Source organism: Coffea arabica, chromosome 11c, assembly GCF_036785885.1.
Source record: "Coffea arabica cultivar ET-39 chromosome 11c, Coffea Arabica ET-39 HiFi, whole genome shotgun sequence".
In the NCBI taxonomy this organism is placed as follows: domain Eukaryota; kingdom Viridiplantae; phylum Streptophyta; class Magnoliopsida; order Gentianales; family Rubiaceae; genus Coffea; species Coffea arabica.
Genome location: NC_092330.1, coordinates 8566023 through 8638111, shown reverse-complemented (window position 1 = coordinate 8638111; position 72089 = coordinate 8566023). Strand labels below are relative to the sequence as shown.

At 36.6% G+C, this 72089-nt stretch overlaps 2 protein-coding genes, 1 long non-coding RNA gene and 1 pseudogene across 4 annotated transcripts; 3 read left to right on the top strand and 1 right to left on the bottom strand.

The window, feature by feature from the left end:
- Nucleotides 1-33568: 33568 nt before the first annotated feature.
- On the bottom strand, nucleotides 33569-40162 carry LOC140016940 (uncharacterized). 2 transcript variants are annotated; one of them, XR_011823228.1, is made up of 3 exons: nucleotides 39672-40162; nucleotides 35958-36028; nucleotides 33569-33866 (listed from the first exon to the last, which is right to left on the bottom strand). It is a non-coding gene; the product is annotated as an uncharacterized lncRNA (long non-coding RNA). The 2 variants fall into 2 exon arrangements; XR_011823229.1 differs by having other exon boundaries at nucleotides 35958-36025.
- A 4329-nt stretch (nucleotides 40163-44491) lies between these two features.
- Nucleotides 44492-45688, top strand: LOC113715897 (uncharacterized). The gene has a single exon (XM_027240203.2). It carries the CDS (start codon nucleotides 44492-44494, stop codon nucleotides 45686-45688), a length of 1197 nt encoding a protein of 398 aa, XP_027096004.1.
- A 13965-nt stretch (nucleotides 45689-59653) lies between these two features.
- On the top strand, nucleotides 59654-60166 carry LOC113716354 (auxin-responsive protein SAUR24-like; annotated as a pseudogene).
- Nucleotides 60167-62235: 2069 nt separating this feature from the next.
- On the top strand, nucleotides 62236-62801 carry LOC113716355 (auxin-induced protein 15A). The gene has a single exon (XM_027240651.2). It carries the CDS (start codon nucleotides 62353-62355, stop codon nucleotides 62617-62619), a length of 267 nt encoding a protein of 88 aa, XP_027096452.1. The 5' UTR covers nucleotides 62236-62352; the 3' UTR covers nucleotides 62620-62801.
- Nucleotides 62802-72089: the final 9288 nt, after the last annotated feature.

The following is a 72089-nucleotide window of genomic DNA, read 5'->3' as shown; positions in this document are numbered from 1 at the left end:
GTCACATCCAAGAGAACCTCACAGTTTCGCATAATACCCCGGGTTCTCTCTCTCATCTGCCCCTTCAAAGCGAAGAAGTGATGGTGGATCTCCTCAAGTTGACGACCGAGAGTATACGTCCGCTCCTTCTCAACTCGTAACCCCGCCTCGAGATCACGCAGACGCATGACCTGTCCATGGCCCACTCCTCTGGCCTCTTCCAACTGTGCCCTCAAAGTGTCAACCACCTTACCTAGGCGACGACGCTCGTCATCTATAGCCATAACAATCTCATCAGGGTATCTATAAGTATTTCGACACTCACACGATTGATTCATCTGACCGAAGGGAGAATACAGCCTATAGAGTTCCCCGACCCTCCTCTGATATCTAAGTACTCGTCGGCGTACCACCTGTTTCACCGGTCTATCTACACTCTTGGCTCTTACTCCGACATCGCTGAGTCCACCAGTATCGCTAGGTCCCCCGGTATCGCTAGGTCTACCAGCCTCCATACCTACACAACAAAACATCACTTAATCAGTCCTTCGGCCTTTCATCTTAATAGATACGATTCAATTTAAAGTCAATCGAATACTTATATGTTCTATAACACATTTTTCAACTGCCCAAGTCCTTTAATCTAGGTGCTCTGATACCACCTGTGACGACCCTACCGTATCCAGAGGCGTACCAAAGGGCTTAGCGGATCGTCTGCCTAACTCGCGCCAGGACTCAATACCAAAAATGAGAAAATAGATGTTACGCTAAAAGAAAATTCTATTTACACTATTGCATTTTGAAAAGTTGTATAAACTATTACATCAAACCATACACACCACTAGTACCAGAAAGTAAAGTTTAGAGAAGTTACTAGCTATAACTACCACAACAAATATATACATCTTACCAGTCAACTTATAACAAGTACTAGGGTAAAATGTAACTATTCTATAAACCAAAAGTCACTTATACTATAAACCTTCCCGAACGATCCCTGCGTCGGCCCCTAATAAGGAAAACAAATGGAATGGGGTAAGTTATATGCTTAGTGAATAATCGGGGTAAAACGTAATATCACGTCCAAATAAACATGTAAACCAAGATATTTTACATCAATAAGCAGAATTGTAAAATCACAATGGTAGGATACAAGTGGCTTCAAAGCTAGTTCAATTCCCCGCTTGACCACCTGTTGACACTCTGTCAACCAAAATACTCATAGTCCGTAGACTCCACTTACTTCCCCGTTCACCTTATCAACCCCCGCTGACCAGTCAACAACACACAGCAGCTCGAGCAAAACAAAATTACTTTGCTTTAACAAAGAATGAAATCCCAAGGTTAGCATAGAATTAATTTCGACTAGGCCCCGACTGGCTCGAATAGTCCATCTATCCTTTGAACCAGACTGGAACCAATCCCTGAGATATCCAATCTCTCAACAAAGGATACTTTTCAACAAAGTACTCATCAAATCACGTAATCACCCCAACAGCACACAACATAAGGGGTGATACTCAACACAAGGCATGCATTCTCCAATATGAAATCAAGAGCAGAGAATGGGTTTAGGTTGAGTGAGATAAAATACACTCTTGCCTAAGTACTCATTTAACATATACAAAGCACATTGACAATTTATCACATAAACAAATCCAATTACTCACCAAAATAACTATCATGCAAATCAAGGCAATTTATACGGGTCCACCGTCTCCGTCCGGGTTGTCACTATCTGTGATAAAAGATTATACTTAACTTTTAGTCAAACAACCAACATAATGGAAATAAGGCCTAAAATGGTCAAAACAGCAAAAAGGGTCAAGAAATGCATAACTGTGCGCGCGATAGAAAATGGTATGAAAATGGGTTGCACGGTTTTGACCATAACTGGAGCTGTGGTTATCGAATCAAGGTGTACTAGGTAGCGTTTCGAAGCTAAGACAAATGGCTTCAATTTCATGAAGACAAGTCAACCCAATTCATAGTTTAGCTAGGTCAAATTTGCATATTACAGAACCAGAATTTCATTGTCAGTTTGGTTGTCAGCATTGGATTCAAATGGCAATAACTTAGGCTACAAAAATCCGATTGAGATGTTTTTAGATGCGTTAAAAAGATAAAACATAGAACTAAAATTTTTGTGTTTTGACCAAAAGCTGATTTGATATGGATCAAAGTGACAAATGATGCCAAAATGTGAAATCTCAAAACTGCCTGCGAAATAAGGCATTTGGCAGTCAGGGGTATTTCAGTCATTTCACATGTTACAGTGCTCCAATTGAGCTAAAATTTTATAGGCACCTATATAACTCCATTCCCTACAACCTTTATGATTTGACCTATGTCTGATTCGGTCTCTAACATGGACAAATTAAACATGTCATAAACAGGGTAGATTCATCCTTAAGGTTGGAAATTTGATGATTCAGTGCTTGAAAATCACATTTATGTCTCAAATCAATACCCCAACTCTCTATCCAAGCTTACCCACATCATATACTAGATGAAAAACAAGAATCACAATTGAAAATATCAAACCCTAACTAAATATTCCACCATATCATGCAAAACTCACTAATTAACCGTCATAAGCCAAGAATATGAGTTTCTATCCAAACTTAAACAAGATTAAAGAAGAGGAAAAGGATAGGCAGCCATAATACCTTCTAAAGATCCCTTATAAGTAAGAAACACACCATTTTATTCCCAAATTTTCAACACCCCAAGGCTTCCAAGCACCAAAAGAGGAGGTTAATCGGTTTAGTTCGGTTGCTTGCACTCAAATAAGGATGGATTCAAGGTGAAGGTTGCTAGTTTCTCTCTTGTGTTTTTCTCTCTTGAAGCTCAGCTGGAATGTGCAGAAATGAAGAGGAAAAGAAGTGAATTTGGTGATAAAAATGAAGAAATTTGGTTGGTCAAACAACCCTTGGATAGTTGCCACTTGTCACCCCAAGATTAAATCTTCAATTCTTCTTATTTTTCCTTTCTTTTTGGTCAATAATTTCGGCCCTCTCTAGGATAATTAAGAGCTGATATTTCTGTAATAATAACAAGGATATTAAGGTAATAAAGTGGTGTTCAAGTGGTGTACTCAATCGATAACAAATGGTACACGTCGGTTCAACCCGTTTTTCCTTATTTCGCACGTACTAGGATTTTAACTTATAATTCACTCACTTATTATTATCACTTCTAATCACACACTTTTTCTTATATAAAACTCACTCTTAACCACCAAATCCAATACACACACCTCACCAAGTGATCACACGGCCAAAATACGCAAAAAACCTAATTTTCCCAAACTATAAAACTAAGGGTAAAAATCTTAAATCTCTTATTCATTATAACTATTGAGGGAGTGAATGCATAGTAAAACTATCCTAACGTAATGGATTCCAACTAAAAGGAATTTTGTAAGAAAAACATGATAGATTTTACAATTCCATAGATCACCAATTTAATGTAATCCAATAATCCATCAAGCTTAATTACCCCTCACGAGCCTACAAACTACCCACCTATTATAATTACTTATCATAAAGCATGCATTGTCATACATAAACTCAATTAAACAACAACGTTTTTAAGGTTTTTAGTCTTTTAAAACAAAACAAGGTTTTAGAACGAAACAAAATAAATAAACCTTAATATCCTCTTTGAAAACAATATCCTAAAATTCGATCATCACAATCTCCCCTCCTTAAAAGAATTTCGTCCTCGAAATTCCAACTTTTACTTCAAACATTCCCGATATCTCTTCGATATTCTACTCTTCCTTGATGAAAACCTATTCCAGATTTGATATCACGTAAATCGTGCATTTTTAATATTTTCACGAGCTAAGGGTTGGAATACTCTAATAACTTATTAACGAGTTCATCATTAATAGTAAAGAGCACCTCAAGAATTTGTCACTCTATGTATTCCAATCCAAGAACCAACCATGTAATCCTTATATCAAAATGTCAATGGTCTTTATTCTCAATGAACTTCAAATGTCTTGTAGATCGAATTCTATAATATCTTACCAACATAATAATTTCGTTGTACTCGGCCTTAAGGCTAGTAATCTTCCAAAACAATTGGAAAGAAACCTCAATCAGGCTATTAAAACTTCTGCGGTACGATGGAAGATAGAGAGTGTACCTTCGATGACTGCCAAGAGGTCATTCACTTCTTGATGTCCCATTGCATAGGCCTTTGCCGGCACTTTCGATCGATTACCCGCTGCATTGGTCGGTTTAGAAGTGTTCCCTTCTGCCCTTGGCAAATTTTCTTCTTTTGATAGGTGAGGGTACTGAGCAATCAGGTGCTCAGCACTACCACATCGGTAGCATTTTCGAACTTGCCCTTTCTTCCAACAATTATCTTTCATGTGATTAGCAACTCCATAAAATCCACATGTCATTCTGGGTCCTGATGTCGGACCTTCGTGTGAGGTATCCTTCTGGATCTCTCTGCCTGCCTGACTTTTATCAAAATTTTCCTGATTCGGGATCCCTGCTGATCGTGGACCACCGACTCCTCGGCCCATCTTAGATGGTGGCTCGCTCCTCGAGTTCTGTCCCTCTATATAGCTGCTTGTGTCAGGTTGTCTTCTTTTCCTATCATGAAAAACCTTTACTTGACTCTTACTATTTTCAATTCTTTGTGTGTTTTCAATAGTTTGACTATATGTCTCCAATTGAGCAGTCGCCACTGCCTCTTGAATCTCCACATTCAAACCCTGGACAAACTAACGAATTCTCTTCTGCTCTGTCAGAATTAAATCCGGAGCAAAACGAGAGAGTTTGGTAAACTGCGTCTCGTACTCTGCCACACTCAAAGCCCATTGACACAGTCGTATAAACTCATCCTCCCGCCTTTCTTGAACAAGTGACGGTAACTACTTCTCATTAAACTCACGGATGAAGTTAACCCATGTCCATGGGGTCTACTCTCTATCCCATTTGGCTCAAATCATATTCCACCAGGCACGAGCCGCCCGCTCAAACTGAAAAACGGTGAAAGCTATCTGCCGTTCCTCCGAATATCCTAATGCAGCGAAAATATATAACATTCGATCCAACCAACTTTCCGCTATGTCAGGGTTAGGTCCACTCAAAAATTTTGGCGGTAGAAACTTCTGGAACCGTTCTAAGGTACGGTCCTCTCCCTCATGATTTTCGGGATGCTGTACCTAGTTTTGACCTTGTTGGTTGACCATTTATTCTAACAAATCAGCCATTCGCTGTATGGCCATAGCTACTTGGGTCTCGGCTTGTCTATTTGTATTTTCATTGGTTACTCCTTTGGTTCCTTGTCCTCATCCTCTACCCCCACCTTGACCACGGGTTTCTAGTTGATTGTTTATTAACTTCTATAATTGGAACAAACTAGGGTACGAGTTCAAAACATTGACAATTATAAAGTGCACGAAATAATCAAAATATCAAAATATTATACACTAAACTATATATATATATATATATATACAATTCATGTAAAAAATATACATATATCAGTCCACATAACAACCAACATCCAACCAGTACAAAACATGTTTGTTCATGAGCACACCGGCTCCAAAAAGAGTCACCAAAACAAGTTAGAGTAACGGTCCTAGCGGAAATCCCCTACATAGCCCATAGAGTCTATCGCATATATCGGCTCCGCACTGCCAGCCCTAGGTGGCGCCTCTGCAATCATTTCAAAGAAAACCTCACAGTCTCGCATAATACCCCGGGCTCTCTCTCATTTGTCCCTCCAAAGCGAAGAGATGGCGGTGGGTCTCCTCAACCTGACGACCGAAAGTATACGTCCGCTCCTCCTCAACTCATAACCCTGCCTCGAGGTCACGCAGGCATATGGCCTGTCCATGGCCCACTCCTCTGGCCTCCTCCGACTGTGCCCTCAGAGTGTCAACCACCTTACCTAGGCGACGACGCTCATCATCTATAGCCATAACAACCTCATCAGGGTATCAATAGGAATGAAGATACTCACACGATCGATTCATCTGACTGAAAGGAGAATACATCCTATAGGGTTCCCTGACCCTCCTCTGATATCTAAGGACTCATGGCGCACCACCTGGTTCACCAGTCCACCTATGCTCTTGGCTCTTACTCCGATATCGCTAGGTCCACCAGTATCGCTAGGTCCCTTGGTATCGTTAGGTCTATCAGCCTCCATACCTACACAACAAAACATCACTTAATCAGTCCTCTGACCTTTCATCTTAATAGATACGATTCAATTTAAAGTCAATCGAATACTTATATGTTCTATAACATATTTTCCAACCGCCCAATTCTTCTAATTTAGGCGCTCTGATACCACTTGTGACGACCCCACCGTATCCAGAGGCGTACCAAAGAGTTTAGCGGATCGTCTGCCTAGCTCGCGTCAAGACTCGATACCAAAAACGAGAAAATAGATGTCACGCTAAAACAAAGTTCTATTTACACTATTGCATCTTCGAAAGTTATATAAACTATTACATCAAATCATACACACCACTAATACCAAAAAGTAAACCTTAGAGAAGTTACAAACTACAACCACGATAACAAATATATACATCTTACCAGTCAATTTATAACAAGTATTAGGGTAAAATGTAACTATTCTATAAACCAAAAGTCACTTATACTATACACCTTCTCGAGTGAGCAAAACACATTGACAATTTATCACACAAATAAACCCAATTACTCACCCAAAATAACTAGCACGCAAATTAAGGCAATTTATACGGGTGCACCGTCTCCGTCCGGGTTGTCACTACCTGTGATAAAAGATTATACTTAACTATTAGTCAAACAACCAACATAATGGAAATAAGGCCTAAAGTGGCCAAAACAGCAAAAAGGATCAAGAAATGCATAACGGTGCACGCGATGGAAAATGGTATAAAAATGGGTTGCACGATTTTGATCATAACTGGAGCTGTGGTTATCAAATCAAGGTGTACTAGATAGCATTTCGAAGCTAAGACAAAGGGCTTCAACTTTCATGATAACAAGTCAACCCAGTCCACAGTTGGTCCAGGTTGAATTTGCAGATTACAGAACCAGAATTTCTTTGTCAGTCTGGTTGTCAGTACTAGATTCAAAAGGCAATAATTCATTCTACAAAAGTCCGATTGCGGCGTTTTCAGATGCGTTAGAAAGCTGAAACTACAATTTTTGTATTTTGACCAAAAGCTAATTTGATACGGATCAAAGTGAAAAATGAAACCAAATGTGAAATCTCAAAACTACCCGCAAAATAGGGCATTTGGCAGTTAGGGGTATTTTAGTCATTTCATATGCTACAGTACTCTGATTGAGTTGAAATTTTATAGGCAGTTATATAACTCCATTCCCTACAACTTTTATATTTTGATCTAAGTTTGATTCGGCCTCTAACATGGACGAATTAAATAGGTCAGAAATAAGACAGATTCATCCTTAAGGTTGGAAATTTGATGATTCAATGCTTGAAAATCACATTTATGTCTCACATCAATACCCCAAGTCTCTATCCAAGGTTACCAACATCATATACTAGATAAAAAGCAAGAATCACAGCTGAAAATATCAAACCCTAACTAAATATTCCACTATATCATGCAAAACTCACTAATTAACCGTCATGAGCCAAGAATATGAGTTTCTATCCAAACTTAAACAAGATTAACGAAGAGGAAAAGGATAGGCAGCCATAATACCTTCCAAAGGTCCCTTGTAAGTGAGAAACACATCACTTTCTTCCCAAATTTTCAGCACCCCAAGGCTTCCAAGCACCAAAAAGGGAGGTTAATCGATTTAGTTCGATTGCTTGCACTCAAATAAGGATGGATTCAAGGTAAAGGTTGCTAGTTTCTCTCTTGCGTTTTTCTCTCTTGAAGCTCAGCTGGAATGTACATAAATGAAGAGGAAAAGAAGTGAATTTGATGATAAAAATAAAGAAAATTGATTGGTCAAACAACCCTTGGATGGTTGCAACTTGTCACTCCAAGATTAAGTCTTCAATTTTTCTTCTTTTTTCTTTCTTTTTGGTCAATAATTTTGGCCCTCTCTAGGATAAATAAGGGCTGATATTTCTGTAATAATAACAAGGATATTAAGGTAATAAAGTGGTGTTCAAGTGGTGTACTTGATCGGTAACAAACGGTACACGTCGGTTCAACTCGTTTTTCCTTATTTCGCACGTACTAGGGTTTTAACTTATAATTCACTCACTTATTATTATCACTTCTAATCACACACTTTTTCTTATATAAAACTCACTCTTAACCACCAAATTTAGTACACAGACCTCACCAAATGATCACACGGCCAAAATACGTAAAAAACCCTAATTTATCCGAACTATAAAACTAAGGGTAAAACTCTTAAATCTCTTATTCATTATAACTATTGAGGGAGTGAATGCGTAATTAAACTATCCTAATGTAATGGATTCTAACTAAAAGGAAATTTGTAAGAAAAACATGAGAGATTTTACAACTCCATAGATCACCAATTTAATGTAATCTAACGATCCATCAAGCTTAATTACCCCTCACGAGCCTACTAACCACCCACCTATTATAATTACTTATCATAAAGCATGCATTGTCATACATAAACTCAATTAAACAACAACGTTTTTGTCACAAGGGGGTATTTTACATACGCACTCATCACTCTAAAGTGTATGGTTACAACTCTCAATCGACATCATAGAGTGACATTACCATAAACTTACACATATATTATAGTTTCACCACTAATAGTGGATTCAACACAAGAATTCAAGGGACTTTTATAAGGTTGTAATGGGATTTTGAATAAGGGGTAGAATAAAAAGGTAAATTTAAGGTCTAAACATATTAAAGAAGATGCCAAAAAGTCACTGCATGAATCCAACAGTCAAATTTGTGCAAATTTACTTTCCAAGGTATATCAACAATTTCCGTCAACTTAACAATTGCAGGCATATTGTTTGACTTTTATCAATGATCACAACATGTTAATTATGCCCAGAAACACTTCATATCATACACTTCTTTTTTTTCTTTTTTCTCCATTTTTTCTTTTTTTTTCTCATTCTTATGAATACAAACATAAACACCTTCAAGGTAAACTTCATTTGACAACACTTGCTAACTTCAATTTGGTGTCTTGTATCAACACATTAAATCCCTATGCAGTGAAATTAAAATAACTCTTTGACACAAGGTTTGACAAGAAAGTTCAAACAAGAATTTTTGGATAACTATTGCAACTTTTAAATAAAGACATGGTTAAAGGCTCAAATTGACTGCACTAATGGTAAACAAAGTAAAGATGAATTTTAAGAAAGTCAAAATAAGGTTAATCCTAGGTGCCCTTATCATTTTCATGCGTCAAATTCAACCAAAATATGGTCTTGACATGCATAATAGAGTAAGTTCTAAAATGACAAAATCATATACAATAACCACTCAACAAACGGAAATAGAGCAAAATATAAATGAAAATGCTCATTAATAGGTTTAGAAAGCTTACAAAGTGGTTAAAATTTACCAAATCCAACATATTCATCATTTAAATCCATTGTCAAGAAAAATAAGATACTCAACTAACATTAAATCCATGAAAGTAGCCACCAAATTCTTTAGTTATTTTAGATGCAAACACGCCTAAAACACAAGGAGTCTTCGGGTAAAAAATTTTTAACTTGCCAATTTTAGTGCGCCCTAGAGGTACTGGCACGCCTTGTCGATCACTAGTCTTTTGAAATTTTTGAGCATGTCATGAAAACTCATCAGTCAATTAGGTGCAGGCACGCCTTGTCTGGTAGTAGTCTTCTATTCACTAAAACAACAAAATCAAAATCAAATGCACAAAATACAAGAAACCTAAAATAAAAATAATAAAAAATGAATTAAAAATGAATTGGTTTGCTTCCCAATAAGCGCCTTTCTTTAATGCTTTGGCTAGATATAAAGCTTCATTTCTCAATTTGGATGTAATTGAAACTTTCTTGCAATTAGTTGAATTTCTTCAAAATTCAAATCACCATTGAATGTGTGACAACCCCACCTCCCCAAGGGCATATTCTAAAATTTAGCGGACCGCCTGCCTAACTCTCATCAGGACTCACTCATATAATTTAAAAGACGAATTATAACTTCAAGAGTAAGAGTAGCAGCAGTTTCCAAACTTAAAATATATATATACACTCGGTCATCTCAAACCTCCATACATATTCAAAATACAACAAAAGATTCAATCTCTAGTTGAAATCCAAACCCTAGACGTGCACTAGTACTATTACAATTATAAAGCCAAAAGATTTGGATAAAATTCATCCGATCACAGTTACTTGCCCATGCTCGCACCCCATGTAAGGAAAACAAAACTAATGGGATCAGCCATAACTCGGTAAAGTTCCAAAATAATTCATGCAAACAAAGAAACAATCTCAAAGCAAGGAAGAAGGCGGTCACTAAGCAAATCAATAACAGGTAATCAAGAACAAGTGGCACATTCAAGTAAAAGGATACATTTTTCCTCACATTGGCCGCTTAACTTGTAATTATTGACACTCTGTCAACTGCAGAATACACTATCAAGTCTAGTAGATCACCACTTCACACCATCTCCGACCACCGATCATCCCCCTTACCCAGGCCTGCATGCCAATCAAGTATAAGTAGGATAATACTCAAGTATATAAAGGTCAACACAAGATACAAGACCCATGGTTCATTGGTTATCTCGACCAAACTCTTGCTGGCTCGATTTGACCAATTAAACAATAGGGATAGGATACCAAAACGAGTATAGTCTGCGAGATAACAACTCCAACCGGCTTTCAAGTCATGCACAGATATATCGATTCACAAGTAAACAAGTCGACAAGAATTCAAGCAAGTTAGGTCGAGTGCGATAAAGTACATACTCGCCTTTGCAATATCAAGTCAGTCTCAACAACCAATCACATGAAACATCACATAATTCAAATCATGCAAATTGAACACTCACCAATGAGTTACTGCTTATCAACGTCAAGCTCAAACCCTACTCCCTGGTTACTCTCGAAATCTGCGAGTGAATATAATATGGCAAGTTGCAATCAAACTATGACGCTCCCACTTCTTCCTAAGGCGAACCAAAGGGTATCAGCGGGATGCCTGTCTAACTCTCGCCAGGACTCGATACAATTTCAATTCAAACTTAAGGATAAATAATCAATAATAAAAGTCGAAGTACATCAAAGTCGCTTCCTTAGGTAAACATTCAAATCTTACATTATAAGTTCTCAAAGATACATCAAATCCCAAAATACAACCATTATAAGTCGACTAAACAATTACAACCAAGGTATTAATCAAAAGAGTAATCTAGTCAGTTTTTCTCCAAAAATCTTCCCATCCGGTCCTGTTAAGGAAAACAAAACTAATGGGATGAGTTACGCTCAGTGAGACCAAGAAAATCATGCAAGCACGTAATTCAAGTAGCCATAAAACTTGTACGAGAAATAAAACTATAACATTCAAGTAATCCACAAAACACACTTGAAAAGGATACAGGAACTCTTAGGAGTTAGGTTCCACTTGCTTTGCCAAGTCTCGATCATATACCTCCACATGATTGTAAGGATCGAAAACAACCTAAGTGGGGGTGAATTAGGTGGTTTAAAAATTAGCCAAGATATGAATCACTTTTTGAGAACTTGCCCTCTTTTTCTAAAGGACCACACAATGGAACAATTGATGAATAAGCACAAGTGCTTGGGAGTAGAAGAGATAGACAATTTATATTGCAAGACAGTAAGTAAAAGGATAGAATAGTAAACCAAGTTCCAAACTCCACTTGAGTTTGAATACCACTTTATATAGCAAACTTTTTCAACTTGATCAATTTATAACTAAACTCTTGTATACAAGGGAAGGATCACTTCCTCCTCGCCCCAAACCGTACTTGGTCAAACAAGAAAGTTTTACTATCACTCGGATAACCCTCACAAAGCTACACTATTGAAGAAATAGAAACACACTTGAAAAGCTTATTGAAATTTCCACAACTAAGAGTACAAATCTTCTTTAAAGAGTATTCTCACACTTGAATTACTCAAGATCTGATGTAGTCTTAATGTACGAAAGTTCTTTTGAAGTGGTTGGCTTTGCTCTATTTATAAGAAACCAAAAAGTATTTCAATTAATACTGCCAACGGATAGAAGGCAGTTGAAAAGTCAACTAGCCGTTGGTGGTGTTGGACGCTCGATAGGCTGGTTTTCCGCATCCGATCGCAGGCTGTGAGTTTCAAGAAGTTTTCTTGAAATGTTTAAGATATCTGGTGCTTCAATGCTTTCCGTCTAAAGTGTCGCAACATTTGTCGGACATCCGGTACTCAGATGTTGTACGTCCGAACGAAGTCAGTGAGTTTAGAGAACTCTGCTTATTATCTTCGGACATCTGAGAGTGAGTTCCTTATGCGTCCGAAGTTACTCGAAAGTTGTCGGATGGCCGATGTAGACTTTTTGTACGTCTGACTCATGCTTCAGTATATGTTAGTCTGTTTTGCTCCAAATCTGAAAACATCTATTTAGGGAATATTTGTAACATCCATTTGTTTTGTAATCATCAAAAGATACGGACTAAGATGAACAATCTCCCCCTTTTTGATGATGACAAAACAATGGATGGAGCAAAAACAAGTTAAGTACAGCTCCTCCTTACTTAATGCATCTCCCCTCTTTACTTAAGTACAAAATTTAAGTACAGCTTTCCTTCAGAATAATGTTCACCCATGTTTACTCAGAAAAAGATGACCCCCCCTCACATAGAGACCTCATTTCCAATCCATTTCTCCCCCTTTTTGTCAGCATTAAATCAACCATGGCCATATTACCAACAATATCGTCCAGCAACAAACAATATCAGACATTAAGTGCCAAGCATTCATCCAAAACCATAGAAATAACAAACCACGAGTTCAAAGCACACAAAATATCCAAATATTCTTACAGACCAACAGTGAAAGGGAAAGTAGAAGTCTTAATACAAAACACATAAAATTTGAAACTCAAGGGATGTTAAGAGCCTTTATGAACTCCCATGAGATGCATGTGCCTAGACGTGCCTAAAATGTGATTTTGGAGGATCCAGGCCTTCTTCTAGCCAGACGAAGCTAAACAGGGTCTTCTTCCTCAGTGTCCTCATCCTTATTATCATCATCTTCCTCTTCAGTTCCTCCATCAGTTACCGGAGGTTTTCCCTTGTCCTGTGGTTGAGAAGTGGAGGCACGGTACTGTGGAGTAGTCTCAGCAGTTGGCTCGGTTCCGAGCTCCTTTCATTGTGCAGTTTCATTTTCTGGAGGAATGGGAGGTACAAGTAGATTTCTTTTGGCAACGAAGGTGGCTTGTTGTTCAGAAATCATGGTCGTCATCAACCCATCTTCAAGAAGCAGGATATGCTGTTTGAGGTTCTCAAGCAGAGTGATGACCTCAAGGTTGGATGAAGGAAACTTAAAGACTGGTTTTCTGGATGAATGGTAAAGGGTGTCACATACATTGACTGGTCATGAGGAGTTCTAGGGGTGACAGGGGTTTCATGAAGATTTTTTCTCCTAAACTCAGATGTTGTTTCTTTGTAACACCATTGACCCTAAAAAAACTTCAGATTTTTTCTTTCAAAGTAAGCTTTTGAAAACACAGTTGATGTACCTATTTTTGGGGATTTGCCAGTAGAAGGAATTTTAAAATGATTGAAAATAGGAGTCAAAAATTTTTCATAGGACAGTTTCCTACGGCTATCAGTACTTATCTTGAGCAGAAACTTACACATGACAAAACCATAATCAATTCAAATTTTTTCCAAAAAATAGTGAAACAAATAAAGTTTCATTTTATTTGCATTAGTTCGGTGGCCATCAGTGGGCACCAACAAGTTTGAAATTATGGTGAAAATAATCAGGTTCTGAGGGCTAAGATCCTCCAATCTAGCCTTAGCAAGGATATTAAAGTGAGATTGAAAGTAGGTCATTAATTTTGCAACATAAAAGTGATGGTATGCAGAGAAAAATTCTTCGTATGAAAAAAAGTTTGCAATTTTGCCTTTAAAACCACTTTCAATTTTGGTTTCGAAAATAGAGTTAACAATGTCAGGATTCAGTTCAATGTTAACAGAGTTGACACGAGAAATGAGATCAGTATGTGATTTGCCTTTCCTAAAATTAGCAAAAAACTGATGGAGCATGTCAGGATAGTATGTGTTTGGAATGGTTAAAAGATGGGTCCATTTTTGGAATTCAAACAGGTTGAGAACAGGTTCAAGATCAAGCTTATGGAATTCGTAGGGGATAATAGTCCTTTGAGTGATGAAACCCTTCTGCGAGATCCATTCAAACCTTTCTCTGGTTTCATCGTCGATGAATTTGGGTAGAGGAATGGGTTCAGAAGTAGTGTGGGTCTCAGGCTGCTTAGGACACTTTCTTTTTCCACTGCGCTGAGCAGTTTGCGCAGCACTCTAGACACCAGACCTTGTCCTTGGTGATCTCCTGGTAGATGATTCCTCAGTTTGCTATTCCTCAATAGTTTTTTCTGCATTCTGCTGATCCCCGGAAGGATCAACAGTTTGCTTTTCTTTGAGTTGAGCAATGCTCTTTCTTTTGGCAGTCTTTTTTCCTTTCCTGAGTGATTTGGTTACTGTTACATCTGCATTGGTGGGCTGCACTGGTTCCTCTTCATTATCACTCACTGGATACCCTTCAGATTGTTGTTCCTCTATCTGCTCATCAGATGGTTCAGCAGATGGTTCTCTAGTTTGCACATTCTATTTTTTTCTTACAGATTGTTTCATTTTTCCACCTCGATTTCCAGTTTTCTTCTTGGGTGATTTGATGGAGGGTTCAACAATTTGAGCATTTTCATCCTCTTCGTCACGCGGCCAGAAAGTGCGTTCGGCACTCATGGATTCCGCTCTAATCCTCACCATGATTGAGGTGCAGAGTGGTTTATGTTGTATGATGTGATGCAAATGAGTATCAAACGGTGAAAAGTTCAGTATGACCTATAATGGATGCACAAACAGTCCATAGAGAGTAAGTTTTTGTGATTAGGGTTTCGAGTAGTAATTGAGATTTATAGTGTAGTTGGCGGTTGGAGGAAGTTACGAAGTGCAATAAACTCGCAATATGTTTGAGAATGTGTCGGTCAGAGTGATTTCTTGGTACTTGTTCCAAGGAGAGATGAATTTGAATTTTGAGTTTTGAGAGAATGTGAGAGTTGCGTCCGAGATAAAAGGATAAGAATGAACTGAATGACGCAGAGAATTTCTTTATAAGACGCAATTTTTGAGTGTCGGATAGCCGAACGAAGTGAATTGTAAGACACAACTGTCCGAACCAAAATTTTTCTGGAAAAGGGATGAAGAACACTGTCAAACGTCCGTTCTAATCCATTGGACGTCCGATAAAGAATGACCAAAAAAAATCTTAGAATATTTTTTCTGAAACACCCAATTTGTTCTCAGATACACAAATTGATCCAGTGGAAGGGATTTTGTGAGGATATCAGCAATTTGATCTTTAGAACAAACATATTGAACACAAATTTTACCCTTGTGAACAAGATTGCAAATAAAATGATACTTTATGTCTATGTGTTTAGCTCTAGAATGTTGAATGGGATTTTTTGTCAAATTAATTGCACTAGTGTTATCACAATATATGGGCACACAATCATACACTAAACCAAAATCATTCAATGTGTTTTTCATCCACAACAATTAAACACAACAAGCAGCAGCAGCAATATATTTAGCTTTAATTGTAGACAATGAAATAGCATTTTGTTTTTTGCTAAACCAAGAAACTAAACAATTTTCAAGAAAGTTACATATACCTGTTGTACTTTTTCTATCTACCCTACAGCTACCAAAATCAGCACCAGAGAATCCACACAGAGGAAGTTCATGACACTTAGGATACCAAAGACTAAAATTCAAGGTTTCTTTTAGATATCTAAGGATTCTTTTTACCGCATTCAAATGTGATTCCTTTGGACAAGATTGAAAACGAGCACATAGGCACACAGCAAACATAATATCAGGTCTACTAGCAGTTAAGTAAAGCAAACTACCAATCATACCTCTATACTTCTTTTCATCAACTTTTGTACCTTCTTCATCCTTGTCAAGCTTGGTAGATGTGCGCATAGGTGTTCCAACTTGCTTTGAATCCTCCATTCCAAATCTTTTTAGCAGCTCATTGGTGTATTTGGTTTGATTGATGAATGTTCCATCTCAGATTTGAATCACTTGTAGTCCAAGGAAGAAATTTAATTCTCCCATCATGCTCATTTCAAACTCTTTTTGCATGATATTGGAAAAATTCTTACATAAGGTCTCATTAGTAGTACCAAATATAATATCATCCACATATATTTGCACAATTAAAAGATCACGTGAATTTTGTTTAGTGAAAAAAGTAGTATCCACAATGCCTCTTTTAAAACCATTTTCAATCAAAAAATCACTCAAATGTTTATACCATACTCTTGGAGTTTGTTTTAATCCATACAAGGCTTTTGAGAGTTTAAAAATATGATTTGGATAAATTTCATTTTCAAAATCAAGAGGTTGATCAACATAAATTTCTTGATCTATAAATCCATTTAAGAAAACACTTTTAACATCCATTTGAAATAATTTAAAATTCTTGAAACATGCGGAAGTCAAAACCATTCTAATTGATTCTAGCCTAACTATGGGTGGAAATGATTCATCAAAATCTATTCCTTTTTCTTGAGTGTATCCCTTAACTACCAGTCTGGCCTTATTTCTAACTATCTCACCTTTGTCATTCATTTTGTTTCTAAAAACCCACTTGGTGCCAATGATAGGATGATCTTGTGGTTTAACAACTAATGTCAAAATCTTGTTTCTTTCAAATTGATTTAACTCATTTTCCATAACTAAAATTCAGTTCTCATCTTTCAATGCATCAACAACATTTTTTGGTTCAAAGTGTGAGACCAATACAAAATTATCTATTAGTTGCCTAGAGGAGGAACATGTTCTGACCTTGTTGGATAGATCACCAATGATGAGTTCCTTAAGATGGTTTTGGACAAATTTTCGGACTCTTGGAAGATCATTAGGAGTGGTAGTATCTCTATCGTTGTTTTCCCTACCTAGACTGTCTTGAGTTTCATCTTCTTTTGAAACATTTTCTGGTGAAACAGTGCCTTGGTCACTGATTGTTAGTTTCTTTAGTTCTTCTTGAACGCTTGCATCATCATCTTCACCACAACTCATGGAAATGTCACCATTAGATTCATCAAAAGTAATGTGTATAGTTTCCTCTATAACCAGAGTCCTACGATTATAAACTTTAAAACCTCTCTTATTCTCATAATATCCCAAGAAAATTCTCTCATCAGATTTTTATCAAACTTTTCAATATGTTCCTTGATGTTTAGAATGAAGCATCTACAACCAAAAATTTTAAAATATCCAACAACAGGCTTTTTATCAAACTTTAGCTCATAGGAAGTTTTGTTCAAAATTAGTTTTAAAAGTACTCTGTTCATGGTATAGCAGGCTGTGCTTATAGTTTCAACCCAAAATACTTTGATAAATTACATTCACTAAGCATGATTCTAGCAGTCTTTTGAAGAGTTCTATTTTTTCTTTCAGCAACCCCATTTTGTTGGGGAACTCTTGCAATTGAAAATTCATGCGTAATACCATTGTTGTTACAAAATTCTGGAAAGCCACAAAAATGAAATTCTGAGCCATTGTCACTTCTGATTTTGATGATTTTCAATCTAATCAGATTCTGAACTTTTGCAAATAGTGAAACAAAAATTTTGAAATATCATCTTTGTGTGCAAGAAACATCACCCAAGTGTATCTAAAATAATCATCAACTTTAATGAAGGCTCATACATTAGAAAGTGATTTTACATAATGTACTCCAAAGTGATTAAGGTAATACTATGAAATTTGGATGAGAACATTAATGGTCTTTAGAAAAAGCCAAAAACCAAAAGAAAGATCAAAGGTTGAAGCCAAAGTTCCATTTCTTTGAACTAATTTTAATTTATTACATTTGATTGATTTAAATTAAATACAATTCATGGTATGATCTATCCTTTCAATATACATATATACTCTAAAAATAACTAATTCCAAATGTTATTAACCTAAGTTGGTAGTTTGTGTAAGACCAAATAAATCAAGATGTAGAAGTTCTAGAGACTTTGCAGCAGAAACACATTTCTTGGGTTTAAAAGACACTTTGACTTATTTTTCAAATTGGCAAGCATCACAAATTCAGTCCTTTTCAAATTTGATTTTTGGTAACCCTCTAACAAGATCTTTTTTGAAAATTTCTTTTAGCAGATCCATATTGAAATGACAGAACCTTCTATGCCACAGCCAGGGGTCCTCATTTGCTACTTTGAAACAGTTAAAACTAGAGGAATCAACTTTTTCAAGGATAACTACATAAATGTCATTTACTCTTTTTTCTTTGAAAACAGTGTTAAATTCTGAGTCAAGAACAAGGCATTCATGCTTTTTAAATAACACAAACAGATTCCTATCACACAATTGACTAATACTTAACAAGTTATAAGTCAATGTCAACTAAAAGAACATTGTGAACAAAGATTTGATCATTCTTACCAACATCACCAATTCCAACAGTTTTGGCTTTGTTATCATCTCCAAATGTTACTTTCCGCTTGTTTTTGGCTTGAACTTGATGAACTGTGATGGATCAGCAGCCATATGTCTTGAACATTCACTGTTTATGAACCACTTTGATTCCTTAACAATGTTTACCAGATTCACCTACACAAGGATCCACAAGATAATATTTGGTGCCCTTTACTTTTTGGGTTCTTGAGAGTTAGTATTATGTCTAACCATCCACATGCATCTCATGTCATTTCTTATTTTTCCTAACAAAACAATTGCTTGCTATGTGGCCAAATTGACAACAGAAACTACACATAGTTAAAGAATTGTTCAAATGAACAGGTTTAATAAATCTGATTTGTCTTTTCCTATGGATAGCAAACTCATTTGCATTATGATTTAGCCTATTCTGATGAGTACCAAAATGAGATTTTGCGTTATTTCTTTGAAAATAGTTTTGTTTCTTATGTCGAAGCATCAGACTAAGATCATCCATTCTTCTTTTCAAGCTACTATGTTCATTTTTTAGCATATCATAGAAGTTTGTTTTTCTATTAAGTTCAGCATGCAAATCATTTTCAATCCTTTTCAAATTCTCATTTTCATTTCTCAGACATTTGTTTTGTCGAAAAAGACTTACATTGTCTTGAATCAGAAAATTAATTTTCTATTTTAGATCCTTGTTTCTAACATAGGATTCTTTCAAATTGTTATGCATTCTTTTCATAAAAGAGTTAACATCATCATCAGATTCGTTATCACTATCAGTTTGAGAGTTACAAGTAGTTACCTCTTCATCACCAATGGCCATGAAAGCCATTTGGGCAAACTCCTCTTCTTCTTCGACTTCACCCTCTGCATTGCAGTCATTCTAGGTGATCTGGAAATTGTTAAATTTTGATTTTCGTTCAACCTTGCTTTCCTTTCTTTTCTTTATTGGACATTCATTTGCATAGTGTCCAAATTGGCCGCATTCAAAGCATTTATCAGTTTACTTTTTGTTGGGCTCTAGCTTCTCTTTGTTTCTCAGGTTGTTGAACTGATTTGAGAATGAATTGCTGAGTCCACCTTTTCTGAATCTCCTCTTGTTGAGTATTCTTTTGAAACTTTTCGTGATGAGTGCAATATCACTGTCATCACCTTCCACATCATCTTCATCTAAGAAGGTTGAATCATCTTCATCTTATGAGACTTTTAGAGCAATACTCTTTCTCACCTTTGTGTCTTCTTCTTCCTGCACCTTGGACTTGAGTTTTAACTCATAAGAAATCAGTGAATTAATAAGAGATTCAATAGGTTAGGTATTTAGATCTTTGGATTTCTCAATGACAGTCACTTTACTCTTCCAATCCTTCGATAAAGCATTCAGAATTTTTCTGTTTTTTTCACCTAGAGAGTAATCCTTCTCAAGCACTTCTAAATCCTTAATAAAATCATTGAATCTATAATACATTTTGTCAATATTTTCATGAGGTTCCATCTTAAAAGATTCATACTTAGTGACCAGAAAAGACTTCTTCTGTTCTCTCACATTCTCACTTCCTTCATGGATTTTTCTAAATTTATCCCAAATCTCTTTTGCAGATTTGCAACCCTTGACTCTAATAGATTCATTTGAATCTAAAGTACTATATAATACATTCATCGCCTTGGCATTTAGAGTGAGATGAGTTCTATCTTCAGCAGTCAGCTCACTTCTTGTTTTTGGTCTCGGCCTATTAGTATCTTCATCAATAATAGAGGCATCATATGGACTTTCATTGATAATAAATCACAACTCAATATCAATAGATTATAAGAAAATAATCATCCTCTTCTTCCAACTCACATAATTTGATCCATTGAACATTGGGGGTCTAGTGACGGATTGTCCTTCAAAAAACATGGTATTGTTGGTTGTCATTTTTCTCCAAAGCTGATTGAGCTTAATCTCTAGGAGATCAAACTCTGATACCAATTGTAAGGATCGAAAACAACCTAAGAGGGGAGTGAATTAGGTGGTTTAAAAACTAGCCAAGATATGAGTTATTTTTTGAGAACTTGCCTCTTTTTCTAAAGGACCACACACTGGAGCAATTGATGAATAAGCACAAGTGTTTGGGAGTAAAAGAGATAGACAATTTATATTGTAAGACAGTAAGTAAAAGGATAGAATAACAAACCAAGTTTCAAACTCTACTTGAGTTTGAATACCACTTTATATAGCAAGTTTCTTCAAGTTGATCAACTTACAACCAAACTCTTGTGTACAAGGGAAGAATCACTTCCTTCTCGCCCCAAGCCGCACTTGGTCAAGCAAGGAAGTTTACTATTACTCGGATAACCATCACAAAGCTAGACTATTGAAGAAATAGAAATACACTTGAAAAGCTTATTGAAATTTCCACAACTAAGAGTACAAATCTTTTTTAAAGAATATTCTCACACTTGAATCACTCAAGATCTAATGTAGTCTCAATGTGCGAAAATTCTTTTGAAGTAGTTGACTTTGCTCTATTTATAAGAGACCAAAAAGTACTTCAATTAATGCTGCCAACGGATAGAAAGTAGTTGAAGAGTCAACTAGCCGTTAGTGGTGTCGGACGCCTGATAGGCTGGTTTTCCGCGTCCGATCGCAGGCTGTGAGTTTCAAGAAGTTTTCTTGAAATGTTTAGGACGTCCGGTGCTTCAATGCTTTGCGTCCGAAGTGTCATAATATTTGTCGGACGTTCGGTACTCAGATGTTATATGTCCAAACGAAGTCAGTGAGTTTAGAGAACTCGGCTTATTATCTTCGGACATCCGAGAGTGAGTTCCTTATGGGTCCGAAGTTACTCGAAAGTTGTCGGACGGCCGATGCAGACTTTTTGTGCGTCCGACTCATGCTTTAGCATATGTTAGCCTGTTTTGCTCCAAATCTGAAAACATCTATTTAGGGAATATTAGTAACATCCATTTATTTTGTAATCATCAAAAGATACGAACTGAGATGAATAGTGATGATACTCCGTCACCCGAGTAGGTACATTTTGTCCGTAGAACTCCACTTACTTCACGAATCCCGTTCAGCGTTACACCCCCCGTTCCGGGCCCACTCATCATTTAAAAGGCGATACTACTCGAGTATACCAAGCAAGATCTCTCAAATAGATCAAGGTTTACGAATAATCTCATAGTTCACCAAGCTCCTTTACCAAACCCATACCGGCTCAAGTTACAAGGTTAACCTATGAGTTTGGGCGTCCCCCGAATATGAATACGAATATGAATATAAGTCAATGAGCAGCGCTTCAATCGACGATTCCAAATACGAATTACATATACGAATCACAAATACGATTCAAATCCACATTCACATATACGAATCACATCCACATCACTTCGCACAAGTCGAATATGGATTCACATAGTAAAATTTGAATATAATTTCATTTGAAAGAGAACGAGTGCGGTAAAGTACACGCTCGTCTCAAAATTTTCAAATTCACATAACGGATAAGAAGCAAGTCAAGCACTTAGCAGCAAATTCATGCACTTGACACTCACCAAGTCAAAACAAAAGTAAATAAGCGAGCAATTAAGTCTTTAGGCGTCCGCTTCGAGATTCTATTGAAGATCTCGTTGAACGCCTGAACAAATAACAAGTACTTTCACTCACAACTATGTATTAACCAATAACGAAGGTACATTTATTCAGACTAAGTCCATGTCTCAAAAGAGAACATTAATCACTCAAAAATCGAGGTTCAAAAGTGAGGATTTATTAACACAAAAGAAACCAATTTCCTCCATGAAATCAAGTTTAAAACGATCAATCAATATCAAAGGATAGGGAAAAGTTTCCAAAAAAACTCACTTCTTATCAAGTCGGAAAATTTCAGTTTTGCATGTCAAATTTTGAAAAAATCGGATCTTGCACTCAGTAGGTCCAAAAATGGAAAACTTTATACCGTTGGAATCTTGGTTTAGAGTACTAAAAGTTCCTAGAAGAACCTTTCCAAGATTCTAAATGGAAAGCACTCATTTTTCAACTCAAAGATTCAGTTCTAATAGGATAGGTTTGAACCAGTCTTGGTTTTGCAGTCATCTTTGGAAATTCGGTATAATTCATGAAAAATGAATCATGCTCTAAAATTCGTAGCACAATAAAATTTCCAAACAAGGTTTCGAACATGACAAATGGAACTAAATTCGGAGTTTTGAGTATTGAGATACACCAGTTTAAAGTTGGTCGACTTTCACAACCTGTCCAGTCACTTTCCAGATTTGAAAAGCTATATTTGAGGTTTCATTTGGACATCGAAATGGTATTGAAATTTCACCAAATTTGGTACACTAAAACTTCCACATAAGAAATACACCTCCATAAAAGTTTAAGCAAAAACTCCCACGCGAAGGCAGTTAACGAAATAACCAAAGTTCGGAAAATATTTCAAAGTAAATCTGCCTTCTTGCTTTTATTTCTTTTCCAAACATTTTGCACAATGAAATCAGTCCCATTTCAGTTTATTTTTGAAACCAAGGTCCAAGAAACCTTTAATAAACACTTGATGATCAATTTACATCAAAAGTTTTGAATTAAAATATCCCACAACAAACTAAATCAGTCGGCCAACAAGAAAAGAAAAACTGTCCAGTTTTCCAGCTTTATCGCACTTTCAAAATCAGGCCATAATTCACTCAATACAAGTTCAAATTAAAAATGGTTGATGGTGTTGGAAACTAAGTTCAAAATACTTTATTTCATCAGAAGAACACATTTCCAAAATCGGTTCACAAGTAGTTCGAATTCAAGCCACAAGTTGCAGCTTCTCATGTCTATTCGAATGGAACAGACAGACAGAACAGAACATAACAGCCAAATTTATCAATTCACTGCAGTTCACTCAGATCGAACTAGCAAGTGATTTTTTTATCGTTAGAAAGCTATGGATGTCTATTTTTGAATGCCACTAACAGCACTCAATTTTGACTTTTGTACAAAGAGATATGTTCAATCAAAGGAACACTGTTCGGCTGCCCACATTACCATTTCCAGGTTTCTTTCAATTTCGAAATTCCAAGTTTTGTTCAACCAAATCAAATGATTTTTGGACAACACTTTGTACACATCATATACAACATATAAGCATCAATTTCACAGCCAAAAATTTTCCACCATCAAAAGCTCTAAGAAATTCCACAAAATGAAGTCTTTCACCAATCTAGAGTTAACCTCCAAGTAGCTAGAAGATTGGTTGAGGTTTTTGGTGCAAGATTTGAGCAAGACAAGAAGAGTTTGTCTTCCTTCTTTCCTTTGCTATTTGGTCAGCTGAATGGAGAGGAGAAGATGAGGGCTTGAGTGATAAAACTTGGGGAGAAAGAATGAGAAAAAGTAGTTTTAGGTTATGTGCAAAAAAGTCAACTCTCACTAGTGGTCACGCGAGGGTTCGTACCACCGTTTTCTCTTGGGTTTGATACACTCGTGCGCTAATCCTCCAAGGTACTCCCTTTAATATGGAAATAATTCACTTTTAGTAGTCTAGTATAAATTTTTTAAATCTTCACTTAGCTGTTCCGATGCGAAAAACGTGAACCTCCGATTTGCGCGCAATAAGGTGAAATTTTGAACTCACTCACCTTTAATCTTTCAATTAACTTTTCTTAGTCTACTATTGATCATTCTTAATTCTCCAAGATTATTGCACTCTCGGATCGAATATTGTCTCGAAAAACGCATACTCGCTATTTCTCGCTAAACGAGCCTCCGAAAAATTAAATTTGCTAACGAGACGTTTCAAAAATATAAGTGAGATATTACTCCATGTAAATGGATTTAAAATTGTTGAAATAAATTATTCGGAGAAAACGGGTGAATAAATATTTAAATAAGCCAGTAAAATAAGATAAAAATAAAAAAATTTTCGGATCCTCACACAAACAGGGTTTCAAAATATACAATACTCGCTTGTTAATATCGAAGAAAGATCATGTAAATGAATCTTATAATGCTTAGCAAACTATATGCAAGATACATGCACGTTCCTCTTTGTTTTTAAAAAGAAAATGATTATAACCTTTAAGTTTAAAATTTGACTTATGTAACTTGAAATCATGCTTAAAATGACCATTAGTTTTTCCTTGCAAAATATATAGTTTTGACAAAATTTCAGCTTATAACTCATAACCAAAGTAGAATCAAGCATCCATAAGCAAACTAAGTCCGAATCAACCACAACTCATCCTTCTACTCTCACTTTCACTCGCTTATACTACAAGAAAAGAAACGGGTAGCACCTCCCCTATTTTTCCTTCAATTTTTCTCCAATTTTTCAAGCTAATCTTCATGTGCAAAACAGCCCAAATCAACTCCACAAGTTATAAGGTAAAAGTGGTTCTTTTACTAGACCACCAAACTAACTAATTTAGGCATATACATAGCATCTATTCATCATATACTTAAGCTGAAAAATTAAATTTCAGGCTGGAATTTTATAAACTAAGCCGAAAAATCCTATTTTGAAGTTAAAAATTCATACTAAAGTTAGAGATTTTCATATTAAAACTCTCAAGTCCATAGCAAAGTTAGATATCATCATCTCATGGTTGGAAAATATAAATCAAAGCTGAAAAGTTCACCAATCTTCACAAATCCATGAAATCATTCACAAAACCTCTATATTCAAGACATATATTCAATAAAATGCAAGATAAGAAAGAGAAAGAGAGTTTCTTAATTTAATACCTTCAAACCCTTAGGAGAAAATGGAAAAAAAGCTTTCCTTTCCAAATCACTCCACTACAAGCTTTCTTGTCCCCTTGTAGCAACTTTCTTTGGATTAGATTAGTGGTTCTTGTTGATTTCCTCACTTAATCAAGCCAAAAGCTAGGTGAAAATTGCTTATTCCTCAAGTCTTTCACCTTTTAATCTAGTAGTCGAATAGGTCGTTCCTCATAAGTTAGAGACTCTTCAAACTCAATATCCTCTGCCAACAGTATCTGGGTCGAGTTTGGGTGATATTTCTTAAGTAAAGAGACATGAAAAACATCGTAGATTCGAGATAAACTTGCTGACAACTCCAATCGATATGCCACCTTTCCTATCTGTTGGTGTATTGAAGGGACCTATGTATCTGGATTGTAACTTCTTTTTTTTTGTCCTACTTTAATCTTCCTTTTAATGGGGTAACTTTAAGAAATATCTTGTTTCCAATTTCAAAGTCCAAATCCTTTCTCCAATGGTCAGTATAACTCTTTTGTTGACTCTGGGTCGTTTGAAACTTCTGACGGATTACTTTTATCTTTTCATATGCTTCCTCAACCCATAGTATTGTTGTCGGATGCATAACTTTGCTCTCTCAAATTTCATCCCAATGAATTGGTGATCAGCATTTTCGTCCATCAAACGCTTCATATGATGCCATTTGAATAGAAGCGTGATAACTGTTGTTATAAGCAAACTCAACTAATATCATATATTGGCCCCAACTTCTTCGAAACTACACAATACACAATCTTACCATATCTTTAAGAGTTTGAATGGTTCTTTCCAACTATCCATCAGTTTGAAAATAATAGATTGTGCTATAATTTAATTTAGTCCCTAGAGTCTCTTGTAATTTTTGTCAAAATCGAAATACAAATTTAGAATCTCTATCGAATACTATACTTATTAGTACCCCGTGCAATCTCACAATCTCATTCATATAAAGTTGGGAAAGCTTTTCTAAAGAATATTTCATATTAATCGGCAAGAAATATGCGGATTTAGTCAATCGATCTACTATCACCCAAACCGCATCATGATCTTTTGAGTTCGTGGCAAATCTGGTACAAAACTCATCATCATGCACTCCAACTTCCATTCAGATATTTTTAGAGGCTATAGCAATCCTGACGGTTTTTTATGCTCGACCTTCACTTATTGACAAGTAAGACATCTTTGAACAAATTGAGCAATCTCCAATTTCATGTTATCCCACCAATATAGACTTTTGAAATCTTGATACATCTTGCCACTACCTAGATGCACAGTATACCTAGAACGGAAGGTTTCTTCTAAAATATCTTTCTTCAACTTTTCATCTTTTGGTATTACAATGCGATTTCGAAACTTTAGAATTCCATCGGGACCTAAATTGAAGTCGGGTAACTCTCCCTTTTGCACCCTCTCCAACCACTTTTGCTCCATCAGTTCTTTCTTTTGACCCTCTTTAATTCAATCGAATAATGTTGATTTCAACACAATATTTTCGAAAATAACTTTTTGTGGTTCAAGACGAGAATTCCATTCACTAACATCCTCTAATAGGTTCTATTCTTTTATCATTAAACCTGCTACTTGAGCCTTTTGATTTAGGACATCTGCTACTACATTGACTTTTCCTGAATGACAATTAATGGTACAGTCATAATCTTCCAAAAACTCTATCCACCATCGCTGCCTCAGGTTCAACTCCTTTTGGGAGAATAGATATTTAAGACTTTTATGATCCGTATACATTTCAAAAGTCACCCCATGTAAATAATGCCGTCATTTCTTTAAAGCAAATACAACAGCTACGAGTTCTAAATCATGGATTGAATAATTTCGCTCATAAGGTTTTAACTTCCGAAAAGTATTGGCAATTGCGTTTGTACTTTACATTAAAACAAACCCTAAACCTTTTCTTGAAACATCTGTATATACTGTATAACTATCTTTTCCATTTGGCAGGGCTAACACCGGTGTCATGGTTAACCGCTTCTTAAACTCTTGGAAACTAGTTTCACACCTAGTGTCCCAAATAAATTTACCCTACTTCTTGGTCAAATCCGTTAGAGGCCCTGCAATTTTTAAAAAGTCGTTTATAAATTGATAGTAATACCCCACTAGACCCAAAAAACTACGAATCTCAATAGAATTCTCTGGTTGCTTCCACTTGGCAACAATTTCAACTTTAAGTGCATCCACAGTGAGTCTGTCTTTTGAAATTATATGGTCTAGGAATGATACTTTCTCTAACCAGAACTCGCACTTACTAAATTTGGCAAACAGCTGATGTTCTCTTAAGGTTTGCAGTACCATTCTCAAATGTCGCTCATGTTCCTCCTTAGTTTTTGAGTATATCAAAATATCATCAATAAATACCACTACAAATTGGTCCAAGTAAGGTTTAAACACCCGATTCATTAAATCCATGAATGCTGTTGGGGCATCAATTTAATCCAAAAGGCATTACCGAAAACTCATAATGCCCATATCGAGTGTTAAAAGCTATTTTTGGCACATCCTCCTTCTTAATTTTTAATTGATAATATTCTTGTCTAAAATCCAACTTAGAGAACACCACAACTCCTTGTAATTGGTCAAATAACTCGTCAATATGGGGCAAAGGATATTTGTTCTTAACGGTCACCGCATTTAAACTCTAATAATCAATACACAACCGTAAACTCCCGTCTTTCTTCTTAACAAAAAACATTGGAGCACCCCAAGGTGACTTATTTTCATATATAAATCTCCATTCTAACAAATCCTACAATTACAGTTTCAATTCCTTAAATTTAATGGGCGCCATCTGATAAGGGGTTTTTGAGATAAGCGTGGTTTCAGGTACCAAATCAATTTTAAACTCTATCTCTCTTTCAAGAGGCAATGACTCTAATTCATCGGGAAAAACATTTGGATATTCATTTATCACCAACATATCCTCTAATTTAACTTTATCTCCTAGCATTGAAATATGGCAAAGTTCACCTGCCCTTTCTCCGCATAATTCAAGGTAGTAAAAATATTTATCATTGTCTCCAACCATCTCTCAACTATTTCTGGGTCTGGCCTTCCAAGAAATTTGGGAGGAAAGAACTTTTAAAAGCGCTCTAGGACCCCATCTTCTCCAATTTCAGGGTCCTTAGGCTGATTAACAAGGACTTAATCCTGCTGCTCTACCAACTGTGCTAAAATATTAGTCATTTGTTGGATTGCTGTTGCTACTTGATCTGCTACTTCAGTCCTTGGTTCACGTTGTTGTTCGGCCGCCGGGCCTTCTTCTTCTCTTGATTCCTGTACTTGTTCAAACCCACGTCCACTGATAGTCCCATGTTCTTGACTTCGTTTACCTTCCATACCTCTTTTTGAAAATAGACTATATAGGTATAAGCAAAATAAAGTAGCTATATAGTTCAATAAAAGCATTTTCAAGTCATAAAGTGAGAATAATGGAACACGCTTAAAATAAAATACTCTATTTATCTACATACCATAACAACTCAAATATCAAGTCATAAAATACTGTACATGTCAACCTAAGAAAGTCAAGTACATATAACAAAACCAAAGGACACAAAACAAAAGCAAGCACTATATACATCAGTCTTAACACGTCAATATCAAAAGCAAAACAAGAAAGGTGACGTGTCATCCCAACTACCCTATACTACATCCTAACTACCTCGCACAACCCACAAAACCTAGATATCTCGCTCAGTTCATCACCGACTCAACCGATTCCACCTCCTCTTCAGGTTCAGCTTGACCTTTCTCAGGTTCAAGGTCAAATTCATTATGGGCCACGTTCCCTTGACCTTTCTCGACTAAGTTTAATTGTACCACTTCCTCTATAAGTACCCCACACTCAGTTAAGATGTTCTCCGTTCGGTCCCTTACTTCTCTCACTACCCGAACGAGGTGACCATTAACCTCTTGTACTTGCTCTCGAAAAATATTGGTTCGCTCCTGTTCTTCGATAATAGAAGCATCAAACTCTCGAATTCTATTCCCTTGCATCCTTAGCACTGCTCTAAAGCGCTTGATCTCCGCCTGGTCCCGACGATTGACACTAGCCAACCTTCTCATCTCGTCCACTATGGCGAGGAGCACCCTATCGTGATATGAGTAGGTCCGCCAACAATCACAATGCCTGACCCTACGCCCTGGAGCTGATCGAAATACCGGCTCTCCTAGACATTCCTGATAGCTAAGTACCCGATAAGATCGTCCGGAACTCCCGTTCCCACTGCCTCCTTTCATTGCCTACAGTACAAGCAGTATCAAGAAAATAAGCAACATAGCTAGATAAAACAGGGTTAGCCATGTAATGCTCTAGGGTTTACATTTAGACATTCATACGTAACCCGTCACCACTATAAAACATTAATCCACTCAGACCAATTCAAACCTAGGCTCCGATACCACCTATGATGACCCCACCTCCCTCAAGGGCGTATCCCAGGATTTAGCAGACCGCCTACCTAACTCTCGCTAAGACTCACTTACATAATTTAAAAGACGAATTATAACTTCAAGAGTAAGAGTAGCAGCAGTTTCCAAACTTAAAATATATATATATGCACTCGGTCATCTCAAACGTCCAAACATAGTCAAAATACAGCAAAAGGTTCAATTTCTTGTTGAAATCCAAACCCTAGACGAGCATTAGTACTATAAAATTACAAAGCCAAAAGATCTGGATAAAATCCATTCGATCACAGTTACTTGCCCATGCTCGCACCTCCTGTAAGGAAAACAAAACTAATGGGATGAGCCATAACTCGGTGAAGTTTCAAAACAATTCATGCAAACAAAGAATCAATCTCAAAGCAAGGAAGAAGGCAGTCACTATGCAAATCAATAACAGGTAATCAAGAACAAGTGGTACATTCAAGTAAAAAGATACATATTTCCTCACATTGGCCGCTTAACTTGTAATCATTGACACTCCGTCAACCGCAGAATACACTATCAAGTCTAGTAGATCACCACTTCACGCCATCTTCGACCACCGATCATCCCCCTTACCTAGGCCTGCATCAAGTATAAGTAGGGCAATACTCGAGTATACCAAGGCCAATACAAGATACAAGACCCATGATTCATTGGTTACCTTGACCAAACTCTTGCTGGCTCAATTCGACCAACTAACCAATAGGGATAGGATCCCAAAACGAGTATAGTCGGCGAGATAACAACTCCAACCGGCTTTCAAGTCATGCATAGATATATCGATTCACAAGCAAACAAGTCCACAAGAATTCAAGCAAATTAGGTCGAGTGCGATAAAGTACACACTCGCCTTTACAATATCAAGTCAGTCTCAACAACCAGTCACATGAAACATCACATAATTCAAATCATGCAATTTGAACACTCAAAAATGAGTTACTGCTTATCAACGTCAAGCTCAGACCCTACACCCTGGTTACTCTCGAAATCTACGAGTGAATATCATATGGCAAGTTGCAATCAAACAAGGTTTCAAAATATACAATACTCCCTTGTTAATATCAAAGAAATATCATGGAAATGAACCTTATAATGCTTAGCAAACTATATGCAAGATACATGCACACTCCTCTTTGTTTTTAGAAAGAAAACGATTAAAACTTTTAAGTTTAAAACTTGACTTATGTAGCTTAAAATCATGCTTAAAATGGCCATTACTTTCTCCTTGTAAAATATAGTTTTTGGCAAAATTTGAACTTATAACCAAAGTAGAATCAAGCATCTATAAGCAAACTAAGTCCGAATCAACCACAACTCATCCTTCTACTCTCACTTTCACTCGCTTATACTATAAGAAAAGAAACGGGCAGCACCTCCCTTGTTTTTCCTTCAAGTTTTCAAGCTATGCTTCACGGCAAAACAGTCCAAATCAACTCCATAAGTTATAAGGTAAAAGGGGTTCTTTTACTAGGTCACCAAACTAACTAATTTAGGCAAATACACAGCATATATTCATCATATACTCAAACTGGAAAATTAAACTCTAGGCTGGAATTTTATAAACTAAGCTGAAAATTCCTATTTTGAAGCTAAAAATTCATATTAAATCTAGAAATCTTCATATTAAAACTCTCAAGTCCATAGCAAAGCTAGATATCATCATCTTATGGCTGGAAAATATAAATTAAAGCTGAAAAGTTCACCAATCTTCACAAATCCATGAAATCTTTCATAAAACCTCCATATTCAAGACATATTCAAAGAGAGTTTCTTAACCTAATACCTTCAAACCCCTAGGACAAAAATGAAAACCAAAGCTTTCCTTTCCAAATGACTCCACTACAAGCCTTCTTGTCCCTTTGTAGCAACTTTCTTCGGATTAGGTTAGTGGTTCTCGTTGATTTTCTCACTTAATCAAGCCAAAAGCTAGGTGAAAATTGAAGTTTCTCCCTCTCTTTTTCTCTCTCCTTTGGTCGGCCAAGAAGTACGAAAATGGAGGAAATTTTGGTGAAATGAAAGGTAAAGATGGAAGAGAGGTATTGGTCAAAGATAACCTTGATTGCTAACATTTGGCATCCAACCATTTTCTCTTCTTTTTTTTTGCTTCTTTTCCTCTCCAAAATTTCGGCCAACACCATAAAAAAAATAGGGAAGGAAAAATAAAAGAAAAATAAGAAGATTAAGGAAAGAAAAGTTTGGTCAACTGGTGTCTTTGACTGGTAACAAGCAGCGCGAGTTGGTTCAAGCCTATTTCTGTGTCTCTCTTGTATTTTTAACTTATGATTGACTAATTTACTCTTAGCACTTTTAATCACATACTTTCTCTTACTTAACACCCACTCTTATCCATCAAACTTAGTGCACACACCTCTCCAATTGATCACACTATCACAATGCACCATAAAACCTAGCATGCACCAAACTATAAAAGTAAAAGTAAAAACTCTCGACTCTATCGTAAAAAAAATGGTTACAAATATTAAATCAAGTAAATTAGTATTAAGAAAACCATGAATTAACTTATTCAAAAATAAAGAGAATTATAAGAAAATATAAACGAATTTTCAAATCCTCACAGAGTGCAACCGTCTTCTTTAATTTTTTGCCCATTTTTACTTCATAAGTTGCTTTCAATCCATGATGTTTGTTTACAACAACTTTTAGCTTACCCTTGCAATTAAACTCAAGAAATTCTCATATAGTGGGATTAATAGCATGAATAACAAATACAGAATGAGAGTGAATAGAATGTTTCATTTTATCAAAAATATTAAAATGAACTATTTCTTCATCAAATTTCATCGTAAGTGTACCCTTACTAACATCAATCTTAGTTTAGACAATACTCAAGAATGGTCCTCCTAATATAATAGGTGATGGATTTGGAGAGTTTTTATCATTCATATAAAACACGTACAAATCAACAGGAAAAAGTAATCCATCTACCTGAAATCAAACATTCTCAATTACTCCATCCAGATAAGCAAATGTATGATTAGCTAATTGAATCATAACCCAAGAGGGTCATTGCACAAACATTCTTGGGATTTATCTCAAGTTGCAAGGGTAATCTTCCATCCCTCTTAACTTCTAGGCTATTAACTTTAGTTGCCAATTGACTTATTTGATTTTCCAAATTGTATATGCTAGACTCTATCTTTTGCTGAGATTGTAAGGTGTGAGAAACCAACATTTTGACTATATTTTCCAAAGATGTACCTGATTTAGAAGAGGAAAATTGGGGCCTCGGTGGGTATTGTGGGTAGAATTCTTATTGGCTATTGAGGAAGAAATTCTGTTGGCTATTCCCTCTATAATTGAGGTTTGGATAATCCCTCTAACCCGAATTATACGTGTTGGAGTAGGGGTCATATTGCCTACGTGGTATGGGCACGTTGTCAACCATATTCACTCGTTCAGTACTCCCCTCTTGAAACATTGGACACATATCTGTGGAGTGACCTATATTCGTGCAAATCCCACACACCTTGACTTGTTGCGAATTCCCTATAGTTAGTTGTCTCACAAAAGATGTGAGTTCAAATAATTGTTGTTGAATAGATGAAATATCTACTTCATTCACTCTACGAATAGGAATATTATCGTGAAAGCCAAATTTTTGTGAATTTTCTGCCATTCTTTCAATAAACTCCCACACCTCTCTGGGGGTCTTGTTCACTAATGTTCCTCCACTCGTAGTGTCAATGATGTTCTAGTTAGATAGATGTAGCCCTTCATAAAAATACTAGATCAATAATCGATCGCTCATCTGATGTTGTGGACATCTGGTACACAATTTATTGAAGATTCCCCATGTTGCTGTTCGATATCACATATCTCTTTTCTCAAAATTATGGCACGAGAGGTAAGGAAATACTTTTCTAAACATTTCTTCTTCAACTCTGTCCAAGTTGTAATATTCCCTGTGGCCAAATAGTACAACTAGTCTTTTGTCGAATCCTTGAGGGAAAAGAGAAACGCCCTCATCTTTATTTGTTCTTTGATAACTCCAAGGGACTTCATACTTGAACATACTACATCGAACTCTTGCAAGTGCTTTTGGGGCTCCTCACCTAAAAGACCATGAAAAGAAGGTAAGAGGTGCATTAAACTAGATTTTAACTCAGTAGAAGTATTTTCATCTAAATTTGGAAAAGTGATGCATAATGTATGTTGACTTAAGTCAGGAGCAACCAACTACTTCAGTGTCCGATTATTGGCCATGGTGACTTCTTCTTCTTATAAATCACTTGAATTGTCAATCGAAGAATTTTTTAACTCAATTTGTCACACCCCATACTCGAAACGTAACACTACCATGCCCTAGACAAAGCTAAAGTAACAAGGCAACAAATTTCGAAAGAAACAACATTTACTGTATATAAGTTTTCCAAATCCGCAAATACAAGATTATTCATAATAGCAATTCTGCATTTTCCAAAATAAAAGCAAGATCAAACCTTCTACCATATATACAATATTCAAAATTTATGATAAAATATCTTATATAGAAGTACAAAAGTCATTCTCTAGCCTAAACCCACCTCTATTTTCATTACCACCCCCACAAGCTATCAAGGTCCACCTCAATGAATTCATTATTAATTGCATAATAATAACAAAGGGTGAACGAAATCTCACTCAATAAGTAGTGCATGTATCTCATTATTGGCTTGAACATGTTACATACATAGTACATTCCAAATATCATTAACCTATACATGTAACTTTATAAGAACATGGTCATTATAAACATTTTAATGGCACATCATACATCACAAATATAAAGGAGCTCAAACCATAAGACAACAATTGATCACATATATCCAGTTGTTATCTTAACCAGTTAACATGGTTCAAAGTGCTAACTACTACACAGTTAGCCCATTTCATATAGCTAATTACAATACGGTTAACCTATTTCATAAACCAACTACATGTGAGGAAATAGTTTTGTCAAATGTCTCTTATACATGAGTTCAACAAACATAGCATTTCATCTCTCTAATGGCCATGGTAAAAGTAATAACAACTATCACAAATTATACATGCTCATGCCACTTTAGCAATTAAACAAGTACCTTTTAAAAATCATCTTTCAAAAGATAAAGGACACATGCATCACTTACCTTAACCCAACAAACCAATACCCAATTTAACTCAAGTAATCCTCATAGTACATGTCCTTCTCACCTATTAACAATTCCAAATTACTTAATTTGAGACCCATGAAATGAGAAATATAGAAAACATGCATCCCACTCCTCTAAGATGAGAACCTAGTTCAAAGCAGCATTATGACATATGATATTCTAGTTTTGGCAGTGCTTAGTTAAACAAACATAACTTAAACTATACACATCGAAAAGCTACAAAATTAGTACCATTGGAAACTAGACTCCTAATATTACTAATGCCTACAAGTCACTGTTCTGTGATTTAAAACACAAACTAGCCTATCATCATTCAAAGGTCACGACATTTCTAGTACTACTATACAGTGCAGAACAAGAATTTTAGTCAACTTCCCAAATTTTCTGGTATCAATAGTGAAAGAATCAGAATCTGAATTTCATGCTGTTGAAAAGGTCTGTAAATCTGTTTTCAAATGCAACCAAAATCACTCAATTCCAAAATTTCTACACCAAGTTTTGACCAATTTTCCAAAGTCATGCAGGGCTGACTGTTATCACAGAAATAATGAAATTCATTTCTTAACTATGTATTACCTAGTTTCCACTCCATTTGTTATATCTAATCATTAATTATAAGTTCAATACGAAGATATACAAGAGATTATTCTAATCCAAAACCATCCAACCTTAATTTCCATTTCCCAACCAAATTCCAAGTGCAAAGCTTAACCAAAATCAAACTAAACCACATGAGTTTCATAAATAGATTCAAGTTTTAGAACTACTCATGATCACATCCACACACAAACAATCAACCCATGATCTAATCATCATCAACTTTATAACCACACAATCCACAACTTAAACTCAATATTTGACCATGAAAAATACATTATCTAACTAAATCAAGAACTAGTTACCACTCTGAAATCACAAGATACATACAATCTTACTTCTTCCAATCTTGAGTCATGAATCTACTCTTCCAAACCAATTAGCCAATAACTATGGCCAAGAACTAAACCTCACCTTGATAATAGACAAAGAAGAGTTCCCAAGCTCCACACCCTTCACATAGCTTTGATTCTCCTTGAATCCTTCTTTGTTGTAAGAATAGATAAGAAGAGAGTGAGGAAGACTTGGAGGAAGAAGAAGAAAAAAATAAAATTGGTAAAGTCATAAATAGGGAACTAGTGTGAATACCCGTGCTATGCACGGTACTGACATTATTAAAAGAAATTAAAAGAGGGGCTCATTTAAAAAATTTAAAAATCAGACCAACATAATAAAAATATAATATTTGTCTAGCAATAGTTTGAAGTATGATAAAATCTGTACATTATTTAAAAATTGCCATTTTTTGGAAGATGGATCCTGAAATAATAATAGAAATTTATATTAGAAAATGAATGATATATAAATAGAAATGAATGTAATCACATGGTTTATTTGATTTCAAAATGAAATACTTACAATCATTATACATTCGATTTGATAATTTTGTATGAAGGTGCGAACATTCTGCACACCAATCAACCTTTAGTATAGAAGCCAATGTTGGTGGTTTAATTAACTCTATTGAATTTTGTGGAGTTCATACTATAAATGAGAAGGCATGATCTTTGGTCTACCTACACTTTCCTAAGAATGAAGAGCACATAGAATTCGAAATTAATGTATTTTTTACATAGTTTAGAAATAGTATTATAAAAAATAAAAATGGATCAAGAAATTCTACCTTCCTTTGTAATTCTCTAAGATAAGAAGTATCACAATGAAATACGAATCGTACATGTTTGCCTTGTAAATTAAGATGCAAGTTACCACTGGAATCTCCGATTTGTATAAAAACATTGTACTATGTAGCGCCCCATTTTTCGAAAAATAAAATTACGTGTTATAAAATGAATTTTTGATTAATTTTGAGTGAAAATGAGTTTTTGATTTTTTGAGAATAAAAAAGAAAAAGGGCCTAAAATGGGACTAAAAAGTGCGACGATTTTGTCCCAACATAATAGTTTAAAAAGGATTTTTAAGAAAAAATAGGAGTCGCCACTTGGTATTGAGTTAAAGTGTACCAAGTCATCCAAAAATGTATTTTTTTTATAAAAAATAGGTAAAACCCTTTTTAAATGATTCCAGGTCTTTGAAAATAAGAGAAAAAAATTTCAGGAGTCACGGTTGAAGAAAGAGAAGACAAAGATTTGATCTAAGGCACCTTTTCAAGCTAACCAAGGCTAGTTGCATGATTTAGTCGAAAATTTTCTTAATTTAACCTATAAAACTTATCACATTTGGATGTTACTATATGGATGCAAATCTAGACCTAATGAATATTAAGAGGGTCGAATATCTCTTCAAAGTTTAATTGGTACAAATCACATTAATTGCGATGTCCAAAAATGATTCTTAGAAGAGGTCACGAATATGGAAAAATGAAACTCAAAGAAAAGAAGAATTATAATATATAAATATACGTAACCTAAAAAGAGGAATGCAATCAGAACGGGTATGGGGGACTAAAATTTGTGACTTTAATTTTCCTTTTTATAGAGGAGATACGAGCATGCTAAAGCTAAGAAGCCATACTCGTTCATTTCCATATTTGAAGGATGACTCCCATATCCTAGTCAAGCAAATGAACTAAACTATGTCTAATTCTCTAAATGGAATGCAAGTCTAAATATCATGTTTTGCACACATAGGGGTAAGGGGGATAATATATAGAGGAAATATTGTGGAAGATGTGAAAATATCCTAAAAATGAAAAGCATGTATGAAATGCAATGAATGTCATGTAACAAATATGAATTTAACGAGAAAACGGCTTAAAAGGTCTAGCGTTGGACTAGCCGATTTCTACAAGTCTCCACTAGCATTGGACTAGTGAGAAATCGAGAAGAAAGGTCACAACTAACGTTGAACTAGTGTGGTGACGTCATGCATTTAATATAACTAAATAAATCATATAAAGCATAATTAAAACAAGTAAACACATAATGCATATAGAACACATAACACATATGTATAATTTCTAGATGCAAAGGCCTAGTGAAAGCGAATAAACATGTAAGCACATAAGCAAATAAATGCAAATAAAAGCCTAACTATTACATTTGGGACCCTAACTACAATCTAATGAGAGAATTTTAAAAATAATAACCTAACTATTACATTTATCTAACTAAATACATTTTTAACAAAAATTAAAACCTATCTATTACATAGGCTAACTAAATACATGTCTTGAGCACCTATCTATTGCAATTCGACATTTTAATGCCTCTCATATAATCACTAAAAATTAAATAAATGAAACTTAAAGTGAATAAAATGAGTAATTAAAAGAAAAGGCACTCAAAACATGCAATTACACATAAAAAGTATATAGGAGCATATAAGAGAATTTAAAATAATAAAAGAAGATATTTCCCTTGAAGTGGTGACTAAATGGGGTGAAATTTGCCCTATTTATACTTCAAAATCAACAAAATAATCAAGACACCAATTTAATTGGAAAGAAATGGAAATAATCATGCAATCTACCAATTAAAACACTTAAATGAAGTATAACTAACAATTAAAGAAGAAAAGTAACTTGTATTTAAGAAATCAAAACTACTAGGGACCTAATTATAAAAAATTAAGAAAGTTTTTGGGGTCAAATTATAATTATTATAAAATTTAGCATCAAAATGAAATAAAAATAAAGTTAAGTGACCTATTTGCAGTTAAATTAGTGACCTAATTGAAAGGAATCAAAGGTTTTAGGGCCAAAATATATTTACACAAAAATCCAGAGGCTAATCTGAAATTACGTTTTCTGGTTTCTAATAGGCCAGAGGCCAATGGGCTATTTTTCACTTTCTTGGCCCGAAGGCTTCTCAAGCCCAATCGAGAGTCTGAAAGAAAAAGGCAGGCCAGCCTACCTTTTGACCCAGAAAAAACTCAACCAAAATGTTGGATCTTAACCTCCTAAGCCCAAACAGAAATTCAATCAAAATAAATTCAAATCCACTTGCCAGGCCCAACCAAAATAACCATAAACCCAAAAACTCACTTTCTTACAATACCCAACCAAAATATTAAATCAACAAAAATATTTAACCCTAATTATATTCTAAAATCCAGAATTAATCTATCCAAAAGACCACTTAAAAAAAATGATAAAGATGATTAAAACTTAAAAGGGAGAAATAAGATAGATTTTTCCAAGTTTTGGGCCATAGTGAAATTAATTAAAACTTAGGGGGCAAAATGCAATTGTTGAAAAAAACCATGCAAATGGTTCGAAGAGCTTTCTTCATCTTCGTAACTATCTTCTGCAACATTCTGGGTTTATCAAACATAGCAAAGATTGACACAAATGTTGCATCATAAAAGGAAAATAGTCAAGACTTGAGCAAATCAAGTCAAAATCTTTTCCAAGCTCTTAGCAAGATCACCATTAACAAGTTGTTCCAACTTCAGCAGATTCCGAGAGCCAGAGGAAAAAATGAAGAGATGGAAACGAAAAACAGTAAACTTGCTCACTAGTCAAATCATTCACATGTATTGCCCCATTTTTTTGAACAAAAAGCAAAGATTAAACTTATTAAACGCAGCCCTGATCAACCTAGGAAAAACGCAGCTTGCATAGCCTAGATACTAAACCCAGCAAATAAGCAAGAACCCAACGCTCCAGTTTAGAAGATTTGATTTCATATAGGAGTTGAAATGAAAAAGAGAAGGGTTCAGGGTTACCTCTTTTGCTGCCTTTGGAACCGAATCCTCAGTAAGAATCCGCAAGAGGATGATTGAAATCCACGAAAATTTGAGGGAGACGAGTTGCAGGTTTTTCAAGGGTTGATGAAAAGCAGATTCAAGCCCAAATTTCACGCATCTGGAGACATTTTTTCTTGAAGTTTTGTGAACAAAAGTTGTACTTCTACAAACTTAGATAGTGCAGATTCAGATAAGAAGCAGATATCACTGAGATTGAGGTCGGATTTTGCTCTAGAAAGAAGCCAGATGTTTAACCCTGGCTCAAGATTTTTCACGAAAGTTTTTTTCTGCGCTTTTTCTTTCTTTTCCTCTCAGATTTCTCTCTTTTTTGCTGTTTTTTCTTTCTTCAGCTGCCACCTCTCTCTTATTCTCTCTCTTGTTGCGTTTTGTGGCCTTTTTATAGGCACCAAATACCCCAAAACCCTCACCTCAAAGGTGAGGATGGAGGTTGGTTTTTTTCCCAAAATTTTGAGCCATTTGATGGCATTTCTTCTAGAAAAATCTTGACAGAGATAAAAGGGGTGAGTGGCAAAGGGTTGCGGAAAAGGAAAAAAACAAAAATGAGTGGATTTGGAGGCCAAAAATGGCCTCTGCAATTTTGTCCTTGATCCTCTATGGCTTCTGGTACGAAACCACTGGCGCGCGTGCGTGGATTTTTTTTTTTTTTTTTTTTTTTTACAAAAATCTGTAATTTTTATTTCTTTTCTTTTCTTGTTTTTTCTAATTTTCCTTTCTGCTTAATTTTTCTAAAATGAATTGAAAAAAGATGATTTTGTAAAGAAAATGAACAAAATAAACTAAAGTAAGATTTACAACAAAAACAACTAAATAGTAATAAAAATGAAGAAAATAAAGTAAAATAATATAAAAATATCTAAAATAAAAATAAAATGGTAAATTTGTTTTTTGGTAAAATTTTGTTGTCTACAAACTACCTATTTAAGAAGAAAATATTATATACAATACAGAAAAACATGTTGAAATTAATGGTACGTGAAATTAATTACTTGACAATAGCATCGACCATGTCATTACAATGCATACATATTGTTTTTACAAAATGACCTTCACATGGTTGTCCACAATTTTTGCATAGCTTATAGAACATGTTTTCTATATTAATGCTCTAAATGTAAGCAAGTATTCAAAAATATTTAACCAAGTAAGAATGAAAGATGATATAGGTTATGATTATGAATTGAAAAGTTTGTTCGACAATTAATTAAAGCGGTGTAATTTTACCATAGGCATGATTTTGAATTTAAGTGCCGTTGAAGTGTTTGTAGGTGGGATTCGTCCATGTTGAGATTATGGTAGGTAGTGTTTTTTTTCTTACTGTATTTGGTTTGAAGTGTTTGCCCACGTGATTTGCAAGGGACGTCATAGGGGTGGTTATTATCTATTAATTAAGGGATAAAGATTACTATATTAAAAAAATATAAAATTGTAATAAAATTAAAGTGTGTTTATGATTTGTAAATGTGATTTGTAGGGTGGTTATTATCCATTAGTTAAAGGATAAATATTACTAAATTTAAAAAATCTAAAATTGCAGTAAACAAGGATTTGGATTTCAGACGCTTTTGGAAGCCCTTCTTCAAAAACCTGTCCTCTAATACATTTAGATATAGATTCCCACTACCATAATATATTCTTCCAACATTTTGCTTAATTGCACACCAACCCCTCAACTTCTTTAGTCTTAACAATGAATTCAAAAACTTTATTGTTATTCTCTTAAAATCTCCAAAATGAAGAGTTGCGTATTACACAATTGCCAAATTAAGCCCTGGGGTTGTAGTAGATGACTGCTTCTCCTTGTGTTATCTGGTCTCTTTCTTTAGCCTATGCGCGGTCTTCTTAACCTTAGGATCAAAGATTAATTTACCTGTACAAGAAGAACAAGACATAAACTAGAAAAATACTAGAGAATAAAATAAAATACACTAAAAAAGAAACAAATAAACTAATGTCAATCCCTGGTAATGATGCCAAAAATTGATAGGTGTTGAATCTATACAATAATAAAAATCCTACTCAAGAAAATATAAATTTTGTATATAGCAGTGAGTAGGGTCATCTTCACAAATATTGGGGAGAAATTTGCTTCTTTTTAGAGTGAGAAATATGGGGGGAATTTTCGTAAATTCAAAAGTAACTAATTAACTAATTAAAAAAATTCATGGAAATAAGTAGGAATTAAATCAATCATAAACACGACTCTAACAAAAAATGCAACATTTCAGATACAGTTCACACAACTGATCATTGATGCAAGAATATTTCAATCACTCATTAATAGATTGGTTATAGCCATCAACAAGATTTGACAACCAACTTTTCCTTACTTTTCGATAGTCAAAATGCGATCATTAATTATTTCTTTACCAAGAAATAACCCTAGGTACGACTGTAGGATCTAATTTCTTGATTACATTAAAAATTAGAAAAGTCCAACTCTAACTAACAAACATCAACAAACATGATATGAGGCCAGGTTTGTTTAAATTAGATCATACATTTTCTTAACATCAAACCAATCACGCTAGTTACCACCAGCATTAACCAATCAAATAATTACGAATTTAACTGGTTAATATGACAGTATATTATTAGGTTAATTCAAATATCGGACCCTTGATATTCAAATAACAAAACAATCATAAGAAATTAAATCATAAAACATATGAATACCTATGAACTAAAAAAAATTAAAAATTAATTCTATCTCACAGAGGTTTGGAAACCACGTCTTCAAGTTGACCTTTGGTTAGAAGAGGAAATTGGTTGTTCACATTGAGGAAAAAATCCCATGCAAAAGATGGAGAATTTTAAAAGCCTTTTTTCCTCCAAAGAAGAAGATACGATGTATATGTTTTTCGCTTGAAAGACAAAAAAGTCCCGAGCCAGCCGTTCTCTTGTTTTCTTCCTAACTACTTTCCTAATTTTTAGCTATCAAGATAAGGGATAATCCCTATTGGAAAAGGAAATCCTAAAAAAATAACATAAACAAATAGTTTTTAATATGAATTGGAAACTAATGTCTTGGAAGAAAAATCACGTTCACACTTCAGCTCAAGAATCCCAACTACTATAAGAAACTTGTCTGCATCAGAATCCCAAGTTTTCTGAACTTGACGCTAAACTGGGCATATGTCTTTTGGAAAAATCGCCATTTAAGTTCTTTTTGTTCCACATTTCTACAATTAACACAATTTATCAAATATGAGTAGAATCTATCAATTAATACAAAATACAATATTTGGTCAAAAATCAAGGGACAAATATTCACAAATTTACTAACAAAATGCACCCAATCACTCATCCTTGCTCTTTTAGTTCTTGAAAACCATCCGACTTTTTTTTGTTTTGTTTATTGTTTTTCTTGTTTGTGTTCTCTTGAAATGTTGATATACATGTACTTCACTTACTTGGACAGGAAATGCCTGGCACAGCCCCGTGTCACTTTTTTTGTACATAATTTTGGTATGATTTAGGAAGTCTTTCTTGCACAATATACTACATAACTGAGTTCTTTTTTTTCTCTCTCTCTCTATTCCTGATCTGGTTTGGCGGCTGAGGACGGTCATTTCGGCTTCTCCTCAATAAGGATCACTTCGGCTCCATATCAACCTAAGACTGCCTTAGGGATCAGAACCCCCGGCGTCTGGGACTGAGTAGGGTTCACTTCGGCACAGCTCCCACCAACAGCCGTGGTGGAGGACGTGTCCCTCAACCTGTAAACACTTCTGACAGGTGATGGGATAGCCAGGTTTGGATACAGTCTGACACTTGCAAGAGGTCAGACTGCTAATAGGACTTGCTGCCGCCGCCAATCTGTCAATCACAGCTAACACCCTCAGGTTGTCATTTCCAAGGAGGCTGGATCCTATCATACCTCCCTCCCATCATATAAATACCCTTAAGTCCTAAAGCAGGGGTAAGCTCTCACTATTTATCTGATTGAATTTATTTCCAACTGGGACGTACTAACTAGAGCGTCGGAGGAGAACCAAGGGAGCTAGTCCCGCCGTTCTTGTTTGAGCAGGTGATTGTCCGAGAAAGTGTCCACACTACCGAGGTTCACTCCAGCAGCCTTAACAAGGTCAGGTCTGTCAAAAATCACCTCTTCAATTGGTGCCGTCTGTGAGAACGAAGATATCTCAGAATGAAGCCCACGCGTTCTAGGAGTAGGAAGGTTCTCACCATTGGGGCTCAGCCGAGCGCTGCAGTCCAAGAAGAAGATATGGCCGAGGGGCAGGGACCCCCAGAGCCCCAGCCAACAAACGAAGAAGCCATGACCAAGATGGCCGAGTTTGTGGTAGAAAACCCTAACGTCTTTGAGGAATTAGGAAGGTACTTTAAGAGGCAAGACAAACAAAAGGCCGAGTCCTCCAAGAGGAAATCAGACGAATCTCCCGAGCATCTATCTGATGAAGAATCTGATGGAAGACACTTGGCCAGGAGCACTTCGAAGCAAGCCATGTTTAAGGTTACTTCCAAAATTGCTTCTTTATCCAAGGCTTTTTCGCGAGGTTTGTTAGGAGGGAGAGCTGACGAAGAACCCCGGCTCCTGGGGAGGTTCGGAGTGGATTACATGAGAACTCCGCCTTTCACAGACGAGATCAATGAGGAGAGGCTTCCTTCAAATTTCAAACTCCCCACGATAGCATCTTACGACAGCTGAGGTGATCCAGAAGACCATCTCACGCGTTCATCTCAGCATTCCGATTATATTGCATCCCCGACCCTGTTATTTGTCGGGCTTTTCCAGTGTTTTTCCAAGGGACAGCTCGAAAATGATTTGGGGCCTAGAGGCTAGGAGTATATCCACCTTGGGGGAACTGGTGGAAAAATTCCTCCATCGTTTTGTATCCTCCAGACCTACGACCAAGATCTCGACGTATCTGTTGAATATACAGCAGAACTCGGGAGAGTCACTTAGGTCTTATGTACAGAGATTTCAAGATGAGAGCGTGCAGATATCCGACCCCAACGAGCAAGTGACTATAGCTGTCTTTACTAACGGGTTTGTGGTCGAGACGTTTCACACCGTGAGACACAAGAAATATCCTCGCACGCTCCAAGATCTTTGGTTGAAGGTCGAAAAAGACATACAAACCGAAGACCTCAATCATATGAAGAAAGAGGCCCAAGTAATCCGGTCAAGATCTGACCCTAGGCGGAGGGAGTCAAATGGAAGTGAGGTCAGAAACAGCAGAGATCTCCAGAGCCTCGGCCGAGACCGCCGGAGCGTCTTCGACAGAATAGCCAAGGGAAAGCCGCCAGTCTTGGAAGCCGAGTTAACTCCCTTGAACACCAACCGATCCCATGTGCTGTCTGTGATGGACCAAAATGGACTTGGGCGAGCCACTCCAAAGATGAACGGAAAAAAGGAGAGAAGAAATCCTGACCTGTACTGCCTATACCATCGAGTTGTTGGGCATGAGACAGAGGACTGTAATGACCTTAAGAAGGAGATAGAGCATCTCATTAAGCAGGGTTATCTCAAGCAATTCATCCGACGAGATGCGAGTTACAATAGGAGCGAATCCCGTCGTGAAAGCCGTGGCAACCAAGGCCGAGATGACAGGCAGGGTGGTAGAAGCAGTTGCCGACCCCCGGAGGGTCCCAAGGATGCCAGGAAGCCTCCCAGAGATGGGTCCCCCGGTCATGGGTCAGGCTATGGGCCTAACATCGTTGGAGTTATTAACACCATAGCCTGTGGTCTGACGGGAGGGGACAGTCAAAACTCCCGAAAAAGAACCTACCGACAGGCTAACCCGAACTTAACTGAGCCGAGTTCTCGGCTGTCCGAGGTAATCATATATGGCCCAAGTGATCCTGTCCCAGCCACATCCAGCAGTCATGAGGCCTTGTTGATTGAGGTACTAACCAACAATTACGTCGTCAAGAAAATGTACGTTGATCCAGGAAGCTCAGTAGACGTCATGTATTATTGGACGTTCGAAAATCTGAAACTTATAAGAGAGTAGCTCAACCCAATCAGGACATCTCTTGTGGGCTTTGGGGGACACGTTGTCTACCCCGAAGGGATGGTCGCGTTAACGGTGACCGTCGGCCATCACTCTCGGTGCCGAACCATTCCAGTTAATTTCGTGGTAGTCAGGGCTGATTCTCCCTATAACCTGCTGATGGGTCGGCCCACCTTGAACGCTTTGCGAGTTGTGTACTCAATATACCACTTAAGTTTCAAGTTTTCAACTCCCGCGGGAATCGCTGAGATGAGCAGCGATATCTGTGCAGCACGGGAATGTTACCTCGCTACGTTGCAGGTTGCGTCTTCATTGACGTTCGAGCCTAGGACTGAGGGCAGGAGGTCTAGTATTCTATTGATAGACTGCATCGATCCTCACCAATCCGTGAAGCCTCAAAGGCTGGAGACCGGAGACGAGGTTGAAGATGTTATGTTAACCCCTGCCAGCCTCGATCAGACCGTCCGCATCGGTACCGACTTGCCCGAACCGTTCAAGGGCGGGGTTGATTGAGCTCCTCAGGGAGTATCACGATGTCTTCACCTGGTCCGCTGAGCAAGTAGTCGAGGTGCCTAGTCAGCTTATGCTGCATGAGTTGAAGGTGGATCCGAGAGCCCAGCCGGTCAGGCAGAAGAGGAGACACTTCGACTCGAAGCGCAGCAAAGCTATAACGGAGGAAGTGGACAAGCTCAGGCCGGCACGAATGGTCAAAGAAGTCCAATACCCCACTTGACTATCCAATCCAGTGATGGTCAAAAAGGATTCAGGTGAGTGGAGAATGTGTGTAGACTTCACCGATCTGAATAAGACTTGCCGAAAGATTGTTACCTGTTGCCGAGAATTGACGTGCTAGTCGGCTCGGCAATGGGATACGAGATTCTCTGCTTCCTAGATATTTTTAAAGGCTATCATCACTAGGAATGAGTGAAGAGGACCAAGAAAAAATGGCTTTCTTCACGGATCAGGGGGTCTACTGTTATACGACTATACCTTTCGGGTTTAAGAACGCTGGAGCTACCTACCAGCGGTTGATCAACCGAGTCTTTAAAGCTCAAATAGGTTGCAATGTCGAAGCATATGTCGACGACGTCCTACTGAAAAGCAAAGAGACTTCGGCATTTTTGTCTGACGTGAGAGAGGTCTTCGGGGTCCTCCGTGATACTCGCATGATATTAAATTCCAAGAAGTGTGTGTTCGGTGTCACTTCGAAAAAATTCTTGGGATACTTAGTATCACGACGAGGTATACAAGCGAACCCTAACAAGGTGAAGCCCATTCAAGAAATGTCTTTACCGCGGACCCCTCGCGAAGTGCAAAGTTTGACCGGACGCTTGGCCGCCCTGAATCGATTCCTGTCGCAATCTGCAGCCAAGGCATTGCCCTTTTTCAAGGTACTCAAGAAAGCTGACAAGCTCACCTGGACTATGGAATGCCAGCAGGCTTTCGAAGAGGTGAAAGAATATCTTCATCATCTCCCCACGCTTACATCACCTTGACCTGGGGAGACCTTATACCTTTACCTTTTGGCCGCGGACGAGGCTGTCAGCGCCGTGCTAATTCGGGACGATAGGGTTCAAGTACCCATTTATTACGTCAGTCGAGTTCTCTGTGGCCCTGAGACCCGGTACACCCGAGCAGAAAAGCTCGTGTTAGGGTTAGTCCACGCGACCCGCAGACTAAAGTCTTACTTCCTAACCCACCCTATAACCCTACGGACTGATCAACCAGTTAGGCAGATTCTATCATGTCCCGAGGCATCCGGATGGCTCACTAAGTGAGCTATTGAACTGGGGGAATATGACATAACCTATGAGCCCCGAACTGCCATCAAGGCCCAAGATTTAGCAGACTTCTTGGCCGAGCTCACCTTCCCTGGGAGCCGAGACCTTCCTTTGACCGAAGCTGGACCCCAACGATGGACCTTATATGTGAATGGATCTTCCAATAACGGGGGTAGCGGAGCTAGTTTGCTCCTCGAAGACCCTCATGGAAAGACATGCTCTTACGCACTCTGATTCGACTTCGCCGTGTCAAACAATGAAGCTGAGTACAAGTCCCTCATCGTAGGCTTGCAATTGGCCCGGAGGCTTGGTGCCCACCAAATCTCAGTTTATAGTGACTCCCAACTCGTATTATACCAGATGCAGGGAGAGTACGAAACTAGAGAGGAAAACATGCAATAGTACCTCTTTAAAGTTCACAAATTAGTAGCGTACTTCGGGTCATTTGACATCCAAAGGATACCCCGGTCAAAGAATAGGCGGGCTGATGCCTTGTCAAAAATTCGCCTCTATCGCGTTTGCCACGCTCAATAAAACGGTTCACGTGGAGGTTCGATTTGAGTCGGGGTACTTCGAGGAGAAGGTTTACCCAGTGACTGTAGAAGATACTTGGATGAGTCCTCTTATCAACTTTTTTAGACAAGGAGTTCTCCCAGACGACAAGGCCGAAGCGAGGAAAATTTAGAGCAAAGCGGCTAGATAAGCATTTCAAGATGGTAACTTGTATAAACGTTCTTACCTCGGCCCGTGGCTGTGCTGCGTCACAGCCGAGAAGGGTGGAAACATCCTCCGAGATATACATGAAAGATTGTGCGAGGCACACGTCGGGCATCGGATATTGGTTAAGAAGGCCCTATTACTTAGCTATTTTTGGCCAACCATTCGGCAAGATGCCCAGATATTGGTCCTGAGTTGCCCCTCCTGCCAGCACCATGCGCCCGCCTGAACACCACCAGCCGACCAACCTCATGGTCCCCATCGCGTCTTCGTGGCCGATCGAGCAATGGAGGACAGATATCATTGGCCCTTTCCGGAGGGCCACAGGTGGCTACGCCTATGTCGTAGTGGCAATAGACTATTTTACGAAGTGGGTTGAAACCGAAGTTTTAAGAAGTATCACTGACCAAGCTATCCAGAAGTTCTTGTAGAAGCATATAGTTTGCCGCTTCGGGTTATCTCGGATCGTCATCTTTGATAATGAGAAGCAATTTGTTGACAACCTCTTCAAAGCATGGTGCGGCGAACTTGAAATCAAACAGCATTTCACTTCGGTTGGACATCCTCAAACCAACGAACAGGCAGAGAATTTCAACTGAACACTTTTATACGGCCTCAAGACAAGGTTAGACCAGCTCGGAACCTCCTAGCTAGACGAGCTCCCTAGTGTGCTTTGGTCTTATCAAACCACACCTAGGATGGCCACACAGGAGACCCCGTTCTCGCTAACTTATGGATTCGAAATAGTAGCCCCTGCCGCATTCCTTATCTCGAGCCCTAGAATAACGGCCTTCGTCGCCGAGACTAATGAAGAAGAACGAAGGACTGACCTCAACCTTTATGAAGAAACGAGAGATGCTGTGGCAGCCCGGATGGCCCTGTACAAGAAAATTCTAACTAGCTATTATAATTCCCGTGTGAAAAATCTTCGATTTAACCCGGGGGACCTCGTTCTCCGAAGGAACTTGGTCAGCCGAGCTGAGTCCCAGGGCAAGTTATCTCCGAATTGGGAGGGACCGTACCGCGTGGTTGAAGTTAGCCAAAATGGATATTGTAAGTTGGCCTACCGAGATGGTTCCTTAGTACCTAGGACCTGGCATGCCCAGAATCTCAAATTGTACTTTCCATGATACTTGCATTTTATTTGAAGTTACTTACGCCTATTCTGCATACTTAGTTATTTTCTTGGCACTATCACATGGTGTTGTTAAAGAAAATAGGGGGACAAACAAGTAGTAAACGAATAAAGAAGCAAGATACTAGAAGGTGGAAGTAATAGAAAATGGGAATTCATATTAATATTAACGAAGGACAGGTACAAAAATTGCAAGTACAAAAGGCCGAGGCTTAGAGCCCTGCTAAGAGTTTCTCGCCTTAGTAGATCCCTGGCCCGTAGCATTCCCGGTTCCCCCCATGGCTGCTCCACCGTCTTCTTCGCCTCTCTTGGCTCCGGACTCAAATTCCGCCATCTCGCGGTTGAACTCTTCCCGCACCTTGGTCAGGTTCCTCCCAACTTGAATCCATTCGGCCATGCGATCGCAGAGCTCCTAGACATCCTCGTTGTAACTCGTCTTATCCTTAAACAAGTCCACTTGTTCTATAGTGAGGAAGGGAGTGACCTCTTTGATAGCTGCAATGTAGCCGAACATATAGTTGGGCAGGGTGAGTTGACCGAGGTCATGAGTGAAAGTCTAGAGGAACGGAAGGCTTCCACTGCCGAGGTTCCCACCTTGTCGATTGCAGCCTGAGATAACTGCTCCTCCTGAAGTCGACTCTTCTTTTCCTCTTCCAAAGCGGACTTCAGAGAGTTGACGGTGGCCTCGGATTGTTCCATCTCAGCCAAGCGGTCCTTACGGAGCTATGTCTTTTCTTCCTCAGCCAGCTTCCTCTCCTCCTCAGCCAACTTCAGTTTCAGCTCCAGGGCGTAGACCCTATCCTGGAGCTCGGCAGGGGCCTGATTCTCGAGTATATTAGTATAGCGCTACATCAACTCCGACAGGAAGGCCGAGATCGAAGCCGATGCTATCGAGGTGCTTTGCATCAGCTCGGACGGGGTCAACTTTTTGGTATAAGAATGATCCCTTGACAAGTTGGAGTGGACTAGCAGGTGGTGGACCACGCTAGGATCCAGACATCGATCATTGACGCTGATATCCCACTCCGGGCACCAACGCCAACCGGGATGCCTTTTGTCGTCTCCGGCCTCCTAAGGCTGAATGAAATGCCGATTTCAGAGGGATGACCCCATAACTGGCGCTTCGGGAGCAGACACTTGAACCTGTTTACCTCGACCTGTTGAGGGACAAGCTGCAATGGTTACACCCTAGGCAGGCACCCCTATTGGAATCATAGACCCTCTGGAACGACTATGGGGAGAGGACGAGATGGAGTGGCTGCCTTCTTTTTCTTGGCTGCCGAAGTTTCCCCAGGAGCTTTCCTCTTATGTTGCTTCTTCGTGACTTCGGCAATGCCCGCGGTGATCAGGTCGGATACTCTCACCACTGCATAAGATGAAAATATTACTACTTAGAATCGAAGTAAGAAGAAATACAAAGATATGAGATGAGAAGTACGATATTTTTGAAGTCTAATAGAGAAGTGGGGGGGATGATCCGGGCTGATCAGAACTCAGCTGATCCCGCCTTCAACCAGGACTACTTCGGGGTAGGCCCAGCAGTTTATCTTGAGGCCCGACCTGAGAAGCTTTCGGAAATTCTCCTCTTCGTGACGACTTGGAGAAGGATCTTTGGCCGAAGCGGGCGGCCTCCACCAAAATCTCCTCGGAAAGTCGTTGGCGGGAATGAAGATGAAGTTGTACTTCCATTCTTTTATTGAAGAAGAAGCATCCACCACTAGTTTCAGCACATGCTTGTTTCGGTTGTTGAAGTAAACCAACCTTTCTTATCACTATTCTTGATCGTGTAACAGCGGCGGAAGAGAGTCACTGTGGGGGCTATTCCCTGATCTTGACAGAGTAGTTCGAACCCAATGAGGATCCGAACCGCATTTGGAGTTAACTGGGTGACCCGAACACCCTAATATCTTAGACTATCCAGAAAAATCTCGTCGTGGGTATCCTTAACCCGGCTTCCAGTTGATCAACATAGACAGCTACCCTCTCTCTTGGGGGCCACTCGGCTGTTTGGTGCCCCCGAGGTATATAAATGCTGTAACGAGGGCGGAAAGGATATCGACGGATCACCTCATTAGCCTTTTAGAGAGTGACCACGCTGTGGTATTGAGAAAATTGGCCGAAATCTACCGTTGACAGGTCCGGAGGTGTGGCCGGCTCCAGCACACCCTCTTCCCTAGGCACCTCGACCTCGAAGGTGTCGTCATACACCACCTCGGAGTCCGTTTCACTCGGATCCGGGGATGGCACATCCCCGCCGATTTCCTCGGCTGCCTCCTCCGGGCTAGAAGACGAACTATCCTCTTCTTCGGCCGGATCAGGCCTCTCTGCTGCGGTAAAGTCCGGCCTCACTGTCTCTTTATGCGTCCTAGCTACCTGGCCATATTGATAAGGAATAAGGGGAAGGACAAAGTGAACTTACTGGTTAAGAAATGAAGGAATTGGTAAAGACTGTCGATCCGGAGAATTCACGCTCACTTCAGATATCTACTCTGATGCTGTTTTATAGTATGCTGGAAATGCTTACAGTAAAACGTAAATGTTGACGGGAACCCCTATTTATACAAGAGAGAGAGGGAGGCGGAAGGATGGGGCGTTTAGGTTCCCTAGATTGACGAACTCCCTCATCATTTATGACTGTCAATCCCTCGATCTTTTGTCACGCGTCCTTTCGTGTCCTGTCATTTAAAGCTGACATGCGCTCCTCCATCACTCGTATTCCCCACTGGATGGGACATCATTATAATACAGTGGCCCCTTACCGTGTCCATGCGGAAGCTTCGGGAAACACCGTTTGCCTAGCTCCTCTCGAGGCTTGGGGGGTTTATTGAGGACGGTCATTTTAGCTTCTCCTCAATAAGGATCACTTCAGCTCCACGTCAACCTAAGACCGCCTTAAGGATCAGAACCTCCGGCATGTGGGACTTCGTGGGGTTCACTTCGGCATAGCTCCCACCAACAGCCGTGGTGGAGGATGTGTCCCTCAACCTGTAAAGACTTCTGACAGGTGATGGGACAGCCAGGTTTGGGTACAGTCTGACACTTGCAGGAGGTCAGACTGCTGATAGGACTGCTGCTGCCACCAATCAATCAATCACAGCTGACACTCTCAGGTTGTCATTTCCAAGGAGACTGGATCCTATCATACCTCTCTCCCATCATATAAATACCCTTAAGTCCTAAAGCAGGGGTAAGCTCTCACTATTTATCTGATTGAATTTATTTCCAACTGGGACGTACTAACTAGAGCGTCGGAGGAGAACCAGGGGAGCTAGTCCCGCCGTTCTTGTTTGAGCAGGTGATTGCCCAAGAAAGTGTCCACACTACCGAGGTTCACTCCAGCAGCCTTAACAAGGTCAGGTCTGTCAAAAATCACCTCTTCAGCGGCCTACAGTCGCCTTTAACAAAAAGAAGATATTATTAATCTCTATCTGATGTGGATGTAGTAAGGCTTTTAGTTTATTTTGTTAAAAGACATGCTTGGATTGGATGATTTTATACTTTATCCAACCGATATATTAGCAAATAAAGAGTACTAGAGTACATTGATACACTACATATTAACTGTTATATAAGCAATTTGGCCTAATGTGAATAACCATTAGCCAACATGATATGCATTGCTCGTCTCTGTAGAACTAAGGGATGCTCATTATGTTACTGGTTCATGTCAAAAGTACACGGATACCCAACTTGTGTAAGCGATTGGTTTAGTATGTGGAACCAGCGACAAACATCATACGCCTTGCTTGTACCAGCTGAACTACAAGCATACAAGATAATGTTAAGAATGCACAATTAATTACTTCTAGTTAATGAATTTGGCTTAACATCTAGAACCACCAACTGACATGATATGCCTTGCTTGTCACTGTTGAAATATGTTATGCTCATTTTATGCCTTGCCCTAATTACTTTTTCCCTTTTGGTATGAAATGATTTTGAAAACGGAAAGTTTTCAGTAGGGAGATTGGTTGCATCCTATTCAACGACACCAAACTTAAAAATTAACTGTAGGAGAAATAATGAATTAGCCAAAATTCCATTAGGTACTTATTTTCGTCCTTCAAAGTTTGCTAAATTTGTAAATTACCTTGAGATGAAAGTAGGATTTTTTAGGCAAAAAAGTTTGTTAGCCTAATAAATTCTGGTGTGCAATCATTGCCTGAACTTTGATAAATTAAGTTCAAAAGGAGGTCCCCCTTGCTTCATGTTCAAGAAAGTTGTGCGTCATGGTACATTTCAAAGGGATACGCGGTTCTAAATTCTGGATCATTAGTTGAGAGGCAAAACCATGTGATAATGGTGATGGTTCATTAGCTCCTTTCTTGTTGGGGAAGGGGTACCAATACAGACGCACAATATCAGAGTTAGCCCAAGATAAATTTCTCTTTCTCCAAGTACTAGTTAAAATAGGAATAAATCAAATCACCAAGTAATAATACCAACAGTGATAATAAAGTGCAAGAAAAATAAAGGGCACAGGATACCAAGATTTTTACGTGAAAAAAATCCAAATTGAGAAAAATCACGAGACCTAATCCAGTCAAAAAAATCTCCACTATCACAATAATAGGAATACACAAGTCTATCCGAAATATATATTCGGATGACAATAATAGCACCAATATCAACCAAGCAAATTGTTACAAAAATCACCCTAAAAAAACTACAACTGTCAAAGAAGTGGGTTTGGAAAGATGTTACCAGACGAAGAGAAAATCCGAAATCTGAATAGGTAGATAAGTAGAGCTTGATGAGAGGATCCCGTGTGTAAAATTTCGTCTCAATCGGACTTCAGATCACCTTCTAATTGAGGATTCAAAGTTGCAAAGAATTTTCTCTCTCTAGCTCTCCCTCTTTCTCTCTCTTCGTCTCTCTCAAAGGCGGCTGGTTTTTTTTCTCGCACAAGACTGAAGCTTGAATTGTTTCTTGCGGCTGCTGCTGCTTTTTATTCAAGCTTAGGAAGCCCTCAAGCTTTTGCATAAGTAGGTTGGCCCATAAATGGGCTGGCCCACACCCAACAATTTCCTCCTCCAGCTCATTGGGGGGTTCCACCAAACCTGCTTCTTGTCTGCAAAACAAGAGTTTCTCCTTAAGCAATGCCTTGGTAAACATGTTAGAACCATTATCATCTGTATGCATCTTCTCAAGCGTCAACAACTTGGAATTCAGTACTTCTCGAATCCAATGATACCTCACATCAATGTGTTTGGATCGAGAGTGAAATGTAGAGTTCTTACATAAATGAATAGCGCTCTGACTGTCACAATAAAGACTATACTTCTCTTGTTTCATACCCAATTCTTGAAGGAATTTCTGCAACCAAAATGTCTTCTTGCATGCTTCAGTGGTTGCAATATACTCTGCCTCTGTACTAGAAAGGACGATACATTTTTGCAACTTACTTTGCCATGACACTATTCCCCCTGCAAAAATCATCAAGTACCCAGATGTGGACTTCCTATTATCAAGATCACCTGCCATATCTGCATCAGTGTATCCATCTAGCATAGTTTTACCACTGCCGAAACATAGACACAATCTAGGAGTTCCCTTGAGATACCTGAGAATCCATTTGACAGCATTCCAATGCTTCTTACCAGGATTAGAGAGATACCGACTGACTACTCCAACTGCGTGAGCAATATCTGGCCTGGTGCAAACCATAGCATTCATCAAGCTACCAACGGCTGAAGCATAAGGAACCTTCTTTATGTCTTCTTTATCTTTCTCACTTGTAGGGCACTACTTGATATTCATTTTAAAGTGACCTGCAAGTGGAGTTGAGACTTCTTTAGCCTTACTCATGTTAAACCTGTTGAGTACTTTTTCAATGTATTTTTCTTGAGATAACCAGAGCTTCCCATTTTGACTGTCACGTGAGATTTTCATCCTCAGTATCTATTTAGCCGGACCCAAATCCGTCATTGCAAAGGATTTACTTAACTCCTTTTTCAACCTGTCAATTTTCACAGTATCACGACCAATAATCAACATATCATCAACATATAGCAAGAGAATAACAAAATCACCATCTGAAAAATTTTTCACATAAACACAGTGATCAAATGTAATCTTGTGGTACTCATGATCTATCATGAAAAAGTTAAACTTCTTATACCACTGTCTCGGTGCCTGTTTCAAACCATACAAACTCTTCTTGAGACGGCATACAAGATTTTTCTTGCCACTTTCTTTGAATCCCTCCGATTGTTCCATATAGATCTCCTCTTCCAAGTCGCCATGCAGGAAGGCTGCCTTCACATCAAGTTGCTCGATCTCCAAATTCAAATTGGCTGCAATACCAAGAACAAGTCGAATTGATGACATTTTTACTATAGGAGAAAAAATTTCTTCAAAGTCTACGCCCTTCTTTTGGCTAAATCCCTTCACAATCACTCTTGTTTTGTACTTTGATTGTGAGCTGTGCTCCTGAGTCTTCAACCTATAAACCCATTTGTTCTTCAGAGTTCTCTTACCTTTAGGCAGTTTCACTAAGTCATAAGTATAATTCTCATGCAAGGATACCATCTCCTCTTATATGGCTCGCAATCAATCTTCTTTGTTCTCATGCTCTAAAGCCTCACTGTAGGACTCTGGCTCTCCTCCATCTGTCAACAACACATATTCATGAGAATTATATCTGCTAGAAGGTCTCTTCTCTCTGGTAGATCTCTTAAACTCATCTTGTGGTGGTGGTGGTGGAGTAGGTGGTGCCTCATGCTCAAGTTCATTAGCAGTAGAATTATCATCATCATTAACATCTTCTCTCTGCTCTGTCTCAGCTCCCCCTTGATTAAAATCAACAGGTACTGGAATTGGATCTGGATCTGAATTTGAGCTAGCAGGAATGTCATCTGAAAATTTTGAATTATCACCTTTATCAATGTCTTCAATGGTTTGATCTTTAAAAAAGACAACATCTCTACTCCTGATCACCTTCTTTTCAATAGGATCATACAACCTATAACCAAAATCTTCATGTCCATAATCCAAGAAGATACACTGTTTTGATTTTACATCAAGTTTTGACCTTTCATCTTTGGGAATATGAACAAATGCCCGACAACCAAAAACTCTCAAATGTTTAAAGGACACATATTTTTCCGTCCATACCCTCTCTGGGATATCACCATCTAGAGAAACTGATGGAGAAAGATTGATCAAATCAACTGCAGTTCTCATTGCCTCACCTCAAAAGGATTTTGGTAGTTTAGCATTAGAGAGCATACATCTGACCCGCTCAGTGATGGATCTGTTCATCCTCTTTGCTACTCCATTCTCTTGAGGAGTTTTTGTCACAGTCTTCTCCAATCTGATTCCACGGGACTTGCAATAAATTTCAAATGGTCCTCTGTATTCACCACTATTATCAGCACGTACATACTTTAACTGTTTACCAGTTTCTCTTTCAATTTTGCTATGAAAATCCGTAAATACATCCAAAACCTGATTTTTGGATTTCAAAACAAAACACCAAACCTTTCTAGCAAAGTCATCAATAAAAGTTATAAAATAAACAGCACCACCAAGAGACTTATCTTTCATATAACAAACATCAGTATGCATTAGGGCTGCAAACGAGCCGAGTCGAGTCGAGTCGAGCTTTGAGCTAATCGAGCCGAGTCTCGACTAAATTTTATCAAGCTCGAGCTCGAGCTCGAAAAAAATAAAAAAAATTTATTTTATTTTTAAAAAAATAAATAAAATAATATTTTTTTCTGAATAAATAATAAAATATTAAGGATATATCCGTAATTTCACTATGAAAATAAAAAATAAAAAAAAATATATATAATATACGTAATTTATTATTAAATAAAAATAAAAATAAAAAAAATATATATATATACTCAAGCTCGCGAGCCGGCTCGCGAGCTAACGAGCTTAATATTCTGAGCTCGAGTTCGAGCTCGAGCTCGACTCGAGCTAGCTCGAGCTCGACTCGAGCTCGATTAATGTCGAGCTCGACTCGAGCTTGGCTCGAGCCGCTCGCGAGCGGCTCGATTCGTTTGCAGCCCTAGTATGCATCAATTCTAAAGCATTCAATTTTCTAGATGGAGGAAAATTTTTGAATGCAACTCTGTGTTGTTTCTCATAAATGCAATCAACACAAGGTTTAAGTGCATTATCTCTAACTTCAGGTAGGAGCTGTTTGCAAATAAGTGTCTGAATCCCCTTTTCACCTATGTGTTTAAGTCGCCTATGCCAAAGGTCAATCGAGGAGTCACGAACTGCATTCACTTCTCCCTTCCTCAACTTGGCTTGCATCACGTAGAGGGTACTATGCTTCTTTTCTCTAACAACAACAAGGTTTCCTTTGCTGAGTTTCTATTTGCCTCCATCTTGCGAGTTATAGTAGCCCTCATCGTCAAGTTTTTCTGTAGAAATAAGGTTAAGTCGAATATCAGGAACATGTCGAATATTTCTCAATATCAGCTGGCACCCGGTATCTATGTCCAAGTATATATCTCCCATGCTAACAACTTTGCATGAGACCTCATTTTCCATCCTAAAACATCCGAAATCTCCTTCGATGTAGGTTGAGAAGAAATGCCTGTGAGAAGTAACATGGTAGGATGCACCTGAATCAACTATCCAATCACTGTCATAATGAATAATATTCACCTGACCATCATCATCATGAGCTGCTACAACTGCTGTAGTCTCTTCATCACCTTTTTCCTTCGCCTTACCCTTTTTTTCAGCTTGTTCCCGTTTTAGGATTCTACATTCTTTCATATAATGTCCATTCTTTTTACAATAATAGCATGCAACATTTTTCCGCGACTCAGACCTGCCTCTGGATTTGTTATTCCTGTTGTGGGGTCCTCTACTTTTGCTTCTCCCTCTTCTTTCTTTCTTTTCTGTCACTAGGGCCTGGGACTCATAGACAATTCCTTGTTCCTTCCTCCTGAACTCTTCATTTATCACGGCCTCTTTTGCAATAGCCATGGTCAACCCACCATTCGGAACTGAATTACTGATGGAGACCACCATAGTTTCCTAACTATCCGGTAGTGAACTAAATAATAATAAAGCTTGCACTTCATCATCCAAATTCAAATTTAATGTAGTTGCCTGATTTATCAATCTCTGAAAATTACTCAGGTGTTCAGTCATATTTTCCCCATCCTTATATCTCATTCGAGTAATCTGTTTCAGACAACTAGCTTTGTTCAAACCGGTCTTCCTTTCATACATACTCTCAAGCTTTTTCCATAATATATCAGCTCTGGTGTCATTAGCAAAATGTTGAAAAATACTTTGACCAATCCATTTTCTAATATTACCAACAGTTTTCCTGTGCATATTAACCCATTTTTCATCACTCATATCATTTGATCTACCTTTATCCCCTAGAACAGTTTCAAACAAATCTCTACAATTCAAGTAGTCTTCCATTTTGGGCTTCCAAATTGAATAATTAGTGGCATTCAATTTTATCATGCAACTACTATCTAAATCATCCATTTTTAACCAGTATAAATGAACAGCCAAACCTGACTGCTCTGATACCACTTGTTGGGGAAGGGGTACCAATACAGACACACAATATTAGAGTTAGCCCAAAATAAATTTCTCTTTCCCCAAGTACCAGTTAAAATAGGAATAAACCAAATCACCAAATAATAATACCAACAGTGATAATAAAGTGCAAGGAAAAATAAAGGGCACATGACACCAAGATTTTTACATGAAAAATCCAAATTAGAAAAAATCACGGGACCTAATTCAGTCAAAAAAATCTCCACTATCACAATAATGGGAATACACAGATCTATCCGAAATATTCGGATGAAAATAATAGTACCAATATCAACCAAGCAAATTGCTATAAAAATTACCCCCAAAAACTACAACTGTCAAAGAAGTGGGTTTGAAAAGATGTTACCAAACGAAAAGAAAATTCGAAATCTGAATCGGTAGATAAGTAGAGTTTGATGAGAGGATCCCGTGTGTAAAATTTCGTCTCAATCGGACTTCAAATCACCTTCCAATTAAGGATTTAAAGTTGCAAAGAGTTTTCTCACTCTAGCTTTCCCTCTTTCTCTCTCTTCGTCTCTCTCAAAGGCAACTGGTTTTTTCCTCGCACAAGACCGAGCCTTGAATTGCTTCTTGCGGCTGCTGCTGCTTTTTATTGAAGCTTGGGAAGCCCTCAAGCTTTTGCATAAGTAGGTTGGCCCACAAATGGGCTGGCCCACACCCAACATTCCTTTGATGTCCAAGGAAAAGCCTCTTTACCACATAATAGTACTGGTCGTCAATTCTATATATATGCTTATAACTTGTTTGATCAAGTTAACACACGTCTTCACAAGCATTAAAGAAAGACTTCTTTTTTCCTCTAAATCTTTCTATCTTTCTTTGAATTAATTACAAGAAAGCATCCTGTAGAACAATGGCTATCCGACTACCTCGTATTATTCAAGCTAAGCAAATTCTTAGGCGCTCTACATCAACATCCAATGCTGCTATTTCAGGTTCTGTAGATGTTCCACAAGGCTACTTAGCCATTTATGTTGGAGAAAGTGAAAGGAAGCGATTCGTGATTTCCATTGCTTAGTTGAATGAGCCTGCGTTCCAAGATTTGCTAAGCCAAGCTGAGGAAGAATTTGGTTTTGATCATCCGATGGGGGGTTTGACAATCGCATGCAGAGAAGACATGTTCATTGATCTCACTTCTCGCTTGGGTAGAACCGTGAGTTAGCCGAGCTGGTGCACATTATTAGACAATACTACTTGTTAATTGAGATGTCAGAGCACAATTTTGTAATGTAGAGCATGCAGATTACTTTTTGTACAGTTGCTTTTCATTCATAAAGCCTTAACATTATGATTATTTGAAGCTTATTCTTTTCAATTATTTGTCGTTACAAGAATTCCAAAAAAATTTAAATTTCTGGTAAGTGCTTCAAGTGCTGAGGTTTTCTAAAACCCTTTCATTCTACACGAGTAATTGGGAAGGCATGGTGTCAGGACTCTTAAACCTGAAACCAGTCAAGAATTCTGACATCCTTCATTTGCAAGGTGAACTTGGTCTACGGTGGGAAAAAAACAGAATATAATTTACTGAACACCTTGATGATTGACAAACTGTTTGATGACATTCACCTGACAAAGATTATGTCTATAAATAAATTATTGTTGGCTTCATGCTCACTTAGAATTAACCACAGCATAAGGTAAAAATCTCTGGCTGAAACTGCAGCTTCATGGTTGCACGAATATCTGGTTGAGAGGACTATGGGAAAATTTTGACTCTGTTTTTGTTTTTACCACAGTCATGGTGATACAATTTCAGATTGTATAATAGAAGTACAGCTCATAAAAATTTGGTGGGACAAATCCCTGAATGAATTAACTTCAACATTTTGTAACTTTTCTAAATCCTGTGACTGGGCTTGCTGCCACATTATGGAAGGGAGAAATGTCAGCAATCCACTGTTCCACACTTCCTTCTTGTTCATACTTGCTCTTTCAGTTCTTGGAATTCATCTGACTTTTTCTTCCTTTTTGTTTTGTTCTCTTGAAATGTTTATAGATGTTATTCAGTTACTTGGATCGGACATTGTCTGGCACTGCCTCGTTTTACTTTTTCTGCATGTGATTTTGTATGATTTTCAAAGTCCTTTTGTGTACAATGCAGTTCCTCAAAACTGATTTGTCTTCTCTTTCTAATTCCTGATTCAGATTCGTAGCCTTCAATTGCTTTTAACAGAAAGGAGGCATTCAAGTACAAGTACAAATCTTAATCCAGACGGATATATTAACGAGTAGAGCACACTGATACCCAACTTGCTAATTTTTATATAAGCAATTCGGCTTAATATGTAGAAGCATCAACCGACATGATTTGCATCGCTTGTCTTTGTAGAACTCTGTAATGCTCATTGTATTACTAGTTTATGTCAAGAATACATTGATACCCAACTTGTGTAAGCAACTGGCTTAATATGTAGTAGATCCATCAACAAACATGATATGCCTAACTCGTATTTGCTGAACAAGGTGCATACAAGATAATGTTAAGAAAGCCCTATTACTTAACTTCTAGTTAAGCAATTTGGCTTAGTATGTAGAACCATCAACCAACACTACATGCCTTGCTTGTCACTGCCGAAATATGTGATGCCCGTTATCTTACTAGTATACATCAATAGTACTACAATTCCCAACTTTTTTTGGAAGAAAGTTTAGAACCACCATCCAACATAACATTCATTGCTTGTCTCTTAAGGACCAATTAATGCTCAGAAAACTTACTAGCTTACATCACAAAAACATCTTCATGTGTCGAACCTCCTTTGTCTGTCAGCTGTTGTAACCAACCCTGAAGTGTGTGATCTTAGTGGCTGCTTGGTGACTGCAGCCAAAGAACATAATATGACCACCGGAGAACGTAATGCAAACAGCTCATGACATCAAGGTTATCAATCCAATTCCAAACGGTCTGATAAATACACCTAGGAAGGCCACCTATTATTGAACTTGGTATGTTGTCACAGATTCATTGCCATGGTCCATGACCTAGGTCTGATGGTATTCTCTGGGAGGAACAGCCACATCATACCAAATCATATCATGTTCTTAGGTGGACCACCATGTGAAATTTTTTTACAGCCCTCACATATCAAAAGATCTTTCACCATCTTCGCCTCTAATCTCTGTACTATATATATTTCTTAATTTCTCAAGTGGTCCTCTCTGTTTCTTGTTGAAGGAAGTGGTAGGCCCTGATAGGTTTCAATCAGCACACGGTTCTAAATTGTTGATCATGACTAGAAGACATAACCATGTGATACCTCATCAGCTATTGTCAATAATGTCCATCTAAATGAAGCTTTGGTCCGTACCACACCTATAGCATTAAGATAACAAGTTTGTGATTCTTCTATATATATATACCCTTCTAACTTGTTTGATCAACATAAGCTACCACAAATTCTGATCAAGGCTTTTCTACTTTGTCCCGCAAGTCTTCCTACCTTTCTTTGCTCAACCTATACAACAAAGCATCCAGTAGAGTAATGGCCATCCGTCTTCCTCGTATTCTTCAAGCTAAGCAAATCCTAAGACAGTCTTCGAAAGATGTTTCGAAGGGCTACGTTGCAGTTTATGTTGGAGAAAGTGAAAAGAAACGATTTGTGATTCCCATTTCTTACCTGAATCAGCCTACATTCCGAGAATTGTTGAGTCAAGCTGAGGAAGAATTTGGCTTTGATCATCCAATGGGGGGTTTGACAATCCCTTGCAGAGAAGACAAGTTCATTGATGTGACCTCTTGCTTGAGTTAAAATATGAGTTTGCAGCAATTGCATGCAAAATTAGAGAATAGTAGTAGTTTTTTTGGGTAGTTAAGAATAGTAGTAGATGTCAAGGCACAATTTTTGTAACGTAGAGAACATATTAGTTTTGTACAGTGTTTTCTTCCATCATAGAAAGAGGATTATGAATAATGGAACCTTCTTCTTTTGCATTCTCTGTCACTTTTTCTAATCCCTTGTGAGTATGTAATTTGACTGGAAAAGGAAGAAAAGGAAATGCAGTCCATACTTCAAAATAGATGAAGATTTAATTGATGAGAGAATTGAAGAACTATAACTCATTTTGTTCCTTAACTTATCAAGTTCCAACAGTCTTCCTGTCTTCTCTTCGATGCATCATCCATCCATCATGAAATTGGAAGTTAATGTCAAAAAGAGAGCAGACCAAGTTGAAAGTTAATATCAAAAAGATATGATTTCCTCGATTACTAGTGAGAAAGAAAGAGGGATTTTCTGGTTGCCTAGAGAAAATGTCTATACTAGACGTGAATTATTCACAGCAATTTCATGTTAATGTTATCCTACTACAGACATGTTTCTTTGTAGGGTTAATCACGAAAACTCTTCCTAAGATTTAACCAGTTTTGCACTTCACCCACTAATGCTATTTTATTTTCTTACTTTACCTCCTAAACACTTAGTCAACTTTAACATTAGGTAATGAAAATGTTGAAAAGACATCGATACCCCTAAGGGTCAAATACAGTAAATCCTTTAATATAGAATCATTTTCCACTTTACCTCTTAGTATCGTTTTTCTCTTAATTTGTCTACCTGTCCCTAGAACCATTAGTCAACTGTAATATTTTATACTATTCAAGATAAATAATGTCTAAAAAATTAATATCCCTAATATGATAATAATAATTTTTGTATTTATTTGGATATAGATCTTGTTAAATTTTATCCCCATAATTGCAGGTCTTTTAAATAAAGAAAAATATCTCACTCATCTCACATGATAAGGGAAAAAACATTAGTGCAAAACTAAACTATGAAAATATTATTAAAGGTCTATAGATGGTTTTGTTTGGGTTGGAGATCACTTGGAAAACTTTTTTAGAACAATAGCACTTTTTACAATTTGATATTTGTGAGATAAAAAGTTAGTTAAAAAATAAAAATATAATTGAAAAAAGTGTTTGGATCCAATAAAAAAGTTTTTAGAACAATCTAACAATCCAAACAAATTTTAATAGCATCTAAGCATGGTATATTAAAAGAATAACATTGGAAACTTTGAACTCCAAATCAATCATGTTCCTGTTTTTTTAGTATTACTAACAAAAAAAATGTATGGTTCCATATATATATATATAAGAAAACATCTAGCTACTAAAAGAAAAGTTTAGTTGTATGCACATTCCCAAAGAGAAACCGACAAAATTCCAGTCATTTTTAGATTTTTAAAAATGTTTTCACACTTTAATTTTTTAATAACAATATTTGTTTTTTTCCCTATTATTAAGTCCAATTACCAAGATATTTTCCTTAACCTAGAAAAAGTGCAACTATGGAATAAAATTTAAATAGAACCATGCATATAAAAATATTATTTTTCATTATTATGTTTGGAATATTGATTTTTTAGATATTAATTGTTTTAGGTGTTGATAAATATTGGAGTTCATAATGATTTTAATAATAAAAAATGAATTGATAAAAAATGATGTTAGGAGATAAAGCATAAAATAGGCTATACATTAAAGGGATTTACCGTAGTTAACTTTTAGGGGTATAAATATCTTTTTGACATCACCTTTACACAGTGTAAGAGTCGACTAATGGTTTAAGGGATAAAGTAGAAAATAATAATAAGGGTTAATCACATTTAATCCCCTTATGGTATACCCCATTTCTCAATTTACTCCATAACCTTTAATTTTGCTCACTTAACCCCCTATAGGATAAAATTGCCCTTGCATTGAAATTAAAAAAGAGAAATTGTAGAGATTTATTTTCTCCTTAAATGATTAAAAAAATATTCAAATCACTTTCCTAAAATACACTTTTTTCAGCCTTTCAATTCTTTTAATTTTGGGTTTTCCTCTTTCCTTTCTAGTTTCTTATTTTATTCTCAAAAAAATATCATAAGATGAAATTGTTTTCCTTTCTTTTATTTCTTTTTCTCTTTCTTCTCTCTTGCATCCTTCCCAATAGAAAATTCCATTTCAACGAAATTTTTGTTTTGAGTTTGTAATTGCATATTTCTGAGTGAAGGTTTAAAAGGTATCAAAAACTAATTTTGATTTTTTGTATGATGCCACGTGTCATAAATTTCAATTGATGATTATTAATCAGGTCACAATTTCATCTTAAGATATTTTCTTGGGAATAAAATGAGAAACTAGAAAGGAAAGAGGAAAACCCAAAATTAAAAGAACTGAAAGGCTAAAAAAATTGTATTTTAGGAAAATAATTTGAATATTTTTTTAATCATTTAAGGAGAAGATAGATCTTTGAAATTCTACTTTTTTTATTTCAATCATTAAGGTAAAGATTTTTGTGGGAAAGAGAAAGAATTAAATAAAGAAGAAGGAGAAAAAGAAATAAAAGAAATGAAAACAAGGTAAATGAAAAGTCAAAATAATGTAAGGGCAATTTTGTCCTATAGGAGATTAAGCGAGCAAAATTAAAGGTAAGGGGATAAACTGAGAAATGGGGTATACTTTAAGGGGATTAAATGTAATTAACCCTAATAATAATGTTAGCCGACAAAGTGCAGTAGTAGTTGTACCTTAGGGGGAGTTTTTGTGATTAACCTTCTTTGTATTGAAGCATCAACTTTTCCAATTCATATTCTTTTAACCTGATTGAATTTTTTGAATGACATAAGTTCTTTACTCCCTTGTAATCCTCAGTGCATCATAGGCCTTATTTAACTCCGCCATAATCTTCTTTGCTTGATCAAGGCACTGTCCAAATAAGACCTTCGTCATACCACACACTCAGATCATTTTTCTAAACCTCTGAATTTTGACTCCTTACCTGCTAACTTAAACGAGCATTTAGCTAGTTTTAATCTTATCTAATGAGCAATGGGGTGTGTTATAGTCCCACGTCCATCCAAGAGGTCATGTCCACAAGAATTCCAAAAAGTTCTCAACATTTGCCATCACAAATTTTGGCTATTAAGGTTAGAATAGTCGGTGTTAGCATGACAGTATAACATTAGTCCTAAACTGTTTTTCAGTTTGTTAACTCTTGTACCTATATTTTGACCAAGTGTCTGTACCCTGTGGAACACATTTTCATGTCCTTTCCAATCCTTGCCACCCTGTAACAAAATGTCATTATAGTTTGGTCTCCAAGATGACTAACCCAATTATTGAATGATTTCTAGCTTTGACCTCAATGAAAGAGTATAGTCCAACAGGAAACTCGAAGGCATACTCAATACAGCTTGTAAATTGTTTGTTCTCTGCCTTGGACGTTAGAATATGATAGGTTGACTACTTTTTTGCTTATGTGCCAGGATTCTCTATTTTCAGCTGGTCGAATGTTGTATAATACTTAAGTAATAGGACCTTGGTGATTCTTGTTTATGGATGATCCAGTTGATAGTAACATTTGTTTGTTCTAGTTTGCTCTTGACTGTGCCTTAATATATATATATATATATATGCGCACGCGCACACAAGTATGTATGTATCAATCTATATGTATGTGTATGTGCGCGCGCATGTATATATATATTAGTAATAGGTCACGTGGTTTGCACGTGATTATAATATTATAAAATATATATTAAAAATTATTTGTGAAAATATGTAACAAATTTAATATTTGCATATTTTCTATTTTCTATATTATTTAATTTTTCATCTTCTTTAATTAATTGTCCTTAAAGTCATTATTTAAAAAAAAGGTTCACAAAATGTCATATGTGTAAATTCATATAAATTTTCCAGAGAATTTTTAACAAATTAGCATATATTTGGTCTTTTCTAATTTAAAAAAGCGATTTTAAGGACAATTAATTAAAGAAGATGAAAAATTAATATTAAAAATAAAGATTTGGCCAAATATGAAATGATTTGATAGAAGCATCAATATTTTGGATGGTATGTACAATATCGATATTTTTAGTAACTTCTTTTTTCCACGACAAACAAATCATGAAAATACCACTAAAATTGTTTGATTTTTAATTACATATTTGAACAATTTTTGTTTTTCTTTTACAGTTAGATGACCTAAATTTGCACGCTAATAAAATTTATTTGTTTGCTAACCACAAGGGCTGGTCTAGTAGCCAGGAAAGGGCTTTCAAAGCTCTTTCTAATACTAGGTTGAAGATTCAAATTCTATGCTTAAAGATAAAAAGGATGTGAGAGGGTTAAAATAAAATAAAACAAAAGAGAATCGGTTGCATGCTCTACCAATTATTTATCATGTTACACAAGTTGAATTTGTCAGTATCTTGATGAAATTTCTCAATATAAAGTTAAATGCGCCAAGTTTTTGAAAAATGAAGAAATGTATATTCTTTTAAATTAAAATCTTTGTATTATTTTGTATGTTATTTCTGTTAACAATAGAGTATAAATTGTCCGCCACTTAGAATTTATTTGGATTAGTTTTTTATACATTAACAGTGTAGTGATTTTTTATATTAACAGCTTTGTATGTATGCCACATTAGCATGTTTTGAAATTCAAATTCAAATTTACACACTGATAGTGCATAAAATAGTTATATAATTATTTTCTATCTAGCTATTCAATTTTTTGAGAATTGAAATTTTATTTGTAGAGATAATCGAGTTTTTCTTTTGTTTTCTTTTATTTTGATTTTTTTTTGGAGAATCTTACATAAAGCACAAACAACAAAGATTCTATTGTCCTAAGAGCACCTTATTTTGGCATCAATAGTGATTTTTTTATGATTTAAAAATTTATTTAGGTTGTAATTAATCAAGATTTTTTAATGCAAATAAAAAAAAAATAAAAATAGAGTGCAAAGAGACATATTGGTTTGGAGTGTTATATAATTTTTTTATTGTTTTCATAATCCAAATTTAAATAAGGTTACAAATTTTTTTCTAGCTGCTACAATTATTGTTCTTATTAGAATATAATAAATATAATTAATGGGGAGAAGGGTATTTTGGTCAAATAGAAGGGATAATTTGAATAACCTCCCCTGAGGTTTCTGACAATTTCACTTGCCTCTCTTGAAATTTGTAAAATTACACTGACCTCCTCTAGTAGATTTGTGGACCCAATTGCTTATATCACATGGAGAGAAATTACTCATATATCTTAAGACATTCTGTCTTCTTAGAAACTAATATCTAACAATTTAGTAATTAGGGCATTAATTAATTGATAGTAACTAATTAACAAAAATACCTGTTGAGAATTTCTTTAACAATAAATAGTAACTTGCAATTACAAAATGACGCTAATTGGTATACTAAATGGAGCCATTTGTGATTGATAGATCTTGACAATGACCCGAAATAGGTTGTATAATATGAGAAGAAGGGCTTTAGTAGAAGAAAAAAATATAGGGTGCAAAAAGAGAAAAAGAAGATTGTTCATGAGGAAATTTTCTCTAAAACTCTTAAAAATATGATAGTTGCAAAATAATTTCACAAATGTGAAGGAAAAAGGAGGGAGAAGAACCGCAAAATTCTAAATCTTTTTTGCTCAAAATCACAAAAAATCATAGCAAATCTAATGTTATAAAGAGAGAGGTCATATCTTAAAGATATGATAGTTGCAAAGTAATTTCATGGAAGAAAAGGAAAAAAAAAAAAGGAGAACAAAGGGAAATTTTGAAATCATTTTCTACTCAAAATCACAAAAATGATAGCATAACAAGCCTCATGTTAAGAGAGATAGGTAATCTATTTTGCAGAATCTTGTGATCATTTGTGCAATTCTATTGCTTATTTGTGTTGTCTAATGTGTTGAATATGAACTTTTTGAATAGTGGAATGTGCATGTTAATTATTTCCAACTTTTAATTGTTTTCATTCTTTTACTAATAGACCATATACACATGCATAAGGGCATTTATGGAATAAAAGTTTCATCTTTCTTTTCTAAAAATACTTTTTTGATGATAATTTTTTTTTACTTGGACTGATTTTGTTGGCAAAACCTTAACTGCAGAAGAAGTTAGTGTAATTTTGTAAATCTCAGGGGAGGTCAATGAAATTGTTAGAAACCTCACGGGAGGTTTCTGAAATTATTCTCAAATAGAAAACTAAGGCCAGATTCTATTTGGTCTCTAATGCTTAACATTTCGTCTTGTCATTAACCATTATTTTCTTCTAAATGGATAAATATGATATAATGAATTTTAATCATTATAATAAATTAAAAAAGCATAATATGAAACTTCAATCATCAATTAATAAAGGTATAATTTGAATAACAAAAATTAAGATCACAACAATGCTTACTCAATCATCCTTAATTGTTTGCAAAAATATTGGTTGCATGTTGTACCATTATTAATTTTCATGTTATGTAAGTTGAATTTGTCAGTATCTTGATGAAATTCCTCAATATGAAGTTATATGCATTGATTTTTTGAAAAATGAAGAAATATATATTCTTTCAAGTTGAACTCTTTGTATTATTTTGTGTGTTATTCTGTTAACAATGTAGTATAAATGATCCATCACATATAATTGTTTTTATCTAACTGTTCATTTTTGAGAATTAAAATTTCACTGGTAGAAATAATTGAGTTTTTTCTTTTATTTTTTTATGTTTTATTCTTTGGGTAAAATCTGACATAAAGCACAAATGACGAAGAATCTATTGTCCTAAAAGCACCTTGGTTTGGTATTAGTAGCAATATTTTTGAAGATTTGACAATTAATTTGGCTATGACTAATCAAGAATTTTTAATGGACATAAAAAATTGAAAATATAATGCATAGAGATATATTGGTTTAGAGTGTTACATTTTGTTTATTGTCTTCATAATTCAAATTGAATAAAGGTTACAGTTTTTTCCCAACTACTACAATTATTGCTATTATTAAAATGCAATAAATCTAATTATTAGGGAGAAATGTACTTTGGACAAATAGAAAACTAAAACCCGATGTGGCTTAGTCTCTAATGCTTATTCTCATCGACCATTATTTTCTTCTAAATCAATGGATATGATATAATGAATTTTAATCATCATAAGAAAATAAAAAAGAGCATAATATAAAACTTCAATCATCAATTTATAAGGGGCATAATTGAAATAACAAAGATTAAGATCACAACAATGCTTACACTTACACTTCAAAATAACAAACTCATGGTACTTTGTATATATATAGGGATTACTTTTGTCTTTTACCTACCACTTTGTAGCTAAGATATATTAGTTCTCATTTGTACATGTAAGTGACTTGACTGAGACATTGATAAACCCTCAGAACATATCTCTGCTCTTTCTTCCATTGAGTTTCCTAGCAAAGTTAATTTGTGTGCATAGTCTTGCTAAACGGTCCCAAACTTCTTTAACTGAACTAAATTTTGTTAAGCTATATAATGTAAATATATATATATGATAGGGTTTAGTTTTGTCTTTTACCTATCACTTTGTAACTAAGATATGTAGTTCTCATTTGTACAAGTACACGACTTAGACTAATATATTGATAATCCTACAGAACATGTCTCTGTTCCTTCTCTATTAAGTTTCTTAGTAAAGTTAATTCGAGTGTATGGTCTTGCTAAATGGTCCCAAACTTCTTTAGCTGAACTAAATTTGCTAAATGCATACCAATTAATTCATGGTTCCACTGAATTGTTGATAGTAAGGATTCTAGCATTAAATATTTCCCATTCCGATAAAAGTTTAGCATAATTTTCAACCTCTGTATCTGGTTTCTTCGCAATTCCATCAACATACTTCCATATGTCATTTCATATGAGAAAGTTCTTCATCAAATGTGCCCAATTATGAGTAATTGGAACCATCAAGTTTCATAGAAACCACTAAACTTATCTCAGAAATCATTTTCTTGCGGAAAGACAGCAGAAGTTCAATTCCAGATTCTAAGACACAAACTATCGAACAGATGGTAGGCGCAAAAGAAAAACAGTCTTGGGAACTCAAAATTAGTTCGGTAAAAACAAAAATCTCGACGGACAAATATTGAAACTCCAAAAATATAGAACGCAAACGCTAGAGCAATTCTGGAGGTAAAAGAGTCAGCCCTGATACCATGGTAGGTATCCGCCCATAGCTAAACAAAAGATACTCAATAGAAGTAGGAATAAGCATGTTTACCAATATATTAGTCAAGTCACGTACATGTACAAATGAGAACTATTCTATCTTAGTAACAAAGTGATAGGTAAAAGACAAAACTATCCCCTATTGTGTGTGTGTGTATATATATATATATATATGTATGCACATGTGTATATATATGTGTATACGTATACATAGATTCATACAGTGGATTTTGTAGAAGTATATGAAAAAAATATAAAATTAATACCTAGAAAGAATTACATGTTTTAGGAATTAATTTAGAAGGAAAGGTTTAGAAGTAAGCGTGACTTCTAATAAAATAATGATACCATTATTATCAAAGAAAAATTTGTTAACCAAAATTAGAGAAGTAATAGATAACCCAATTAGTTTGGCAATATTAGGTAATAGAATCTTAAAAAGAGAAGAAGCTTGTTAAGGTATTTTAAGAGGAAGCCTAAAATACCAAAAGCTGATATTTAACATACATTCTCGGATTGCTTATAACGTATAAGACGTGTCAATGGGTGTGGTTTGGATTGAATCCCTTTGATCTAGATCCAAACCTGATAGGTGTCGAGACTGTACAATAATAAATATAATTTTTGTCTATAGTAGTGAGTAAGGTCGAATCTATAGGGATTGGGGATAATTCGTTTCTTCTAGAGTTCAGAGTAAGGGAAATTTTTTGAAAATACAAAAATAACTAATTAACCAACTAATAAAATAACTAACGAAAATAAATATGAATTATATCAATAATAAACACGACTCTAGCCAAAGGTATAACTATTCATATATGGATCATTCAACTGATCATCAATGCAAAGATAATTCAATTACTCACTAATAGATTAGTTATAGCCATCAATAAGCTCTGACAGCCAACTTTTCCTTATTTTATCGATAATCAAGTTACGACTGTTAACCATTCCCCTAACCAATAAACAACCCTAAGAACGACCGTATGATTTAATTCCTCAATTGCATTAAGAATTAGAAAATTTCAACACTAACCAACAAACACGCTACGAGAGTTTGTTTAAATTAAATTATACATTTTCTTAATGTGGGATCAATCACGCTAGTCGCCACTAGTATTAATCGATCAAATAATTACAGATTCAATCAATTAATCTGGCAATAGATTATTAGATTAATTCAAATATCGGACCCGTGATATTCAAATAACACAATAATTATAAGAAGTTAAACCA

What these genes read in the sequence shown, in the direction of transcription:
- LOC113715897 (XM_027240203.2), top strand. Translation starts at nt 44,492, where the DNA reads ATGATTTGGGGCCTAGAGGCTAGGAGTATATCCACCTTGGGGGAACTG.
- LOC113716355 (XM_027240651.2), top strand. Translation starts at nt 62,353, where the DNA reads ATGGCCATCCGTCTTCCTCGTATTCTTCAAGCTAAGCAAATCCTAAGA.